Source organism: Alosa sapidissima, chromosome 10, assembly GCF_018492685.1.
Source record: "Alosa sapidissima isolate fAloSap1 chromosome 10, fAloSap1.pri, whole genome shotgun sequence".
NCBI lineage: Eukaryota > Metazoa > Chordata > Actinopteri > Clupeiformes > Clupeidae > Alosa > Alosa sapidissima.
This window is the reverse complement of record NC_055966.1, coordinates 5752337-5819836: the sequence shown is the minus strand read 5'-3', so window position 1 is coordinate 5819836 and position 67500 is coordinate 5752337. Positions and strand designations below refer to the sequence as shown.

Sequence of the window (67500 nt, the reverse complement as noted above, 5' to 3'; positions counted from 1 at the left end):
GAATGGTAAATATCTAAGGAGGAGCAGAAGGGGGGAGAGGAGGAGGAGGAGGAGGAGGAGAAGAGCAGTGAGGAGGCCTTGGATAGAGAGAGCAGTAGAGACATGCAGTAGAGTCAGGATGTCAGGGGGGTGCGGCGTCTACATGGCACAAAGCAAACGATCGAAGGAGCAACACAAACAGCAAATTACTGGTAGAGGGAGACTTTGGAGAAAATGTAGTAGCTGGCGGCAACATCAGGTATGAAACACTAGACACGGCACATAATACCAAAAACACTCCAAGGGATTGACAACAACACAGATGAATTTTCTGGAATGAGGGTGGAGGCAGCAGGCAATAAAAGAAGGGGAATTCTAGCAGACCGCAGCACAGATACAAGTAGCCAGAATAATGAGGACATAGAGAAAGGGCAGTCACTGTCCACGCACAGGGAAGGTCAGGGGATTACACATGTAACCTATAGGGACAGACATGTTTACAAGCTGGTCAATACTGGTGTCAGAAGTGGAATCACTGGCGGCTGTGTGTGGCCTCACCTGGTGAGGTAGATGCGCTTCTCGGTCACCTGGCCCGCGCCGTGCTCGGGGTGCGTGTAGGGCTCGTTGCGGAGCACCTCCACCCCCTCCCCGCCCCCACTCTGCTCACTGCTGTGTTTGCTGATCATATAAAGCTGACCAATCTTATACTGAGGGAGAGAGATAGAGAGATAGAGAGAGAGAGGCAGAGGGAAGGAGTGTGGTGGTGGGTGGGGGTGAGCGAGTGTGAGAAAGTCAAAAGTTAAGTAAGAGAGATTGCAAGCAGAAAAGGGAGGTCAAACTTAATCACCTTCGCGCTGTTGCCAGGCCCAATGTTCTCTTTAGTGGTGTTATTTTTGTTTGTTATAATCCAAGTGTTTAGCCTTATACATTTTCAGTAAATATGCTTATTAAGACAGCCTCCTTCTCATAAGGGATTAAGACCACAAACTTATTTTCATTTACACTGAGATTAAGAAACCAATCTGTTTTTCCCAAACATTGCTTATTTTTCAAAAGAAACGCACAAGCATATTTTCTTCTAGGAGTGAATCGGGCCTATTTTGTATTAATAGAAGTAAGCAACACAGTTTTCGGTATTTGGATGTAAAATCATTGCTTATTAAAGTTGTATGGTTTGTTTCATTTTTGGATCAACGGGACATTTTTCTAGGATGCAGAAGTGCTGAAGTAGTCATTACTCAAAGTCAAAAAGGGGTAAGTGCTGGCAATGAAAACACAGTCATCTGTTGAGTGACAGCAAAAAAATCACACAATTTGCATAATGTTCAGAAGACAAATTGGGAGTACATTTCCTAGCCTCGATGGGAACCCAATGATCATGGCTAAAGACAACTCAGACACAGCTCAACACAGCTCAACTCCGGGCCTAGTGTGAGTGCTGAGTGAATGTGTTACCTGCAGCTATATTTAGTACTGGTTATTAAAAACAGGTAGCACACATACTGCACTGTGGTAGTGGAGGATGCAATGGAAGAGGCAATCCTTCTCAACAAAATCACCCTTTATACTTTAGAGCTCAGCTGAGGGAAATCCCCTTTGTTGTTTTCTTCAATGTTTACATTTGAAAGTCTTTGTATGCAGTGGACTTAGAGGAGATAACCAGTTTGACTTGTTGTTTTTTTTTTGTTTGTAGAGAAAAATAGATAATTGTTTGGGAACACACACACCCACACAAACACAAAGATATAGTAACATGGCTGTTATCGCAGGCAATAGGAACATTGTCAAAACCCTACAGTTCCACTGACTGGTTAATAATTCGGAGCCTCAGCTGGTTATTAGATACACTACAGTGGTGGTTCATTACTGTAATTAACAGTGCTTGTCAGACACCAACACTAAAAACTATTTACAGTGAACTGTGATCAAACCATGAAATTGTGAACACTTCCCTCACAACAAGAACCACTCTCGACTTTCTTTTCATCACACAGAGTATTTCCTGTGGAAATCATGATCTAACTTAACCACCAAGTGTGCTGTGACATGTAAATAGACCAATCTATGGTTTCGCAGTACTGTGGACTTGTGCCATAGTCCAGGGTGATCAAGGGACACCTGCTTGACATCGACAGAGGAGCAGCCACTTCACCCTGAGTTGATACCACACTCTTTTCACATCGTGTGGACACTTACAGTCTACCAACAGACCACGGCAAATACAACCATACACAAAAGCCAACACAACTTCCACTGTGTTCACTTACCTCGTCTACTGTCAGAGGCATACATATTCTGTACTCCTTCGTCAGCATTGTGAATGAAGTGCTTGATGGCTATCTGTTGGATTGACTGTCTTCCTGCTAACCCTCCTATCTCTCTTTCTGTCAGTATATCCTATGCTGTCTGTATGGTGAACTGAAACATGTTTTAATACAATCTCAAAAGGATTGCACTGACTTCCACTTCTCTTCTCTTTTTCTTTCACTCTCACGCTCTGTCACGTTCTTTCTCTCTCTCTCTTGCGCTCTCTCTTTTTCTGCTGATGTCAGTTGCCCTTTGGGTCTTGTACTGCTCTCTCAGTCAATGTGTATCCACAGAACTATTTTTATGTTCTCCCTGACTCTTTTCTCTGGTGTCTCTTATTAATCTCTTCACTCCTTCAGTCAACACTCTGCTCTGTCCTTCGCCTTCATTGCCAGCTCTTATTTGCCTTTGTCTTTAGCAGGCAACTGTCGCCAGAGTAAAACTATGTCTGCTTGTCTTTCCTTTTTTCTTTCTTTCTCTTTGTCTTCCCCCCTTCGCTACCGGCTGTTTCCATGTGTAACTGTGCCGTCGTGTTGTGGAAGGGGCCCCTCCCTTTCTCGTCTGTGATTTTACCTCTTGCCTTCAGGTCTCGGTGAATTCCTTCTCTCCGCTTATCTCTCTCTTCTCTCCTCCCCCCTCCTCCCGCTGCACTCCCTCCTTCTTTCCACTCCTCCTGTCTGCCCACCTCTCCTCCTCCTCCTCTCTCCCTCACCTGTGGGCTCACACTCCCATGCTCTCACTCAATCTCGCTAATCTCTCCCACTTTCTGGCACAGTCACTCACACACACACACACACACACACACCTGTGCTGACACACACTGTATCATGCTTTTTCTCTCTCTCTCTCTCAACCCCCCCCCCCACACCTCTCCTTAGGTTTCTGATTAACTTGATACTCACTACTCACATAGCTATGCAGATAATTCGGGAAATAAAAAAAACAAAACAAAAAAAAAAAACACCTGATTTACATGAGGTGGAAATCAGCTCAGTAAGGCATCTGTGAAGCTAGTGTGAAGAAGATACACACGGAATCTAGGTCATCAAAGATAGTTTCAGACTCTTGCTGTGCCAGGGAGTTTTATGGTTACTTTAAAGCTACAGAGGGCCCTAAAATGGACGACTTGGAAGGTTGGGTTCAGGCACCAGATTAAATATTACCACAGATACTGTACAGTGGGAGCTGGGGGACAATTAATAGCTACATAATGCTCAGCCTGTGGACTAAAACTCCAATTACGACACACCTGTGCTCATTAAGCTTCCCAGTACCACCAAATTACAATTGCACAGTTGTGCCTAATATTGCACCACTAGTGCAGCAGGGCCCTGGAAAGAACAACCATTTGAAATGGATGTCAGAGAATGGTTGTGAATGGTGAATAAAGAAATGTGGTCTTTTTAAAAACACAAAGGGGTTCCATATGTCTGAAATGATTCCTCTTTATGGGCTTTTAAAAGTGTCTGATAAGCTGAAAATGGCTAGCCTGGTGCTGCCCGCCTGGTGCTGCCCGCATATTGCTCCCGGCTCCATTTGCACTGGGATAGTGTGGAACTGCTGTGCGCAAGACGAATCGATGGGCCATTCTGAAGGGCCCACCAATCAGTGACCAGTGGGGGTGGCTAAGTGTGATGACATTTAAATGAAGCGTTTGTTTGAAATGTAGTCACAATAACGGAGGAGGTGGTAGGTTACTCAACGGTAGCGAACTGCAAAGAGTCTAAGCTGGAGCGAAAAGAATGTGTATTGTTATTCATCGACAGCCTTAAAAACAGCCATACCAATCAGTGTGCATCATTGCTGATATATCAATGTAGGAAGTATACCAGTCCCATGATAGTCAATGTGGATTGGTTAAAGGCTGGTTCAATCTTTTCAAAATGACAATAACTGAAGTCTATGTCCATTAGGTAGGGACAACTGGACACAATGCTCAATGGAGCAAACTAGTGATGGGCAAATGAAGCTTTGGTGAACCACTAAACCACAGCAGTGTGAAGCTAGCAACACTAATGAAAAAATCCAATATGGCTGCCACATGTAGATTTTTCAACATAAAAGTCCTTACCCAAACCAGTATATGTAACCAAAAATATTGGTTTGCTAAGGACTTTTATGTTGAAAAATGTATGTGTGGCAGCCATCTTTTTGCTTTTCAGCTAGTGTCGCTAGGTTCACACTGCTGTGGTTTAGTGGTTCACCAAAGCTTCATTTGCCCATCACTAGGGCAAACATAGACCCTATCCACAGAGTGATTGGCATGGACATGCTTCTTACCTCATACAAACTTTTCTATGCCCTCAATTGGCCAGTTTCATAAATAACTGTCCAGCCTTTACTTGTGTCTGTTGTTTTGCCAGTGGCATTCCATGTTTCGGTGCGGTGGGGCGGTGGTAGTGTTGTGGTTAAGGAACTGGGCTGTAGCGTGCAGTAGCCTGAAAGTTGTCGGTTCAATTCCCGGCTTCCACCGTTGTGCCCTTGAGCAAGGCACTTAACCCCAAGTTGCTCCGGGGACAATGTGATCCCTTGTAATATAGCTGACATATGTAAGTCACTTTGGTCAAGAAGTGTCTGCTAAATGTAATGTAATGTTTCAAACACAGTGGACATCAATGCGAGACTTCTCATGATACCTATCCTGGTTTACTGCACTCACGGTGATGCAGCTAACTTGAAAACACCTGGGAACTCTCGATAGTCCCTGCGTGAATCATGTGATGTGGCTGCCAAAGCCTGCAGGAACGCCTGCGCTCCAGGAACGCAACTGTGCTGACCTCGCCAGAGGGCTCGCGCTTTGATCAGACACCACGAGAGCCCTCACCACCAGTATCAGTGTGTGACAGTACAGGCTCCAAGGTTTTCCAATCAAGACACCCTGCTCTTGTAGCTTTGAGACAATAATGAGTGCTCTATGTACCACCATAAAATGCATTCGAGATATGAGTGTGTTAAGTAATACTGCACATCTCCTCATACACTGAAGATAAAAAAAAGGGCCATTTACACATGGGTCCCTAAAAAAAGCTGTGTGTGTGTGTGTGTTAGCTCTGTTTGAAAAAAAGAAGTGTCTTCAAGCAAAGATGCATATTCCTCCAAGATATTGTGTAATCTCCTGTGATCCAGGCCGTAATCAGCGGAGAGTGTTTCCTATTTAAAGCGTGGGCTGGCAGCCATGGGCAGGGAGAGCGAACACTTACATTTCATGGCTGGTCTTTCAGTCAGCAGGTCACCGCGCCAGACACTTAGCATCCAGGGAGAGATGGCTCTGCCTCTGCCTCTCCGCTGCCCTGTCTCACTCAGGGCTGCCTAACAGCTCCCACACTTTTAACTAATTATGTGAACTCAGACTCATATGGGCTATATCTGGGTGACAAAAATGGCTTCTTTATGAGGACAGACAGAGAATTGCATGGATTTCAGTCTGGTCACAGTAAAATGGTTTTAAATCCCTCTAGGAAAAAAAAGGGTGGGGGGTTGAGAGGCTATAAGTAATGTTGGCTAATTTCCATAATGCTTGTTGTGGGGGATCGTTGGTTGGCTTGCGGCATTGATTGGCCAGCCCTTTTAATTGATATCTCCACGGAGGACTAGCCCGCACAGGGAGAGAGCTAAATTCCCCCATGAACCGGATGGAGAAGAGCATTCACTTATTTCCATCGACTCCCCATCTCTCGCTGTCAAGGCAGACCCAGATACTGCGACTGGGCCGGGGAGATGGGCTAGGCTGTGTAGGCTATTTTAGGTCATACAATTTCAAAATATAACACACCATCATCAACCATGGCAAGTGTCTATGACAACCTGTGAAATCCAAATATTGTTCGCATTGATCCTGGAGATTTCTCCAACAGGACACAACAGACTCAGATGGATCATATTCAGCATTCAGTCAGAACTGGGCTATGGAGTCTCTTCTCTTCTTATCAAACTAGAGGCCAGTCAAGTCGCTGCAATCTCTGAGCTGCAAAAAGAATAATTCATACCATTCATATTCATAGCCTATTTTAAAATGCAGCCATTACATTGTTTGATTTGTGTTCTCCAATCAATTATACATGTTGCATAAGAAAGGCGTACTTTGGTGTTGCTTGCATTTGCACACAAATCGATTCTGTATTCTGTGGTTTGCAATGACAAGGAATACTGTAGTTAAATTTGTGTGTTTTCAGATGCACAGAGATGCACTGAAGAAGCTATGCGGAGGCCATAAGTATGCTTACTGGCGGTCTATTAATTGTTTTTTTTAATGGGGAACGTGGTTAAGCATTTCCATGAAAAACTGTTGGCAGTTCACCAAAAGTCATAAGTATGATGATCAATAAACGTCGATAGTAAGTGAATGAGCTCTATGTGATTGGTAAGATTTGCAGCTGCTGTTGAGATGGTGATGTTTCCTCATTTTTGAGTGAAGGTGCAGTTTGTTTTCTCATTTTTGACTGAAGGTGCAGGTTGCTACTCTGGCGAAAGACTTAATAGTGCAGCTCAACAGCTATCCAAAATCTACACCTCTCCTTTCCAAGCCCCTAAAGCTTGATTTGATGGTGATTGGATGGTGTTCTTTATGGCGCGGTCCACGGCACCATGTTTGTTTCCCATTTACAGCACCTGGATGGTGCATGAACACTGGAGTTATTTGAGCACACACACACTGAGGAGCAATTTGCAAATATATATATTTATATATATATATATATATAAATGTGTTGGATTAGAATTGTGGACTGAGATGTTATAACTTTCCTGTTCTCCAGTGTTATTTTCACAATGGATTCATCATAGCTGGTCAGGTCATGCTCGCTCACACTGGTGTCTAAAGGATGGCCTTTTGCTCTAGTCGGTTTTATCTGTATTCTGTGTAGACACTGCCAATGGACCTCATCATTAAAGTGAAAATGACTCATCCAAAATAAATCATCCTAAAATCACAGACATACCATGCCCCCAACCTAACTCAATCAATCTGTTCTCATAGTCATGAATAATGAATAGGAGTTTTGCTTTATCAAGTCATATCAAAGTGTGTGTGTGCGTGTGCGAGAGAGAGAGAGTGTGTGGGTGTGTGTGTGTGAGAGAGAGAGGTCTAGTGTAGTGTTTGAGAATTAGCTCAGAGGAAAACAGATGAGCAAACAGAGATAGTCAAACAATTCGAATCAGAATCAGATTGGGGTTAATGCACACAAACACACACACACACACACACACACACACACACACACACACACAAAGTGAGAATGCGGGCACATTCAACCCCCATAACATGTTCTTTAAAATAGCCTTTTCCACATGTATTTCACGTTGGTATTGCAACTGCCAGTCCCCATGTGTACAATGAAAGTCAATGGTGTGTGGAAGAGTGATAGAGCAGATGGGAGGGGTAAATTGATTGATGAATACAAATGAAGATTAATGCATACAGGAAGTAGATAAAACAGAACTGACACTACACACTTCTTCAGATCTGAAGATTTAACCACGTTTTATGGAAACTGACTTGCCTGTGATAGCTGGAGGTATTAATAGAGAGGGCCACTACTTGGACTAAATGTCGATTATGATCCAGATATGGATTGCTCCATATCTGGTTTGTCAAGGAGACTGAATACATGTGTGAGAATCTGCATGTCTATCTGTACATACTGTGAGAGTGTATTGGACAGTCTGTAAGTGATTTTGTTGTTTTCCCTAATGTTTAATGCACGAAATTGGCGATTCCCATCGCTCTTCATAAGACACAAACAAACACACACAGGCGCCCTAGCACTGCCCAAACTACACGGCAACCAACAGGCACCGATGAATGATCACTGAGGAGCAACTGGCGAATCTATGTCCATTAAGCTGGTGAGGCTTTCTGCTTTCCATCAATAGCGTCATCTGATCATTCCATACTCACGTGATTACCCGGGACTATTGGTTTATTAACGTGACATTACAATTTATTTTCTGTAAAATAAAAATAAAAATATTGTCTTCCTTTTTACATGTTTTGTCTTTTGGTAAGTGAGTGGGGCAAGAATGTCTGCAAAATATAGAGTCGACAGAGTAAGCTTAACTGTTCTTTTTTTCTGAATTGATTCCAGTAGTTTGAAAATCCAATGCGCACACAAGCTACAGGATACACACGCACACTCACTGGTCCTCCTGGTTAACTGGACACTGTCTCAGCAACTGCGGCACAGGATGATGCTACACACGACATACCTCATACACCCCATGCATAGGCTACTCTTCCTCAAGAACCTATGGCTTGTCCTGACACACACATGCAGCCACGGAGAGACGCGTAGCATAGCCTATGCGTTAAATGAACACACTGACACTCACATGTTGTCGGGTCGACAGCTAGCGTACAGGCGCACACCTCCGTTTTGCTGCTAGGAGAAGCAGAAACAGCGGTACGATGCTGGAGAAACGCAGAATGGGAGGGGTGCTGTGGACATGCAGTCGGAGGGAGGGGGTTCAAGCGCAATAGAGGGTTGAGTGGTTCTAGTAAATATTTATATTGCATTATGATACGCAAGAGTGCGTGAGGGGAGGGAGGATGAGGAGCAGGAGAAAAGAAGAAAGAAAAGGAGTGTGTTATTAATATTATTCCACATCGCTAAGTTTAGCATTCAACACGTGTCGCCGGTGAGAGAGAGAGAGAGAGGACCAGAGAGTGAGGGAGGAGGGAGAGAGAGGGGTTGACGGTTGCTAGGTGACGGGGAGCATATACTGAATTTTAACAAAAGAACAGGGAAGAGGGAGAGGGAGAGAGAGAGGAAAGAGAGAGCGAAAGAGGGGAGAAAGGGAGGGAGTGATAGGTAGCGAGAGAGAGAGCTAGAGAAACTGAATACATGTTGGATATCCATGTACATGTATTTCTGGGGGAACAACCAGTAAAACAAGGATACCTCAAAAGAAATGATGTGAAAAGAATGGAGAGACGAAGGGAGAGAGGGGGGACAGGCTCGTGAAAAACAGTAAGTATATCTTTAATGAATGTTGCGCTTTGGGGAGATGTTTGGATATCTCTCGAGATGGGCAGACGCAGTCGTGCGGAGCGGGGAAATGTGTCATTGACAGTGCGGGTAAGGTTCCGGGTGGCGGTGTTTGATGCGCTATATGTTGGAAAGATGGATGGCAGTAGATAGAGAGGTGGAAACGGCCGGCGCACGGGGCTTTGACCCCTCTGTCATTGCTTCGCGAGCACTAATATCGGACACTGGGGTTTTCACACATCATGAAACAAACATTATTTTCCATAGGCTTTTATTCTTCCTCACGCACTCATACAAACGTTTACAGTAGCCTACATGTGGATACACACACACACACACACACTGACTCTCACACAAACATAGGCTAGATAGCGCGCGCACACACACCGCACAGAGAGGGACACTATAGTCGCGAGCTCAATTAGTGAATTCAGGAAAACAGCATCTGTTTGTCAATGGAATATTTAAACCCATTTAAAATGCTGCCCCGTCTTTCATCGGTACTGCAAGTATCGTTGGTATGCGCTGTCTCCCTGTGCCGTTTCACTTGTGTGTGTTACTGCGGATTTATCAATATAAGTGAACAGAGCTATTGATGAAGCACACACTTCACACGGTATAGCATGCATTTGCGCCTCTGTGTGTCTTCGTGCAGTTTGGATTGAGCTTTTGGTTAGCCTGTCCATCATGTCAAGTACATCTATTTTTGTCTGAGTATGTATTTATGTATGAAAAGGTGGAGAATTCAGAGTAACACGGGTTTTCTCTGCTAATTCAGTCATCATCGCATTTAGGGAACTACACAAATTCAACAGGGACCGTTTTTCGTGTACAACTCATCAAATTGTATTCCTCATGTTGTTCACATGCAACTGAGATCAAATAATTATTCCCTAGATTGGCTTTAGTCAGCCTCTAGACATGCAGTGCTCTCACAAGCATTGTGTTGAGATTGCATCGTCATTTTGCTCAACTTCGCCCAGTGGTATTTGCACCAAGTTGCTGTATGTTAGAGCCCTGGCTGACATGGAAAGAAAACATCCTCAGGCCCAAGAGGGCATTGAGCCTATGGACTTGTTACTGCACCGAAAGGGAGCTATCTGACCCACATGACAAGAATGGTGAACCTGCTGCAGTCTCTCTTTTTCATTTGGAGCATACAGTGATGATCAGGGACTAACAAAAGCTCTGGGTGAAGTGCTGCTGTGCTTTGAGGTTTTTTGGGGTTGGTTCAACTTCATGGACCCCTCAGCAAAGGCTGAAGCATTGCCCTGATTTGACATGGGAGTAAATAACTGCTGTCGTTAGGGCTGCTTAAATCCTTCCAGTGTAAGGCTGTGACTCACGTCTCGCTTTTCTGAAACAAGACTGTTTTTTCTTCTAAGCTTTTTCTGTCTTCCATTCCCCCGTGCTTGTTTCGTATCAGTGTCTTATTAATCTTATTGATTTTTTTTTTGTGAAAACATCAAACATTCTTCCTAATACCATGGACTATACAAATTGAGCTTGGGAATTTCAAATGCAGTATGCACACACATGTGCGTGCATACATGAAAATTACACTTACACTGCAGCAGTTTAATGCACAGATTGCACACCTCCAGTGTCAATGCAAGCCTGCTCCACCAATCTGTCTTACTGATGCTCTCGAGGCTCTACTGTACCAGCTGAGCCTAGAAACACTAGTGATACAGAGAGAGAGGGAGAGAAAGAGAGAGAGAGAGAGGGAAGGGGGGGAGTGAAGGAAGGAGAGAGGGAGATAGGATGCTATGTGGAGGTGTGGAGGGAGGTGTAGACAGAGTGTTGTGAAAAGCGGAGGTGTAGAGAGTGAGGGAGTGAGGAGGAGACAGAGGTGTGGAGACGGAGCTGCAGGGGTAGGAAGGGGCGAGAGCAGCACAACTAGATGCCACTGAGATGGAGGCTGAGGAGACAAGTGGGAAGGGGCACCAGAGACTGGCTGGAGAACGGATGGCGTGAGACAGGGGAGATGTACATCACAAACCCGCTAACGGTGTACGAGAGGGCCGACGAAGGACTGATGCGAGGTTAGGGAGGAATGAGAAATGAGAAGGAGGAGGAAGGAGAGAGGGGCTGAGAGATAGGAGGAGACAGAGGGGGGGGAGGAGAGGGGGCAGCTGGGATTGAATATAAGAGGGTGAACATGGTTGGAGGGTTTGATCAGAGAAATGAGAGCAACAAGAGTCAACGTTTGTGTTCCCTCTCCTGCTTCTCTTACAGTTCCCTCATCAATTACGCCGAATGGGTTCTTTTTTAAAACTCACATTTACTGTGTTGCTCTCTCTCTCTCTCTCTCTCTCTCTCTCCTCTTGTCTCCCACACTCTCTCACTCCTTTTTTCCCTCGCAGGGTTTTTCTTCTTCCACCCTACACTCCCCCTCCTTCATCTTCCACCAGAAGCTCACAACTTTACATCCCTCGTGTTCTCTCCATGCAATCGCTTTTTTCACTCACTCTTTTTCTTGCCTTTTTCCCTGACACTTTTCATCAGTCTCCCTCCATTCTCTCTCTCTCTCTCTCTCTCTCTCTCTCTCTCTCTCTCTTCTCTCTCTCTCTCTCTCTCTCTCCCTGCTCCTGTTTTGAATGTAACATCAGGGATACTTTCATAACGCCCTAAACCAAACTCCCATCATCCTCCTCCCCTGAAGCACCCCCTGTTCACTTAAATGTGACTAATTAAGGTAAAGCTCGTTAACATAGAACATCAATTAGTCTTTAATAAGATCAGAGACTGGTGTTTTAAAGAGATTACAGTGCTCCCCTCTCCTTGAGGTCTCGTGTGGTTTGGTCTGGGCCGCATTGATAAACACCACACTCATTCACATTAGCGTATAGTTGCAGTTTTGGAGCTGAGGGTGGAAGAATGTCTAGTAACCACATGGCTGCACACTTACATGGACACACACACACACACATACACACACACACTCGCATGCACACACTGGCTGGCAGGATATTTTTGAGCAGAGACATTTTTATTATGATGGAACAAACACTGATGGAATCTATATACAGTATGTTCCTTTACTACAGTGAATGATGGTTCCATACAAAACACAAAAAGTTGGTCACATGCAACAGAAAACATTAATATGACCATCTCAGTTATTAGGTTTGCTATGAATCCACCTCCAGCATCAACATTGTCAGCTAAGACAAAGTTCCTCACCACTGCACTGCACTAGCCTCAGTCTGTTCTCTTTGGGGTTTAGTCGTTTGTTATCTAGGAAAACTTGTCAAACATCTGATGTATAGAGGCTGCTACTCTCAATGATGGACAATGATGGACAGAAAATGAATTTGACATGTTGCATGTTGACATGGTCTGCCTCAGGCAGTTACGTGAGCAGGTGTGATTATAACAAAGGCTCAAGATGCGTCAAAAACACGGCTCATTTATACTAATAGAAAAATACAGTATTGATGACTAGGGTTAGGGTTACTTGACAGGCTAATTCTTTATCATTCAAGGCTCCATATAGGTTCTGTGATGTGCTGCATGCAGACTGAATGTTCATACCATCTGCAGTGTGTGAACTAAATCAAAATCTGCACAACGTACAGTGGGCGCATCTGGAACACCTTGTCCATGCGAGCTACAGGTACAGAAAATTATAACACTTTGTTTTTTAAAATGTTGCAGGAATGTCAAGGTCCTTATTTGTCTAGTCCTTCAATCAGATAGACATTTATACACAGAGTAAAACATCAAGTGGTATATTCATATATGTATATCTAGGCTATACAGTGTTTTCAACAGAATTGAATTCTATTTGTGGTGGTAGGTTTGCAGAATTAACTTGAATGCAACAGTTTTTAACAAATCAGTGCAGTGCGGTTATGATTCTAACCAGTTTTAAGCACAATTTAGTACAACCAGGAAAATCATTGTGTGGTGGTCAATTATGTGGTGGGCCGCCACAAATAAGTGAATGTATGGGAAACACTGCTATAGTATGAAACCACAGCATGTAACAAATTTGTTTTCACTTTCTATAAAATTGCCTTGTAGCCTTGATGGGTTTCTTGAAATATTGAAATGTTGTGCCCATGATGGGTAGACTAGGCCTAGTATTGAGTACATAGTATTGAGTGTATTGATTTCAGAAAGTAGGATCAAGTTATGATTTTTTTCTTGTATTTGTCCGTACATTTCAGCCATTTTATATTTTCAGCACACAATCTACATTACTGTATGTCAAGTATGCAGTAAATACACCAATTGTCTGTGGTCTAAATCCCTTGGAGAATACATTGCTGTTTGCTCTGAATCTGCCGATACGATTGAGTATAACTCATTTTACAGTCACTTATATTGACTGAAGCAAATTAAAATTAATGAGACTCAATTCCAGTGCGGAGGAAATACACATGTAGCTAAAATATCAATTTGCATTAAAATGTTTCAACTGTTATGCAGTGATCAGTTGCATAATTGGGGTGAATAATAGACAGCAACTTTATTGAGGTAGGCACTGCACAGAGTCACAATATTTCAAGACAATTGTAATGAGTCTGTTAATGTTATGATAGAACTCATTACAGCCAAAGTAAAAGCAGTATAGCCACCCTCCTCTTCGCAGGCAAAGACAGGACTATTATTCTTTCATTATAATTTCGCTCCATTGAAACTTTAATGTTCCAGATTTTCCAGAAATTATGTACTTCACCCTTTAATGTATACTCAACCTTTTGCTAGAAGGTTTTTTTTTATATAAAAATATATTTCTATCCTTGCTTTTCTTGTGTTTTTCGTGTTTTCCATACATAGTACACACATAATATAGTATGCTTAAACTAATGATTCTACCTAATTAACCCTTAAAGGTGTAGGTTTTTGAACATGCTAACATAAGATTCCGTTCCGCAACAATTGAAGGTTCTAAAATTCTATGTTGAATTCAATGAACCCAGATATTCTTTAGAACGTTCATTTCCCAACATTCCCATCACACCGGTGTGACGGTACTCCTTTAAGGGCTAATCTGCGTCTGCAATGATGTGCGCATTAAGGTGTGGAATGAGAGTTCCTTCACTAGTGTGCTGCCTGTGTGTGGCTGTATGGCTGTGTCTGTCACCTTTAGCCTGTGCTGTGCATATATGGAAGGCTCTTATAGTGCCCCGCAAGGCTGCTGTGGTACAGAGCAGCTCATAGCTGTGTGTGTGTGTGTGTGTGTGTGTGTGTGTGTGTGTGTGTGAGTGTGAGAGAGAGTGACAGAGAGAGAGAGAAAGTGAGAGAGAGAGCGAGAGAGTTTTTTTGGTAGCTGTGATTTGCCCAGATTTGATTGATTGGAGCTCGCTGGCATTATACATTTAGGGATGTGCCTTGTGGCCGTTGTTCTGCGAATTGCTGGTGCTGCCCACATTCGCAGGTCTAGGGTCAGCTGCAGCATTTTGCCGGTGATAGACAGGAGGTGAGAGCAGCAGATCTCAGACCAGCTGCCAGAGGCAGGGAGGAAGTGGAGCGCTACTGACTGGAATGCATTATGAGGTCAGATCCACGCAGGAAACATTTTGGCGTTACGGGGGACTAAACAAACGCATCCATCTGAAGACATCTCTGCATTCTCTCATCTGCAGAGGCCACTACACAATGTCTGTGAACAGAAGTGTTTTGACCACAGGTGTGCTGTCCTTTTTTTTAATGCGTTTTGGGGGAGTCTCATGCTTGTTCATGTTCATGTTCATGTGTGTGTGTGTGTGTGTGTGTGTGTGGACATGTGAGTGTGTGAGAGAGTGTGTGAGTGTGCGTTGAGAGTTGGCAGCTGTATGTCCCCTGTGCCAGACGTGTTGGCGGGGTCTGCCGTGTGTGCCGGTGTGTATGAGCTTAGCCTAATCTGTCCGTGTGTGTGTGTGTGTATGCGTGTGTGTGTGTGTGTGTGTGAAAGAGAGCATGTGCTGGTGTGATATGTAATTTGAGTGTCTGCCAGTGTGTTCATGCATGTAGCAGGCCAGAGTCTGTGCCTGGGAGAGTGTGTGTTTGTCTTTGTGTTTGCTTAATGTTCTGCTATACGCTTCCATTGAGATGTGGTTGCAAAAGATCATATTGTTTGGTATGTCTTGCGATAGGCAGATGTGGACGTGTACAATTCATGTGCTGTTGTTTTTCTGCTCTGGATGTTGGCAGCTGCGTGTATATACCCGTGACCACTAGTATGTTGGGGCTGTGCAGCGTGCATAAAAGTGTGTGTGTGTGTGAGAGAGAGACCAAGTGCCCAGATGTGATGTGAGGGCTTGTGGTGTGTGTGTGTGTGTGTGTGTGTGTGTGTGCATGTTTTAGTGTGTGGGAGGGTACTTGCACCAGGCGACAGGCTTAATATGCTTCCCTCATTATCAAATCAGTTGTCTTTCACATTGGCTGACAGTTACACAGCACACGAGCGTAGGGACCAGCTCATGTTAAAAACAAAACAACAAAAAACAACAAAGCACCTCCAATAAAAAATCCCTCATTACATTGTCCACCATGCAGATTCAACATGCAGCCCGCAAGACGTGACCTGTCTTTCAAAACTCACCTCACTGTCAATTACCCACTTGGTTTTACTGAAACCTAAACAGGAGTACACTCTGAAATTGGTCCCTTGCAAATTTTCCCAAACCCCTGACTGAATTGGAAATAAAAACATTGCCACTGTGTGCAAATGACTATAGCAATAGGAGCAATAGCTCATGTGTTTGCAGAAAAAAACATGAATATATATGACATTTGGTTTGGTTTTTCCTAATGGTGTGAAAAGCTTTTTTGCCCAAGGTGTGTTGTGTGGCAGCTGTTGCCTGGTTTTTGCACTCATCAGGTGGTGCGTGTGTCAAGGTAGCTGGTTCTGAAGGTGCCATCAGAGGCCCTGTCTGTGGGCTTGTCACAGGGAGAGGGGCTTGTATCGGAGACTGTTCTTCAGGGTTGTTGTAAACGCCCATACGCTGTGTGTTCCTCTCATGTTTTACCATATGTCAGCGTTTTAGTAGTTCCCCTGCACTCTCTCTGTCCTGGGAGCAAGCTGTATTATTTGGAAGCATGAGTAAAAGTATGCCAAGTAAAATGTATCTCAATTCCTCTATCGACCTTTGAACTGAACTCACGTCCAATCCAAATGATATAAATTGTGCAACAAAATTGTTGCCTATCACAGCTGGGAGGATATGATGTGAGTATCAGCAGTGGGCTCATATTAGTTTTTTTCTGCCACAGCTATCACTGTCGTCCCCTGCAGCTCTGAGTGAAATTATTCCTGTATTATCATCAAGGAAATCAGCATGTGAGAGCGAGGCACAGGATGGCCCTGGTGCGTTCTGTTGATGTCAGACAGGTGATGATGACAACACGTCCGTGTGGCCCCCGCTAGTAATGCGCCGGTGTTGGTATAGCCCGGCTAATCAAAGCAGTGCACAAGTGGGGTGGATATCTGCATAAAAGTCCCCGTCCCGCGAGCCTTTGTGACATTCATAGGCATATTTAACTCGCCCTCAAAAGGCTGGCCGCCTGCCAGGAGAGTTTGGTAGGAATTCATTCAGGTGCTTTTTTTTTTTGATAGTGCTGAGTAAGAGGCGGCTAGCGTGTGCGTGTGCGTGGGAGACTCAATGACACAGGCGCGGATGCTGCTGGTGTAGGCGCAGGTTCCTCATTGATGTAGAACAAAAACACACACACACACACACACACACACACACACACACACACACACACACACACAAACACACACACACACACACATTGCGTTGAAAGGAGATTGTTGTAAAAGAGCAGAGAGAAAATGGTGAAAAAAATAATCCCTTTTTGCACCAATAAACATTGTGTAATGGACAAGAGCGATTTAGAAACTTTAACCTGTCCTCTGCAGTTCCTTCTGCATGGTAATAAAAAGGCAGCCTGTTGAAGCCAAGCGCACATAAATACTGTGTGTGTGTGGTGTGTGTGTGTGTGTGTGTGTGTGTGTGTGTGTGTGTGTGTGTGTGTGTGTTGTAGTGTTTACTGCACTGGGGAGGCCATGCTGCTCCTACACATAAAGCCCCAGCGCCTCAGCTGCCAGAGAGGAAGAGTGATGCAGACTGGAGCGCATCCAGCCAAAGACACACGGCTCCGACTGGACAAAGAGGAAGCTTTGCTCCCATTCAAGCCCCCTGTGCTCTGTGTCATTTTTACATAAGGGATGGTCACCGGATGAGTCAGGTTTTAATTATGCTCCCGTAGTGCCCACGGGGCAGTGATTCCGCTGCCTCTCGTTCTCACGTGCCGAGGTAACAAGTAGCATTGTGTGCCAGAGAAAGGCCCCTCGATGGCTGGCCTGGGTGATGGATTAGGAGGCCGTTTGTCACTCGGATGGCTTTTGATAGCCGGGGTCATCAAAGCATAGGCGTGACGCTTTACGACAGGTGTTTACAGCAACACTAGTGAGTAACAGAAAGAGAGAGAGAAAGAGAGGAGGGGGGGGGAGAAGGCAGTGGCACAGCACAGCATAGAACAGCCCAGCACAGCATAGAACAGCCCAGCCCAGCACAGCCCAGCACAGCACAGCACAGCACAGCCCAGCCCAGCCCAGCCCAGCCCAGCCCAGCCCAGCACAGCATAGAACAGCCCAGCCCAGCACAGCATAGAACAGCCCAGCACAGCATAGAACAGCCCAGCACAGCATAGCATAGCCCAGCCCAGCACAGCACAGCACAGCCCAGCCCAGCACAGCATAGAACAGCCCAGCCCAGCCCAGCACAGAACAGCCCAGCACAGCATAGAACAGCCCAGCCCAGCACAGCCCAGCCCAGCCCAGCACAGCCCAGCCCAGCCCAGCACTCTATACCTCCTCCCCACGTGCTGCACACGCCACCACCCTGCCAGCTATAATGTGCTATCAGCCAGGATGCCCATGACCCTGCGCTGCCAAGGCTGGACTATATGCCTGTGTGAGTGAGTGAGTGTGTGCGAGTGTGGGTGTGGGAGAGTGAGTGAGAGAGAGAGAGAGAGAGAGAGAGAGAGAGAGGGAGAAAGAGAGAGAGTGGGAAAGGGGGAGAATTAATGTGAGTGTGTGGGTTCTGTGGAGACTTTTAATTATATGAATGTACATCTATGCGTTCATGTAAATATGCGTTAATGTTTTCTCTTTTTAATTATGAATTTGGTTGCCTATTCATTAATTGGGCTTGTGTGTCCTATGTGTACGTGCGCATATGTGTGGGTGCATGCCTGTGTGTGAGCATGTTTGTGTTTGTGAGAGTGTGTGTGCATGAGGCGAGCCGTGTGGGATGTGTAATAACTTGAACTGCGCGCGCGGCTGCTGTGCTCCCAGAGAGGACACATGGTCCAGCAGCAGCAGCAGCAGCAGCAGCAGTGCGCGGCCGAGGCAGCACAGCAACCACACAGCAACCGCACAGCACCAGTCAGCCGAGCCTCAACTCTCAACAGGCAGTGATTGAAGTGCGGGGCAATTAACACAGGCAGCGTAAAGGCTCCTACAGTACGGCGCTTTAAGACCGAGCGGAGCTCTGTGGACCAGTATAATCAGCTGTGAGGAATTATACATCAGTACTTGCCAGCATAATCAGCTGTGTTGAATAACATATCACCTCACGACAGCGTAATTATCTCTGTAGACTGTAGTAATAAGTGTGTGGAAGACTACATCACTGCATTGCTATGGAAATGTGTGTGGAATGGTGCAGTCTCCTCCGTGATGCCAGGCCGTATAGCTGCATAGGATTAGAGGAGGGCTGGAGTGTGGGGTTTGTTTTGAAATACGTATGGAAGAGGATCTTCATGCTCACTCACTCTCCCTCAGGCACACACAGACACACACACACACATTCAATCATTCATTCATTCACACACACACACACACACACACACACACACACACACACACACACACACACACACACACACACACACACACTTTTCACAAAATAAATAGAGTTTACTACAGATCCATAAATATCAATACTTTATTGTGTCCCCGCCACAGGATGGCTTCAATGCAGGGTAGTGTGGAGACAACGCATCACAGCATACTGTACAGTCAGAGCCCTTTTTCTCCTTCTCTTCCTGCCTCTTTTGTTCCCTCCATCCCTCTATCTGTCTGTCTGTCTGTCTGTCTATCTGTCTGTCAGGCACTGACTCCTTCCCCCCATAACCAGAGGTCTGCCAATATGTTTGTTTAAGCCAAACACGTATACATGCCCTGGTCATCAATATTTCTCTCTTTCCTTCCCTCTCCCATATTTTATTCTTCAGTTCCCCCCTCCCTCCCTCTCTCCTCTCCTCCTCTCTCTCTCTACCCCTGCATTCCATCCTCTTATTCATTAGGACTATATTTACCTCTCTCCCAGATACTCAGCATTCTTATTCAATCTCTCTCTCCATCCATTTCTCTCCCTCTCTCTCTCTCACTCTGTCTCTTTTCCTCCGCATCTCTATCCCTCAGAAGAGATGATCAGGGTCAGAGGAGTGGAGGAAGAAAGGGGGAGAGAGAAGAGAAGAGAGAAGAGAGGGGACGGATGGAGGGGTAGAGAATAGAGGGTGAGGAGGAGAGGGGGTGTTATGTCAGCAAACTCTATGATTCAAAGCAATTGCATTAACACCTGAAGTCGTGAAAAACAGTTAGAGAGAGCGCGAGAGAGAGAGGAAGAGAGAGAGAGGGGTAGGGAGAGGGTGAGAGGAAGAGAGAGAGAGGGGTGGGGGGAGACAGTGAGGGGGAGGTTGAAAGAGAGAGGGAAAGGGAAGGGAGGTTGGCACCGAAAGTAAATTGAAAATGATTTGCTAAGATATGTGTGTGGTGTGCGTGTGTGTGTGTGTGCTAGGAATTCAGTGCGGGTGTGTCTGCTGCATTAGCCCTAATATCTTTCAGTCAATCATCCGGCGGCTGTTCGTGTGAGTGTATAGTCTTTATAGCCTCCGCTTATGCATTTGTGTATGTGTTGAGTACAGTATGTGGGAGTTGGCTTAATTGTTGTTATTATTCATGTATCTCTATAACAACCCCCCGATCTCTGTCTGCTATTTACCCACTCCCCCTCTATTACTACGTCTCTCCCTCCTTCTCTCTCTCTCTCTCACTCCATCCATCCTCTCCTCCACTGCTATTTTCCTACCTCCCTGTTCGTTCCTTTGCAGCCTGTAGCCTAAATAATACCTATTTCATCTTCTGTCCCTCTCCTCTGTTTTTCTTCTCTCTCCTTGCCCCCCCCACTCTCTCTCTCTCTTTCTCTCTCTCTCTTTCTCTCTCTCTCTCTCTCGCTCTCTCTCCCTCCCTCTCTCTTGTTTTTGTTTGCCTTCCTCAACTCATTGGCACTGCTCCCTTCACTCTATTACTCTCTAACTAGATTCCACCACAAGCGCATTCCTCTTCTCTTTCTCCTCCCCTCCCTCTCTTTCTCTTGTTTTCAATCTGTCCTTCTCTCCTCTGTCTTTTTGTCAGCCGACCCCCCCCCCCACACACACCTAGCTTTTGTCGTCCATCAAGCTGCCTCTCTTCATGCCTCCTTTCCTGTGTTTCTCCCATTTTTTTCTCTTCTGTCTTTTTTTTTCTCCTCCTCCTCAGGCACCTCCTTTTTGTGCGCGCTGCGGCTCGGTTCCCCCCCGGCTCTCCTGGTCGCCCGTCGCCATGGCGGCGTGGCCTGCCCTCTCTCTCCTGCTGGTCCTGAGCGAGTGGGTGGGGCCGGTGGGCCCCTCCCCTCACCTGCTGCTGCGGCCGCGCGAGCGGGAGCGGGAGCGCGACCTGGCCGCCTCCATGAACTTCAACATCGCTGTGATCCACGCCGGCGCCAGCGCCCACGCCGAGGCCATGGCGTCCGGCGCCGGCGGCCGCGTGCTCTACCCGGGCTTCGGCCGCGTCTACAGCAGCCTAGGGGACAGCGTCGTCACACAGTGGGGCTCAGCCAACGTCATCTGGCTCCAGGTCAGCAGCAGCCTTAAACGCAGTTTTGTTTAGAGCACCGATGTGGGATTTCAAAGACCGATATCGATATTTGAGGATTTAAAAAATCAATAAACGGTAATTCAGCCAATATTCATTTTTAACAAACACAATGTAAAAATGGAATATTTAGCAAATTGAAAAGTTCTGATCAAGGTGAGACATTGTGTTTAAATAGGCCTAACTATCTGGTATCCAAATAAAAGGTTCTTATACAATAGATTTTTAAATAATTATGAAAAATCGCATCAGATCTTTGTTCTTATCTGCGGTAAAGACAATTACCATGATGGTATTTTTTGTGTTTTTTACACACCGTTAATAGCGTTGAACAGTGTGATACTTTATGTGATTGGAAAGCATAATGTAAAATAGCGTCCATACTCATATGACTAAAGGCTTGAACACATTGCCTGCGTTGTCTCTGCAGAACGGCTCCGCTGTGTGTTGATTTTCATGTGGGCCCATGTTACACCCATGTACCAGGGTAACCAGGCCACAGCAGCCACAGCACCTGTGCCATATCCGCGTCTCAGGCACGGCTCAACCCATGCTGCGACCGCAACCCCGCTACAGAATAGAGCGGACGCCTATTTCTTCCACTTCATGCCAACAGCTCTGTGCAGAAATACACTGAAAAGACCAGCTGATAGTCATGATTAGTGTTTAAAAGGGGAAATGGAGGCTACAGATGTGTTATAAAGTAACAGAACTAGGGTGACCACCAACCAGACTCTGAAAAGGAGGACAAGTTGTGTCTAAAAGTGAGGACAAATTGGGCAGAATGAGGATCAGTATTTGGGTTTCCTTTACTTCCTTTTAAAATAGTTATTGGTTGTTATAAATGCTGATAGATCAGAAAATAGCTAATATTGGCCGATAATATCCGGACACCTACATCATGTGAGCTCTAGTTTTATTTCATGTTTATTCATCTCCAGTTTGGGTTGGCAGCACTGGCCAGATCAATTCATTGGTGGTTAGAAAACCAGTGATGGTAAATATGGAAGGGTAAGCAAAATGGGGGGAAAAAGCAATCTCATGCACTGAGCTAGGGCCGACAACACTGATATTCGCATACACAAAATCAGAGACGGGAAGTTGCTGGAGAGGCATATCTTGGCAGGAAAAGACGAACATGAAAAGTTAAAGCCAGAACTCTAGGAATATGAAGTGCTCTTCATATCACTGTTGGATGGAGATCTTGACCTAATTAGGAAAAATGAATTGTGAAAGAACAGAGAGAGAGCTTGATAGGAAAATGATTTGAATGTGATTTGAATGTGAATCACATGCCTAAAGCTTTCAGCCTGAATATAATCTCATTTCAGCCACAACCTGAATGTGAATTGCTTTGAATGTCAATTGAATATCATCGCCGTGTAACCAAGATGTGAATCGTTCTTGGACTGTTTAATATCATTTCAGTTTAATCCCATTTCGGTGGATTGCTTTGGACGTGAGCTCACATGTGCGCGTGTGTGTGTATGTGTGTGCGTGCGTGTGTGTGTGTGTGTGTGTGTGCGTGTGTGTATTGCGTGCTGTGGTGTTCAGGTGAACGACAGCAGCCCCAGGACCCTGCTCTCTCAGCTGTGCGACCTGCTGGCGGCGAGGCCTCTGCAGGGGCTGGTGTATGAGGAGGAGAGGCCGGCGCCCCTGGCCTGGGGGCCCCTGGCCCCGATGCTGGAGTTCGTCTCGGCCCAGACGGGGCTGCCCATCGTGGCCGTGGGCGGCGGAGCAGGACTGGGGAGAGTACCGCAGGTAGGGCTTTTGGGCTCGCTTGTTGTCCTGTAGTAAGACCACGGATCCTGCTGCACTCTGCCTGTAGTGTGCAGAGTGTGACACGGGAGGGTGAGACATCTCACAGTAACGTGAATGAATCAACACTCTCGACTTGTTGAACCACAGTGGCGTATTTGCTTCCCTTTACTCATATGAATCACAAGCGCAAGGGAAAGAAAACGTTTTTTTTTTTTTTTTTCCGGAGCCGTTCTTCTCACATCTTGTGCCTGAGTCACACGCCCCACTCAGGCCCAGCTCGCTCTAACTCAGTGTATTGGATGTTCCGCTGTGAGTTTTAATACTAAGAACTCAATCAGACTCTCGGCAGCCCCGGTGTGGCTGCTGCTGCTGCTGCTGCTGCTGTGGCTCCCAGCCTGGCGGAGGAGCCCGCTGTGGGCGAGGCTCCCGCTTCGTCTCCCCGTGCCCGTGGCGCGCATGGCATGGGAGGCTGGGTAAATGAGCAGGAGACGGGGTGAGAGGTTAAACATCAGCGCCGCGGGGCTTTCGCTCCATTCCTTTGTTTTCGCGCCACCCCTGTAAACGGCCTCGATCCGGCCCGCATTACTCGGCTTTGATTAGCTGTGCGCGGATCGAGCCAGTGTGCAGGGGTGTGTTTGTGAAGCCTAGCCAGCAGACATAATAAGGGGAGCTATATGGTCTCGTCGCTCCCGAGCACTAGGAAGTGACTCAAAACAAGACAAAAAAAAAAAAATGCCCCTATAACTACATTTGTGTTTACAAATGTCTTTAAAAACTGTTTACTCGAGAGGGATGAGATTGAATTCCTTTGATGGCCTTCCTTTGAAGCTCATTCCCAAATATATATATATATTTTCCAAACATAATTTAAAATGTGTATGTGACTGACTCCAGTGGTCATGAGAGACTTTCCTTAATGCTCTGTCCTAGCCTGCAGTCATTGTAGCTCTTGCCCATGAAAATAATCATTAAAAAATCAATTCCCATGGTTCAACACACAGCCAATAAATAGACTGATGTCATGGGAAATGTAGTTTTTCTTTGCGGTCCTCTCTGCAGGAGACGGGCTCCATATTCTTGCAATTCAGTGCCTCAACCGCTCTCCAACTGGAGGTGATCTTCGAGGTGCTGGAGGAGTACGATTGGACTTCCTTCTCGTTGGTCGCCACGCGTCACCATGGCTACCAGGACTTCCTGTCTGTGGTGGAGGGCTTGACGGACGGCTCGTTCATCGGCTGGGAGAAGAAGAGCGTGGTCATGCTGAACCTGACCGAAGACCCAGGGGGCGCGCGGACACGTCGACTGCTCAAAGAGAATGAAGCCCAGGTAAGAGGAGAGCGGCCTCTCACTCTCGCTCGCTCCAACGGTGAAAACTTGTCATCTTATTGCGAGGTCCAGTGACTCACTCTCGCTTTGTCACTCATACCCCTGCGCTGAATCACTTCATCAGCTTTTCATTAACCGCTCACTCGCATTCATGCACTCATCCAGCTATTTGTTCACTCTTGTTCATTATCTCACCAGCTGCCAGTCACTCACTCACTGACTCACTGACTGACTGACTCACTGACTCACCAACTCAGCGGCTTGTGCATGTAATCCCGTGTACTTGTGTGATTAGTAATTCATTAAATGGCTCAGTCTCACTAACTCACTCACCAAACCACTTAACTTCCTTAGTGTTTAATCACTCACTCACTTGTTCTATCACTTCCTCATTCAGTTAAGATCACTTACTCTCATTAAAGCTCAATCTCACTCATTCACCCACTCACTCTCTCACTTATTTTCTGCAGTTTTTTTTTTCTGTAAAATGTTAAGCTCTGTCTTTTTTTGCATTTTCTCTCCATTTAAACCAATAGTCTCATATGTCTCTTCCTCCTTCTTTTCCCCACTCATCTCTTCTTTTTTCTTCTTCTTTTTCCTTCTTCTTGTTCCCTCTCTCCTGTTGTCTCCTTTTGTCCTCTGTGGTCATCTCCACCCTCACTGTGTGCCTCAATTGCCTGCTCCTCTCTGTGTCTGTTGGCTGGCTCCTGCTCTCTCTCCCTGCCTCCTGCTACCCACAGGCTTCTCTCCAGCCACCCACCCAACTTTCCTCCCCCCTCCCTCCCCCTCTTCCTCAACCCCACAACCTCTATTACCATCTCTTCTCATGTCTCTCCCTTTCTTTCTTTCTCTCTCTCTTTCTCTCTCTCTCTCTCTGTCTCCCTCCCTCTCCCTCTCTCTCGCTCTGTCCCTTGCTATCTCTATTTTCCTTGCCTGCGTGTTGTGGTCTCTGTTAGTTTGCGACTGGGCTTCACCCCTCTAATGTCCCTGGCTGGCCCGTGGTGTTGGCCGCGCGTGTTATTCTATTCATTGGGTGGCTTCAGGGGCCTGTGTCAGTGTTAATATAACATAGTGCCTGTCGTGGTGCAGCCTGTGCGCAGTGCATTAACCCTCGCCCTGCCTGGCTCCCGCCGTGCGTGTGTGTGTGTGTGTGTGTGTGTGTGTGTGTGTGTGTGTGTATGTGTATGTGTGTGTGTGTGTGTGTGTGTGTGTGTGTGTGTGTGCTACTGGGAATGAGCGTCTGGACCCGCACCGGGCCATGCTGTGCCGCGCCGGGCATTAACGGCGCTCTCCTTCACTCTCAATGTCACCGCACCACTGCCCGTTCCCCTGCTTCCCTCATGGCCACCACTTTCCCTCCTCACTTCTCTTGCTCTCTCACCTTCTCTCTCCTCTCTATCTCTCTCTTTCTCTATCTCTCTCTCGCTCACTTGTTCTCAAGCACAGATGAGGCCAGGTTAATTTCCACCTGAATATCTCTCTTTCCTCTGTCTGTGCTCTCTTTCTCTCTCTCTCTCTCTCTCTCTATCTCTGCCCCCTCCCCTCACGCTCTCCCTGCCTCACTGCAAACACCCACACCCCCTTGCCACACTCGCGCACAAACACATACATTCTCATTAATTTGCTCTCTCTTTCTCCATGTCTCCCTCTCTCACTCGCTCACACAAACACACACTTTCATTAAATCCCTCCTTCTCTCTCCTCCTTTGTGTCTCTATCTCTCTTGCTCCCTCACAGTGCCTTGCTCTGTCTCTCTCAATTTAAATGGAACTTTATTGGCATGGCAAGCGGGATTGTTTTTTGCCAAAACATTACAGCATCAAATTCAATAAAGGTTGAATAGTCAAAATCCCCGCTTACTCTCGGCCTTCTCTCTCTCTCTCTCTCAGTCTCTCTGTATCTCTTCTTTCCCCTCTCTTCCCTCTTTCTGTTTTCCTCCTCTTGATTTTGTCTCTCTTGCCCTTTCATCTTCCCCTCTTTATTTCTCTCATCTCTCCATCTCTCCCTCTCTCCCCCTGCTCCTGTGTCTTCCTCCCTTCACACAGACGATCCCCAGGCATGCCCCCACACCAACCAGTAACGACTTCTCTGCTCTAAAGTCATCAGACATGTATGCAAATATTATTATTCCCCCTTATAACTCTCCTCTCTCCCTCTCTTTCCCTCTCTCCCTCTGCTCCTGCCTTCTCCTCCTTCGCTCCGTCCTCACCCCTGACTCCTCTCCCTCTCTTCTCCTGCTTTCCTTTTCTCCTTTCTCCCTCTCCTTCTCTTGGTTCAATTATCTCTCCTTTTCTCTGCCTTCCTCTCTATTGTTTTTTTCTCCTCTCACCTCCTTTCTTTGTTTCTACCTCCTCTCTTTTATCCTGTTTTCCCCCTCTCCTCTTGCCCACTTCTCTCTCCTCCTGTGCCTCTCCTTTCCTCTCCTCTCCCTTTGTTCTCTCTTCTCCTCCTCTCTCTCTCTCTCTCTCTCTCTCTCTCTCTCTCTCTCTCTCTCCTCTGACCCAGGTGCGGTTGCTGTACTGCTCCCAGGAGGAGGCTGAGCTGGTGTTCCGTGCGGCCTGGGCGGCGGGTCAGGCCGGAGCCTCTAACATGTGGTTCGCGGTGGGGCCTGCGCTGTCCGGGCTCGGCCTGGAGGGCCTCCCCAAGCGGCTGTTTGCCGTGCGGCCGCAGGGCTGGCGGGACGAGCCCCGCAAGCGGATCGCACAGGGCGTCTCCGTGTTGACCCACGGAGCTGTAGCACTGCGCAAAGACACCGGAGGGACGAACTTTGTCACCAACTGCCAGACGGACGCCAACAGCACACACAGAGTGTATGGGAGGGTGAAGTAAGTCGCCATGGTCATAGATTTAATTCTAGCATCCGCGCCATATCTACCTGGCTATTTGTTTTTCATTCCACTTCAAGTCTCTGTTTCACATCATTATGTAATATTCCACATGAAACCTCCTCGGCTGCTCTGACAGCAGGTTCAGTTATCGCAGCAGCTCCCAGACTGGTTTGTCATATGCACATGGATATCCTCAGGGATAAACCGATCCTTGCACCCCACTGTTTTGACACTTTGTCACTTCCATAGAAAAGGCAAGTTGATGCAGAACCAAAAAAGTTGGCCCAGGTCTTTGAAAAATAAAACCCACAGAATTGCTGGTGAGGTGAATGAACTCTCTTAAGAAAGCTTCATTTTACTGCCACTTGCTGTTTACTGTCAGTAACTGCAGAGCAGTTTCATTTTGGGCACATTTGTCACTCTGACACTAGATATGTACAATTACAAACCAGTAACGAGAGGAGAAGACTTCCTACCCAAACAAGGAGTCAGATAATGGACCCAGAAATACATTCACAAACTATTTTTCACAGTTTATTTTCTGTAACCGTTTGACAAGGACATTAGGACATTGTCACTGTTTTTACCTTGTAAATCCCAGTCTATAAAGCAACCCTACATTTATCTGATTTTTCCAACATGTTCCAACAAGACTGTCTCTCTCCATCCTTACTCCCCTGACACTATCTCTCCCTCTCTTTGCCTCAGATACTTCAACAATATCACCCTCGCCGGGCGGGACTACTCCTTCAACAACGAGGGCTACCTGGCCAACCCGTCTCTCGATGTCATCTCCTACAACTCGGACCGAGGCTGGGAGGACGTAAGCAACCCCCCCCCACCCCCCCCACCCCCGGGGGAACACCTCTTCCCACTCCCGGCAATCACCTGCCGCTCTTTCCCCCGCCGAGCGGCGGAGATCTGACCCGCGGTCCCCACTCAGACACCACGCAGTGGAGCCTCTCAGATAGGCATCTCCCCCCGCGGTGCCCGCTGGCTTCGCCCACAATGTCTAGATGGGCTGCTGTGATTAGCGGAGCCAGGTTTTAGGTGTTGTCAGTGGCATCACTGTGGTGCCGCGTCCGGGGTGGGAGGAAGTTTCGCACACAAGTTGTGGTTGCCACGGCAGACTCCGGGCAGCGAGCGAGCGAGCAAGCGGCTCATTATTAATGACAGTCCACTGACACTGACCTCAAAATGATGTGGCGGAGGAACTGCCAAAAAAAAAAAGCCCAATTTAGGGGTGAATGGGGGAGAATGCATTTGAACGATAGATCACCCTGACAACAATGTCAAAGAGGAGAAGTGAATCACAGCAGGGCCACAGTACAGTATGTGTGCACAAGCGTCAAAATAGAGTAACACACATAGCACTCACAGCAACACATGCAGAGCATAACAAATGCAGACAGCAACATACTGTATACGGATAATGACACACAGAAAACGATGCAGTGTGGTAGGCGTGTGGCCTGACCCCACTTCACTGTGGGTCACATCAGTTGAAATTCCAATTTATTCAGGATTCAATTTGGAAACGGACTTAAAATTCTGCTCCATGAAATAAACCCAAATGGAGATGGATTTAATCCTCAAACCAGGACATGGCACTCGGAGAGAGCGCTGCGAGAGGCGAGAGTCGCTGGTGGGAAAGGGGAGGACAGATTCCGAGCATAGTGGGGAAAGTGGAAAAGCTTTGACAGCGCACGGCACACACACACACACACACACACACACACACACACACACACACACACACACACACACACACACACACATACCACGGGGGAAGAAGAGGCGCAGTGCGTGCTGCTGTATGCACAAATGCCCCAGAGAGCCTAGCGAGTGAGCGAGCGCGTGAGTGAGTGAGCGGGGAGGGTGCAGCGCGCCTGAGCTGCAGGTAGGAGAGTTCAGGGAGACCGCGCAGCTGCCTCGGGCGCGCTAAAAGGTTGAACGCGGCTCATTTAGACTCCCACGACGCCATGGAAAGTCAGGACTGTTTAGGCTCTTTTGTCTCTCCTGCCTGTGAGCACACTGCTGTGGTGTGCTGGGTGCCCTGTCAGAACCTGCACAATGAAACAAACAAATAGTCTCAAACAGAGAAACAAACAAACAACCCCCTCCTCCATGAAATATGGCAGCTTTTGCGGGTCTCTCTGAGCTGCAGCAACTCCCCTCCAGTCCATAGACCTCAGTTCTTCACAAACAGTCAGCTGAGAGCGATACCACCCCCAGTTTGTGGTTGTGTAATGCAGCAGCCTGATACCCGTGTAATGGAGCCTGCCTCTCTCTCTCTCAGAGGTCTGCGTGCTTCATTATACGGCTCTGAAATTAAGAACAGTTGGTCATCATTCTGCAAATGGGAATGTTTCCTCGCTGTTTTTCTTCTTGGGTGGGTTAAAAGTCTAAATCGGAGTGGTTGTGTTGGTAAAGTGCTGCGTGAGCACTATGTGGTGAACACTGTGTTCTTTGGCAGAATGCTCAGGCGGCTTATTTAGTTGCTTATCCTTTTAGACGAAGTAGAGTAATTCTGCTCAGTTTGTCTTGATGTCGCCTTTGATTGCTTTTCAATTGCAGCTCCAGCATCAGTTTTCATCTATTTTGACCGTTGCGTCGTTTTTAAAATAGAAAGAGGATTGCTGAGAGGGGAGAGAAAACTTTTAAAGATAATAACAGAAAATCAACAGACACAGATTAATCAGAGCAGAGGCTTAATGTGTTTTACAAATAATTGCTTAATAAATATTTTACTATATAATATCAATATATTTTGGAGTGTTTAAAGTGTTAGTAACATGAAAAGTGTTGAATTAAAAAAGACCTCAAATGCAAAATGTAAGGCATGTTGGAGACTCAGCGAGTTGTTCCTAATGATCTCCGCTTATTAGCTGATATGCTCTTCTAAATAAAGATTTCTCAGTCTAGCTAAGCCCTGGTTCCCACCAATGCAGGATGAGTATGCAGTTCTAGCTCTTTGTGATTCTTGGATGGAACCCCTGTCTCTTGTGCTCTATTGTTGCTGTTTCTGATCATTTTCTTGGCCCTTGGTTCGACGTTGTTGAAGTTAAGATGTCTTCCTCTTTCTGACACGGCATGCCCTAAAATAACTACTACAGCACATGGTCTGAGAGGTATACGCAGAAGAAAAAAAAGCCCCGCTGAATATTTCTGAGTACATAAAAGAGGACTATACCGACATGACAGTCGGTGCTTTGCATCATTAGCATGTAGATATCGCAGCTCCAGGCGGTTTTTCGCAAGAGAGAGAAAAAAAATGCTCACTCACACCCGTATCCAGCACAGCCTCCGTACTTTTGACATGTCATGCATATTTTATAGATCTATGTTTTGTTCAGAAAAGCTAGAGTACAAGCTGGTGTCACCTGTTTGGATGTGCTTCTTTTAAACCACTGTGGTAGGCTTTCTGGTGTCTGCATCTCTCGCGGTGAAAAGACAGCTGTTCAGCTCGGAAGCGCACCTCCCCACCCCCCTCTGGAGCCCTGCCCTGCTGTTTACTGGTGCTGTTTCACTGATGCCACTAAATCTGCTCCTGGTGCACTGCTGCTGAATAGGGAACAGAAAGACGTGGAATGGTGCGATATTGTATATTTATAAATCAACTATTTAATGGTTGGGATAAGGGAAGGGTTAAAGCATTCGCTACCCAACTTGCCAGTGGTTTTGTTAAAAACAGAAAGCTCATGAATTATTCAATCTGACAATCAATCAGGAGTGAGGATAAATCAATAAGTGTGTTAAATAAAAGCTTACATTTATTTGCTGGCTTTGTTGGAACTGCTAATTGCACTAGCATAGTTGCTGCTGCCGCTATAACCTTAAGTGGGCTAGCCGCCCTACACAGGCAAGGCCCTGCAGGAACCAACCTGCTGACTATTGCCTTTTTCTTTGAATCCCTTTCAATTAGCTTGCCTGCGCCTCAGCCCTCAGGTCTCGTGGAGTATAAACCCGGGATAAGGGACGGACAGGCACTTACTGCACCACAGCAATCTGCCCATTACACCTACGGTATATGTGCTGTCTCTGCTTTTATTGAATATTTAATACTCTTTTCACAATGACTTGGGCCCATTACTGTGGCTCCTGCCAGCGAGCGTGCCGCTTTGCTGTCGGGAGAAGCACAGCAGACTGTTAGCAATGATTAGCTTAGGTCAGTGGTGCCCCTGGGGAATAGTGTGGTCCTCGGCGTACGGCGGGATTAGAAAAACAGCCCAGCCGTAGCTATATATCTGCATATGAATGCAGTGAGTTTTTCTAGTGCTGTAAGTCATTGGGATGTGAGGTGTCAGCTAGCGTGGTTGTTCTCTGAGGAATTTACCTCAGAGAAGGTAATTTATTTTAGAAGGAATTTAACTCCTCAAAGGCTCATTTATTTAAAATGAGTGACCACATTGTATGACTATTCATGAGTATTTAGTCCATAACCTAGACATTGTTGGTGCCTTGCTTAACCAGTTCAGTTAGCTTTTGGGGAGACACTGTGGAAAATGCACAGTTTTTTAAAAAAGAATGCACACTTTGCATAATATGCTGTGAATATTATCAGAGGGGTTAATTTGGAATGTTTTGTTCAGTAGTTGTTTATACAACAGTGCCCTTCTGACAGACCTCCAAAAGCTCAGTCTCTGACTAAAATAATTGAACGCTACAGTATGTTTCTCCCTTGCTATGTGCCCATTTGACCCCCCTTGCTTTCTGTCTGTGGGAAAAAAGAGCGTGACCTTTCACTGTCACACAGCACTTAGTGAAACACCCAAAGTCCCCCAATAGAGTGCCCAAGGAGAGAAGTGCAGCAAAACGCTGCTCATTTTTCACTGCCTCTGAATATAGCGCTGCACCCACCAGCCACCAGAACACAGGACCTAGTTAGGTAATGGCTCACCGCAACGGTCTTCGCTCATGTTGCAGTTGAAATGAGTTGAGCTCTCATCTGACCTTTGACTGTGGTGGTGTGATTAAGGTCATTTCCATAGCAGCAGGTGTGAGGGGTGTGTGTGTGTGTGTGTGTGTGTGTGTGGGGGGGGGGGGGGGGTGTGTGTCCAGCACTGACCCTTGCTGCGTGTGCTCCCAGGTAGGATCGTGGGAGAACGGCGCGCTGAGGCTGCGCTACCACACGCTGTCCCGCTACGGTCAGTTCCTGCAGCCGCCCGACGACGCCCAGCACCTGCACGTGGTCACCCTGGAGGAGCGTCCGTTTGTCATCGTGGAGCTGGCCGATGCCGCCTCGGGGACCTGCATTCGAGACTCCGTCCCGTGCCGTCGGTCCCTCAATGCCAGGTCAGACCCCCCTGCAATCCATCAGCCGCCTCGCTGCTCTTTGGCCCCAAGCCGCTGTCCTGCCCAGATGGGCCAGGGACAAAGATCCCCTCGCCGGCACATTTTCAATCATCGATCAAGCAGTCACTTTTAGTTTTTTTGCTGTCTGTTCCACCATTATGTCTGTCCCTCAAAGACAGCGAGTGTCAAGAAGGGAGGAAAGATGGCTCTTAGGGCACTGCCTCCTCTCACTCACTCAATATAGGATTTTTCTCCAGACTGTCTGAAATAGTAAAGGTTATTTCCTCTCTCAATCCAGCATCAGCTCCTTTATTTTATTTTCCATCTTTTGGCCTGCTCCCTCCAGTGTCAGGTCACACTGTGGGGGATTTGGGGCTGTAAAACCTCTAGTACCATTTCAATCAATTTGTCGTTTGCTGTCGTTTATTTCTTTGACCCCTGCGGCCACCCTGTCTTAGGTGTAGGTCTTGTTGCAATCTATCACTCTCAGCCTATGGAACATGCTGGTGCTCATAGGGGTCCATCGCTGAGGATAAATATCATTTCTTTTTCATATTTCTATTCATTCTCTTTCACCATATTCCCAAAAGCTCTCAGTGTTCTGCTGCGCTCACTATCGAACAAAGAAGAAGAGTGAACTTTATCTTCCTGCCCCACTTTAAAGTGACATTCCTTGTTTTTTCTTAGTATCCTGTTCCTACTCCATCTCTTTCTCTCTCTGTTTCCCTTTCAATCTCTTTTTCTCTCTCTCTCTCTCTCCTTCTCTTCTGTCCAATCACCTGCCTTTATTGCCATTCTCCACAGTTGCCCAATCTGTCGGCTTCCACCTCTTTGCTTTCCCTTCACCTTGCTTTCCCCTCACCTTGTTTTTTTCTGTTTCTTTGTTTGTTTCTTTGTTTGTTTGTTAGTGTTCCTTCTTCTCCTTTCTAATCCCCGACTCAATTCCGTTTTCTCTCTCTTGTCCTCCTCCCTCAGTTCCCTCCAGGAGGGGGTGGCTCCCGTGAAGCAATGCTGCAAGGGCTTCTGCATCGACATCCTCAAGCGCTTGGCCCGGATCGTGGGCTTCACCTACGATCTCTACCTGGTTACCAATGGGAAGCATGGGAAGAAGATCGATGGCGTCTGGAACGGCATGGTGGGAGAGGTAAGACGATAATGGAGTCTGGAGGAATGATGTGCTGTCAAGGAAAGAGCCCAGTTGGGCACACTGGCTACTAGTCGGCGCATAATAACGGCACTGAATTGAGAACCAGCGAGGCTAGAATGGACTATGGAGTCTCAGCTGTGAGTTTAGGCTGGGTTTGTGACCTATGCTAATTGCCGCAGGTTGTCTTACAGTGTATCAAGTGACCCTGCTCCTGGCATATTTGTAGTCTTTGCGCGGGGTCCTCTGGGTAGGCTGCATTCTCTGCTGGCGAGGAGGAGCCTCCGGGACTACCAGTGAAATACCACGCGTCTTCTCACAGGAGACTTATGAGGCGCTAATGATGGCCTGTGTGCTCTTTCAAACTCTCTTTTTCTCTCTCCCTCTCCCTCTCTTTTTCTCTCTCATTCTCTTGCTTTTCACACACATAGACACATATGAAGATGCACACAGACATGCACACACATACACACACACAAATCCCATTTTTTCTCCGTTTGTCGGGTCTGTCTTGGATACGCGGCAGTTCCCTGTGTGCGAGGAACAGGGGGGCTGTTGTTTTGTGAGAGAATTCCTGCTGAGATGCTCGCACCCCTGGGGTAGACTTGGTTAAGGTGGTTGCTAGGGAATCGGAAGCAGTTCTTTTTACCGGCACACTCGCAGCCTCTTTTAGCATCTTCCTGCAGATCTGCAGATCCTTGTCCAATGACGTGACAGCACGCCCCCAGAGACTCAGGCTAAAGGTTATTTTCTCAGGCTAATTTTTTTTTTCTCCTGCTTTGATTTTTTTACGGTATGGCCCAAAGGCCTCTCCAGGATTTGACTTATACAGCAGCTTGATGCGCAGCCAGCCAGGCAGGCAGGCAGGCAGATTCACGGAGCTCTTGGAAAAGTTGCAGCAGCAGCTACACTGAAAATAGCCCTCCTCATTTCAGATCGCTGATAGGGGTTCTGAGGTCTCATTTAATGGAGATAAAATAGAAGAGCTTCCGACCGTTGCTGTGCCCTTAGTTGGACTTTAAGACAGGTTCCATAGGATATTTTAATTGGCCAGTGATATTGACGAATGAAACCGGGTGTCTTGATTTATTATCTAATCAATGACCTCAGTTAACTTGTTAAGTTGTGAAGAAAGCCCCCAATCTTGCTTAGCTCTGTGTTCCTCCAGAATTCACTTTCTTGTAGGCAGTGAAATCTGCATCTGTTGTTAAATGCAGTGTTATTCATCTTTAATTGACAGGGATGCCGAGCCAATTGTTGAGATGAATCATTTAAATGAACGTGTGGGTTAAATAAGTGAGGAACATTTATGCATCAGATGCATTCTCTACATTGATGTTTCAGTTCTAATGCATAAACATGCCTGTTAAATAAAAAAAACAGGGTTGAAAAAGAGCTAAAGCATTTCTTGTCTCGCGTGTGAATGTGTTTCGAGGCTTTTTTAATGGGATAAATTATTGTAATGATATGTAATTACCAGTTCCTGCTCCAAGTTGGCAACCACATCTTTTCTCCTGTCATGAATAAACCATAGAGGTGTACATTTTGATACTGAAATGATACAATAATGGCTTATGATTTTCTGAGCTAGGTGGTGTATAAGCACGCTGATATGGCCATCGGCTCGCTCACCATCAACGAAGAGCGCTCACAGGTGGTGGACTTCTCAGTACCTTTTGTGGAGACTGGCATCAGTGTCATGGTCTCCCGTAGCAACGGCACAGTCTCTCCTTCTGCCTTCCTTGGTGAGTGACAGGAGGGAGCAAGGGGCCAGTTTGACATTAGATTAGGTCTGGATTGTCAGCTACCCTAAGGTCACTTATCACAAGACTGTTTTGTTAAAGTTGTAAGATGTTCTATTGCCGTCACTGATATACATGCATGATAGTGGTACATGTATGACGTGGGCAAATGGCAATATGAATGCCAATGATATGCAATTGACCACATGAATAGAAGAGACAAAAGAAGGGAAACCATAACAGATATTCTCCTTCCTATTTCTCCTGACATTTTTAAAAATAACCCACTTGAAATAGATAGATAGATAGATAGATACTTTATTATAAATATATCAATGTTTTATTTCTTTGTTCTCCTATTTGACACTTTCAGAGCCTTACAGTCCAGCTGTGTGGGTGATGATGTTTGTCATGTGCCTGACGGTAGTTGCGGTGACCGTCTTCATCTTTGAGTTCTTCAGCCCCGTCGGCTACAACCGCGACCTTCAGAGTGCCAAAAGTGAGTGCTGCTCATCAGGTTTGGTGGCCATATTGTTTCAACAGTCTTGATCACTACATTGAAATGTTGGCCGTGTCGACACAGCTTCAACTGCAGCCTGTGCACGGTAGTATAACACAGAGTTGTCCGGCCTTGCAGTGTGTGTTTGTGGAAGAGGCCAATTGCAACATTCATCACTTGGTCTGAATTTATCATTTGCTTATTTATTCACTGGTCTGCAGACTCTCTTTCTTACTTTCCAGAAAGCCATGTATAATTTAACACTGCAGGTTTTTGCTCTCATGGTTTTATGGACGCCTCTCCCTCATAGTTCATTTTCTCATTTTTATATATTTCTCCCCTCATCTTCTCTCTCTGCTCGCACTCCATCCCCAATCCTCCTCATCCATCTTTAATGGAGGAGCTTTATCCTGCAATCAAAATCTTTCTAAATTTCAGCTCTTTTTATTGTATCTCTGCTGTCTTTATATACTATTTTGAATAGAATTGAAAAATGTGCAGGAGCAAACCTGCTCAGGGCAGTTTTAGTGATTGAAGGGCCAGGGGAATGTTGCTGGCCTGTCAACTTTATGGCGGTTTTGTGGCTACTGTCAAGCCGTGGCGACAGCAGGAGAGGGCCCGCGTTGCGGAGCGCGATATAAAGACTGGCATTTTGCTGGCAGAGGGGGAATGTGGAGAGTGAACAGATTTGCATAGCCACGGATGCCTGAGCAAGCTCTGGGGCTGAGCGGAACAGACAACTCTTGTGTCGCCCGTGATAAAAACCAGGAGAGGAAGTCGGAGGCTTTGAGCAGTGCCCGCGTCTCCGTCCCCCTGACTGACGCACGCATGGTGAAATCGCCTTTGTTCTCCCGCTGTCCGTGAAGGGACGTCAGATTTGGGCTGGGGTAACCTGAGCGGCTGCTCCATGGCAAAATCGGAGAGAGAAATGCAGCTTTTTTCCCCCCTGCTTGAACAAACATTGGTTAATGAAGAAAGGAAATGCACAATGCACACAGTGAAAATCAAATGGAAAAAAGTCAAGAGGCGACACACTTGATGTAACCATTACAGCATCTTTTCTACTAAAACAGCATGTTCAACAGGATGCTCAATTCAGCTCTCGTATCCTCACTATTCACACTGGCAACAACAGATGCAAATCACTTTTTTTTCGCAGGGCCAGTTCTAAATGCAGCTGAGATACTTTGCAAAACTCTGCATTTAGAAACACTCCCTATGGCTTTTTTAAACACACCATGAAAACTTTTGACAATCAATATTCTCTGCATTGCTAGCTCAGTTTCTGCTGCAGCATCTGAAGTGATTAATAGCAATGCTAAGTGGGGGAGAAGAGCTTGATGCAGTTCCAAGCCTGAAGCTATGATCCCTGAAGTTAACCTCTTTAAGTCAACAGAAGAAAAAAAACTCCATTGCATTACAATAGGTGCTGATGTTCGCTTTGAACAGCAGCTAAAAATAGCAGCATTAAAAGACCACAAAACTCCTTCTGGTACCATTGAACTCTTCTTCAGTCCCAGTGATCAAACATCAAGGTTGCAGAGATGTTGCAGGTGTCGACAGGTTCACCACAAATGAGTTCAGAACAGCAAAATCATCATCTTTTTAAAATCCTTGAAGTAGTATTTACAGCATATCAATGGCTGTGAGAGTTCAGTGAGAGATCTATTGGTAGAACTGAAAGTGGGAACCAATATTTTGTTCCTTTCCAATGATCAGAATGTTCTGTGAAAATGTTCATAATGGTGTTTTAATGTCCTTTTTCTCCTACAGTTTAAACTCTACTTATACATTATGACAAAATATATCACTATGATGAGCAGGATTATCACTGTTAAAGATTGTGTCATCTTCCTCCCTGCTTCCTTTTGCTAGTGTACAAGATCAGCTCAGATGAAGTGTTTCGGTTTGAGGTTTGAGCGGGGAAGGCCAGTCTGCAACCTCCAGACAAACACTTTTTCCTTGGCCTGTGCTACACTGTACACAATTTTGTGAAAATTGTACTGGTAGTTTTTGCGAGAATTGTTGAGAGACATACCGCACCGCAGTATGGTGCAGTAAATGGAAACTCCCAACTAAAACGTCTTTGACACCGATATTGTGGAATAAAACTGGGCAGGTCCTAATAAGCTTTGATTAGTATTGCTGTTAAAGGAACATGGCATTTTGGGATATTAGCTTATTTGCTGTCTTCCCCCAGAGTTAGATTACATTTATTTACATTTACACAGTTAGATGATACATACCCTTCTCATCTCTGTGTGTGTAGTAACTGTCAGTCTGACGCACCCACCATTAGCCTTAGTCAAATTTGTGATCAACAGTACATATTTTAACAGTAGTGATTATTCTATTGTTTTATTAACTGCATCATTGAGAATGTATTTATTTTATTTAAGCAGTAGGATGACTGTCTGTGTATGTGTGTGTGTGTGAATGAATCAGCTACTGTGTGTGTGTGTGTGTGTGTGTGTGTGTGTGTGTGTGTGTGTGTGTGTGTGTGTGTGTGTGCGTGTGTACACGTGCACATGTGTGTGTGCATTGCCTAATGCTTCGTCATTTAGTTTTAGATTGCCAATATATATAATAATATGAGGAAATTTGCTGAAGTTGACTATATTTTTGACCTGGTCTTGAATCTGTAATGTGTAAGTGGAACAGTGTGGCTGAGCACCAGGTTGGAAGGATAGTTCTTATCTTTGCTCAACTCTTGGTATTGCAAGGCTTTATAATCAAAGGAATGTGGATCACTGAATTCTAGGTGTACAGAATTTGATTGCCCTTTTTATTATAATCAGAATTGGACATTGGCCTAATTCTGCCCTGCATGTATTGTTTGCAGACTATCGATGGACTCATGTAGGGTCTCAGTTGGGTCTTTTTCCAATTTATCTAGTTCCTGATTTGCAAATGGGCCCTACATTTCAGTGTCATAAAGGGCAATTGGTTCTATCACTGATGCAAATATTTTCAGACAAATTCAGATTGGAATTTCAGAAGGTATTTGTCTTTTTATGGCAAGTAGAACCCTGCGTGCCTTGTCTCTTAGGTTATTCGCTGGTATGGCATGTTAAATGTTCCTTTATAATTAGATCTGAGGCCTGGGGAGGGAAGTATACACTAGAATCAGATTGACACAAAAGTCACTACCTTACTCTCAGTCTCTCACCCACTCCTATTAATTGATTAATTAATTAATTTGTTCATTCATTCATTCATTCACTCACTTGCTCATTTGTTCACTCACTAACACTTCCTTCTCTGTCTCCTGTAGAACCCGGCGGTTCTAAGTTCACAATAGGGAAGTCCATCTGGCTCCTTTGGGCTCTGGTATTTAACAACTCTGTGCCTGTGGAGAACCCCAAAGGCACCACCAGTAAGATCATGGTACTGGTCTGGGCCTTCTTTGCTGTTATCTTCCTGGCCAGCTACACTGCCAACCTGGCTGCCTTCATGATCCAAGAAGAGTACATTGACACAGTGTCTGGCCTTAGTGACAGGAAGGTAAGTGATAGAGGATGTGTGTGTGTGTGTGTGTGTGTGTGTGTGTGTGTGTGTGTGTGTGAGAGAGAGTGAGAGAGAGAGAGAGGAAGAGGAAAAAGATTCACAGTTGTACTGATAGATATGTAGCGCCGGCTAAAAAACACTTTTAAAGACAGTGTTGGCAAATCCCTGTGGACCTTTCCCCTGCATCTTATTTGAATAACAACATTATAATGACCCTAGAATGGGACCAATGTCACATTATTTGTTTGGGATAATTTTGTGGAATTGTCTGTTCTGTTGGAATTCAGTGGAGTAATGAATGAGTCATAAGCATGTAGGTGCTGAGATATGTTTTTGCAGCTCTCTGACTAAGTCCATTTTTTTTACCATACTAGCCTTGCACAGTCATTTCTCCAGAGAGACACCAGCAAGCTATTAACAATGTATTAACCTGTTGCTCTGACTGTATTACAATTCCAATTTAGCCTGGATAAATTTCCCCCTGGGATTGATCCCTTGCACTTCCACGCAAAGCAGGCGAGGCGCCTCGTGGACCACTTCCAACGATTGCGACGTCTCATTTCGGGGACAGTACATGCTACACATGTGCCACTCTCTCTCTCTCTCTCTCTCTGGGCGCGTGCATGCTTGATCTCATGGTGATTCTGTTGAATGCTCAGGTTTTATGGCGTCATGATGTTGGGGCCGAGGCTCAATTTTCAATTCATTTCAGTTTAGTAGGGAGCAGTGTTTGTGTTGGTGAGTAGGTGGCGGGTTGATTCATGACTAGTGGCATGCTATGGGGTCTGCGTTTGATGTTATGGTGATTGGATGTGGGGTGGGGTGGGGTGGTGAGGAGAACCTCTCGTGCTTGTGAATCAGTGTACTGGAAAAGATGATGGGAGGACTGTGGTTTCCCATGATCCTCCAGGCTTCCTGATTTAAAAAAAAACAGCTATTTAGGGTCTGTGGGACTTGGAGAACATGTCACAATCCCCTTTCCTGTGTAATCCCTGCATGCCTCTCTCTCTCTCTCTTACTATCTCTCTCTCTCTCACTATCTTTCTCTCTTACTCACTATCTTTCTCTCTCTCTGTCTCTGTGTTGCTAGCATTTGTCTTTTTTCATGCCCTCTTTCTATATTAATCAAGCTCTATTGGCACGCCAATTTACAATTGTGCTGCCAGTGTGAAGAGTGCAATCAATAGCAAAATAATGAAGAGGACCAGCAATAACAATAACTGCAATAATGGCTTCTCTCTCTTCCTGTCTTGTTTCTCCCTTCTCCATCACTCCCTCTGTTTCATCCCTTCCTCTCCATCTTAGTTTCAACACCCCACAGAGCAGTACCCCCCTCTGCAATTTGGTACGGTTCCCAACGGCAGCACGGAGAAGAACATCCGCAGTAATTACCCAGACATGCACCAGTACATGGTCAAATATAACCAGAAGGGCGTGGAGGAGGCCATCGTCAACCTCAAGACTGGGTGTGTGTCTCCGCTCAGCTCCACGCCTCTCCGCATCCGTGTGGCCTCACTCTCCATCACTCTCCTCTCACCTCCATTAGGTCTCCAGCTGCTTGACTGTCTCTCCCTCTCTCTATCACACTCTGCACTCTCTCTCTTTCGCTATGTGTGTGTGTGTGTGTGTGTGTGTGTTGGGACTGTTTAATCCTTGAGAGTTGACTCTTCCTAAGCCTCTGTCATCTCCCTCCTGCTATCTCTTCCCACGGCCCTGTTCACCGTCAGATTTAAAGTGCCACAACATGAGATGCTTTCACTTTCTGGTGCCCTCTCCCTAGCAACCCCCTTCTCTCTCTCTCTCTCGCCCCTCATTCCTCCTGTATCACATTCTCACTCCCTCTCTTGCCCTCACCACCCCACCCTTCACCCACCCACCCACACACATACACCCACCCACCCACACACATGCACGTGCCTAGCTTCCCTCGCATACCATTACACTTTTAATCCTCATCCCTATTTCCTCACCCTCACCATGCTGCTGTGTGTGTGTGTGTGTGTGTGTGTGAGAGAGAGTATGAGAGTGTGTGTGTGTGTGTGAGAGTATGAGTGTGTGTGTGTGTGTGTGGCTGGGTGGCTCCTTTGCTGTAAGTGTGCATGTGTGGCTCCATTTAAATCTAATTCTCCTCATGCACTCTGTTGTTTTGCATACCCCTCTGCTCCTCTTTGATCTGCGCTGACCGTCCCCTACTTAACCCCCCCCTTTCCCACGCAGGAAGCTGGACGCGTTCATCTACGATGCGGCTGTGCTCAACTACATGGCGAGGAAGGACGAGGGCTGCAAGGTGATGACCATCGGGTCGGGGAAGGTCTTCGCCACCACGGGCTATGGCATCGCCCTGAACAAGAACTCCCGCTGGAAACGGCCGCTGGACCTGGCCCTGCTGCAGCTGGTGGGAGACGGTGAGGGATCTGACAGGGGCTGGAGTGAAGGAGGGAAGGAGGGATGGAGGGAGGGAGGGAGGGAAGGAGGGATGGAGGGAGGGAAGGATGGAGGGTGGAGGGATGGGGCCAGCTTGCGGAGATCAGCAATGGAGAGAGAGAGACGGGGCCAAAGTCACGGAAAAAAGATGGAACGCTGAGTTTAACAAGACAGGAGCCTGAGGCTGAAATGTAAAATGATCCCGTCTCTCTCTCTTCCTCTGTCTCTCCCTCTCTCTTTCTTTCTTTCTTTCCATTTTAACTGCCATGTCTCACTCTCCATCTCTAAATGTTCTTGTTCCTGTCTTGGTTTCCCTCTCTCTCATTGTGTGTATTGACGTCTTGTTCTCTCTCGACTTGCCTCGCTTTCTCTTCTTCATTGTGAGGGCCGCACTGTGTCTCTGTCTGTGTCTGTGGCTCTCCTCTTGCTGATGGCTGAAAGAAAAGCTTGGCTTCAAGGTCGCTTTGTTCGACAGGATCGTCACACCATGTCGGCTGGTGCCGCCATAGTTATCGTAGATTAACTGGGAAAAGAGGGTGGGGGGGGGGGGGGGGGGGGGGGGGTGGAGATCCGAGGGTGAGAAAGGGTCAGTGTGAAAGAGAGTGAAAACGAGCTGCTGAAGTGTGAGTGCAAAGAAAGAAATGGAAAACAGGTGCTAATAAGTGTGTGTGAGGGGTGTGTGTGTGTGTGAGGGGTGTGTGTGTGTGTGTGTGTGAGGGGTGTGTGTGTGTGTGTGTGTGTGTGTGTGTGTGTGTGTGTGAGGGGTGTGTGTGTGTGTGTGTGTGAGGGGTGTGTGTGTGTGTGTGTGTGTGTGTGAGGGGTGTGTGTGTGTGTGTGTGTGTGTGTGTGTGTGTGTGTGTGTGTGAGGGGTGTGTGTGTGTGAGGGGTGTGTGTGTGAGGGGTGTGTGTGTGTGTGTGTGTGTGTGTGTGTGTGTGTGTGTGAGGGGTGTGTGTGTGTGAGGGGTGTGTGTGTGTGTGTGAGGGGTGTGTGTGTGAGGGGTGTGTGTGTGTGTGTGTGTGAGGGGTGTGTGTGTGTGTGTGAGGGGTGTGTGTGTGAGGGGTGTGTGTGTGTGAGGGGTGTGTGTGTGTGAGGGGTGTGTGTGTGTGAGATGGGGATGGGGGTGGCAGTGGTGCTTAGAGATGAGCATGGGAAGAACACAGAAGCCTCATTTGCCGGGTTGGCCTGTTTGTTTTCTTGGGGAAACAAATGGTGGTCACGTATGGACACACCCGGGCGAACCCAGCGTGGTAATTGCCAGCGTTTCCATGCTTGGCGCGGCCTGGTGTAGCCGTGTCCCTCCTGTCCCTCACGCTTAGAGCTGGACTCCACGAGTGGAGATGTGCCGCGTTGGAGCACAGCTGATTGGGTGCAGCTGTGCTCGACCGTCCGACAGCACCCGCTTTAATTGTCATTTGCACTGCTCGCCACACACACTCACACAAACACACACACACGCGCGCCCGTATGCAGAGTGTATTGTCTCGACTGGGCGCTCTGTTTGGGCGTGCGTTTAAAATCCTCTTTTGTCATGGCGAGTGAGACAAAGCCCCCCGCACAGCTGGCAGGTTCCTCTCGAGCCACTCAGCCAGTCGCCGCGCCAATTTGGTGCCAGGTCCGATTCACTAACACCCTCGTTAAACAACGCGGCACGGGACAGCGGCTTTACATGGAAAATGAACAGAAACGTTTGTGTTTATTCTGTCCTTGCGTTACCTTTAAATCCCCCCCGAATGCACTGGGCTTTTCTATTTAGCGGCTGATGCTAATGGCGCACTATTAGCTGGAGGGATTACAAACTAAGCATTAACTAGGAAGCGCGCTGTCTCCGGGCCGACATAGCCAGTCTGACCCTCTAGTGAACTGTCCACGTTGTGCTGCCAACAATATCGGATGCCAGCAGCTTTCCAAAAAAGAGCCTAAAGAGTGGCGACAGTATGAGAGGGCACGACACGCCAGGCTAAGAGAATAGTGCGGCTGAGGTGGACGCCGACTGAACCAAATGGACGAAATCCTTTTTGTCATTCTAATTGGCGGGACGAGGCAGCAGGCAGGGGGATTGAGGCTGGCGTGATGCTGCCACATCAGCAGGGCAGAGTGGTTTATGTGGCAGAGACGGGAAAGACTGCCAGCAAGATGCTGATTGAAAATTACAGGAGATTCATTATCACGGGAACGGCGCAGGATCAACACACAGATTGGAGGCGCGCTGGTTTACACATCAGCACACAGCTGCTTTCTCAACGACATAACTGCAATGGAGACATGGGAGGTGTATGCACCATATATGGGTAGACTATCTATTTGGGTAGACCGCATTATGGGTAGACAGCATCTATTTGGGTAGAACGCATTATAGGTAGACAGCATCTTTTTGGGTAGACCGCATTATGGGTAGACAGCATCTATTTGGTTTGAAATCGACCAAATGTACTGTGTTAGTGCAAAGCCTGGAAGAGGCTTCCTGATTGATGGAGACACTACAGGCAGCAGAGATTTTTTTGTTTTATCTCTGAGCATTTATGTCAGCCGGTAGTAAATGACATTTGCAGCGGAGTGTTTTGTTGCTATTGATGAACCGGTCGTTGAACTGGCTTTTTCTGTAAACTGACGATCTGTATACTCTCGTAATGGGATTCACTCATTTAATTCATCAAGGACAAGCCCTTGTAATGTATCTCATTCAGATGCTGTGTATACAAGGTCTGTGTAGTCATGAATTGTCATGTAAATGAGGCAGCAGCACATGTTTGACAAGGGTGGGCTTGTTTGCTGCTCTGTAGATGAAGAATAAGATGTTGAGATTCTCCAGGGTCCAGCAAACACATCTCCTACATGCACACACAGTCTTATTCACACAAAACACACACCACACGGATACACACACACACATGCACACACAATCCCCACATGCAAGCACACACGTACACACACCATCAAGAGGCTGACCACCTTCTTCCACAATTAAATGATAATGATCTCCCCTTCCTCTTGCCCTGTTTTAGTTTCTGCCTCTGCTCGGACAGTGTTTCTTATTCCATCGCTCCTCTTCACCTCCCAACTTTTATTTCCATTCACCCTCTCCAAGGTGGCTCTGGTGGATGTTTACACACAGTGCTCCTCTTTCTCTCTCACTGACACACAAGCACAAACACACAAACTCTCACACACTCAGACCAACAATCGTCTCTCTCTCTCTCACACACACACACACACACACACTCAAACATTCTAGAACAGTTTTACTACCTGTTCTTTCTCTCTCTTATCTCCTCTTTATCACTTTTTACTCTCTCTCTCTCCCTCTGTACGGTTATCGCTGCCACTCTCCTCTCGAGACCTCCCTCTCCTCTCCCCTCTGCACGCTGAAGAGGGGAGGCCCTGCTGTTTGTCATAATGAGACAATCTCAGCCTCTCTCTTCCATTTTAGCTTTTTTTATATTCCCCCTCTCCCTCCTTCCTCTCCTGTTCCCTCATTCCCTTCAGCACAATTCACCAACAGCGAGAATAGGGAGGGAGGGGGGGAAAGTGAATCTCGTTCCCTCCTGGTCCCTTGCTCCTCTCGTCTCCTCGGCGCCATTCCATCTCTCACAGATAGGATATGAGGAGATTGGAATGCAGAGACGGGTCTCCTCTTGCCTGCGGCCCTTGCGCCTCTCCTCGCCTTGCGCTGGTTTGGAGTCGCAGCTTGATCTTCCCTCTCCCAATCCTTCAAGGGGTTAGACAAACAGGCTTCCCTTCACCTTTACTGCTAATAAATGTTGCCCTTCGTGCCCTTGTATGATTAGCTGGTGTGATCCCCACCCCTGTGACTAATATCTTGTCACCTCGTCTAACCCACGGTGACAGATGCACTGTCCCTCCTTGGAGGCGTTTGACCCGCCAACCTTTAATATCTTAAGTACTCTGCGATGGCAAACAAACAGGGCACACTGAGGCGTTTTAATGAATAACCCCTTTAAGGGCACACCGAGGCGTTTTAATGAATAACCCCTTTAAGCCTTTATTGTCTTTTACTTCTCTCTGTCACCGGGTCTTAACCAACCGGCCATCTCTTGCCTGATCCCCCAGCTCGAAAACCACACTAGCCTTTACACTCCCCCTCTGCCCTTGCATGTGTGTGTGTGTGTGTGTGTCTGTGTGTGTGTGGACCATTTATCCTCGCTGCGATCCCTTACCTTGCCATTCTCCACTGCAGCCACAGCATCAGTGTTATTTTTGCAGCACCCAATAAAGCAGCCTGGCTCCATGATAACACCGTATCTCACACCTGTCCTCTGGCCAGTCTGTCATCTCTCCAGCTGCTCTCCAGCGCGGCCCTACCGTCTCCCCTCTAATCATGTACTTATATTTCTCCCCCTCTCTGTCCCCCTCTCTCTCTCCCTCTCTCTCCCCCTTTCTCCCTGTGGGCCAGATGAGATTGAGATGCTGGAGCGCCTCTGGCTCTCGGGCATCTGCCACAACGACAAGATCGAGGTGATGAGCTCCAAGCTGGACATCGACAACATGGCGGGCGTCTTCTACATGCTGCTGGTGGCCATGGGCCTGAGCCTGCTGGTGTTCGCCTGGGAGCACCTGGTCTACTGGAAGCTGCGCCACTGCATGAGCAACATGGGGCAATCTGGCAAGCTGGACTTCCTCCTGGCCTTCAGCAGGGTGAGAGAGAGAGAGAGAGAGAGAGAGGTGTCGGTGGAGGGGTGGAGGAGATGATGGAGGTTGGGGGGTGGGTGTATATGCGCATCACGGTATTGATTGCACAGAGAGAGCGCTGTGAAGCTACATGGAGAAAGGCGCTCAGGCGCGGGATGGCTGCTATACTATACGGAGCGAGACTTCTCGCATCCTAATCCCGGCAAATGAAATTTTAATCCTTTGCTAAGGAAATCTCTGCCAAGCCTGGAATCGATAGGGTGAGAATTATTTATTTGCTGCAGGAACAAAAATGCAGCTGAGCTAGTAGATCTTTATCTGTGTGTGTTGTAGCTGTGTTTTCACCCCCCCTCTGTGTCTCTGTGCTGCAGGGCATGTACAGCTGCTGCAGCTTCGTGGACGAGACGGTGCAGACCGTCTCCAAAGTCACAGTCCCCTCCCATCACCATGCCTCTGTGGTCCAGGCCCAGCCTCCGTCCCACATCATCCCGGCAGCGGTGGCCAACCCGGCCATCAGCCTGGCCCAGCAGCAGCAGCAGCAGGCCCCACCCCAGCAGCCACCACAGGGCCCCCCGCCGTCCTACAAGACCCCCCTGCCTGGCTCGCCTCCCACTGGGGTGCACGGCGTGCCGGGCTTGGGCCCCTCCAACCCTCCCCTCATGGGCGCCCCGCTGCCTTGCTCCACCTTCCTGCCGCGGCCTGACCGCAGGCTGGCCGTGGTGGACCGCTGGAGGCTGCCCAAAACAGCGACCGCTCCCGCGCCCCTGGGGGTGAGGGCAGGCATGACCGAGATGCCGCCTTACCCCCAGAAGGTGCCCGCAGCGTGGACCGGACCTCCAGGAGGTGGCGCGGGGGCAGCGGCAGCAGGGCTGGACGGATATAAGCGCTATTACGGACCCATTGACCCGGAGGGACTGGGGCCCTGTGTGGAACAGCAGACAGGCTCCCAGACCCCCAAAACAATCCCCAGGGGTCACCCCCAGCCACCACCGGCCACGGTGGCGTACTACCAGGAGAAGGGCATGGACCATGGGGTGGGGAAGAAGGTGGTGGTGGGTGTCGGCGGAGGGGGTCAGGGGAAGGGGGTGAAACCTTTGGGGACCCCCCGGCTGCCTAGCAAGAGCCAGACCCTCGGCCCGCTGGCCCCTAACCCTCCACTGCCGCACCCCTCTCCCCCTCTCCCCTCATCCTTCTGGAGGAAGCGGCGGCCCAAGAAGCCCAAAGAGCCGGGGGGCCCCCTGTACGAGAACATCCTGCCGCTGGGCCGTCGGGGCGGGAGCCGGGACGGGGCGCGGGAGCCGGGTGGCAGGCGGGGTCGCCCCTCACCCCCTCTCCCAATCCCCGTGCCTGTTCCACTGTCCCCTACGTACACCCCTCCGTCGCCCTCGCCCTCGCTCCCTTACACGTCCACCTCGTCCACCACCACCACCTCCAGCACGTCCTCCACGACCTCGGCCTCCTCCTCGCGCTCTACCTCCCCGTCGTCCACCTCCACCACGTCGTCGCTGAGCACCCGGGACCGCGACGTCGAAGACGAAGAGGAGGAGGATCTGGACGAGCTGACGGAGGAGTCCAGCCTGCTGCAGGGACACACGACGAAGAGGGACCGCGAGCGCTCCCTCCTGTCGCCTCGCTCGCTCACCCACGGGCCGCCGCCTCCGCCCATACCCCCGCGCAAGCCACGGCCGCCCAAGGGAGAGAGAGAGCGCGAGAGGGAGAGAGAGAGAGAGAGAGAGAGGGGCGGCAGCCAGCTGGCACAGCTGCAGGAGTGGTGGGCCGGCTGGGGCGAGAGAGAGAGGGACCGCAGCGGCGACACGTCCGACCGGAGGCGAGAGAAGAAGCGCAGGAAAGACCGCGAGAAAGAGAGGGAGAAGAAGAAGAAGAAGAAAAAGAACAAGAAGAGGAAAAAGCGGGAGGAGAGGGAGAGAGAGCGAGAGCGGGAGAGGAAACGCCGCAAGGTGAAGAAGAAGAAGAAGAAAGCCATGAAGACCAAGAGGAGGAAGAAATCCATCGCCAGCAAGCGCTCCGAGCCCGAGGAGGGCGACGCCGAGGCCGAGAGAGAGGGAGAGGGTGACGGAGACAGAGAGGGCGAGTACTCCTCCTTCTCCACGCAGTACCGCAGCACCTTCGGGGAGAAGAGTCGTGAACCGGCCTGGGAGGGAGAGAGGGAGCGAGGGGGGAGGAGAGAGGGAGGGGAGGAGGAGGGAGGCGAGCGAGGGGATGAAAGCGGAGGCCGGAGCCGAGAGAGGAGGAGAAGCAAGAGCTCACAGTCGCAGCCGCACTCCCGACCGCGCTCGTCCAGCAAGCGCTACGCCAACCTCAACAAGCTGCCCTCCTCCGTCAAGTTCTGGGTGAGCGGCGGGAGCGGTGGAGGAGCGTCCACTGCGGACCCGGCCGCCCCGTCGCCCCCGTCCTCCCTCCACACGCTCTTCCCCTCGGCCAAGCGCCGGCGGAGCAGCGGCGTGGAGCGCGAGTCCGAGGGCCGGGCGGGCGAGCGACGGCCGCTGCTGATGCACTACGAGCGGGGCCGGCCGCACACCAGAGAGGGCCTCTCCTTCCACGAGTGGGACTCGGAGGAGGAGGAAGAGGAGGTGGAGGAGGAGGACGATGAGGAAGAGGAGGAGGAGCACAGGGAGAGGGCCAGGCGGAGAGTGGAGGGGAGGCTGCGGGGTACGGGGAGAGGCGCGGTGTCCGAGTCCGAGAGGGACAGAGTGAGGGCCGAGGAGAGCTACTCTGACGAGGGTTCGTCTGGGGAGTTTGGCCGCTTCGAGAGGTACTGGGAGGGCAGTGGAGCAGCGGCCGCTAGTGGCATCGGGGGAGGGGGCTGGTTCTTCGGGACGTACCCGGCCAGGGAGAAAGGCGGAAGCGTCAACAGTCGGGACGACTCCATCCTGGGCCGGTCAGAAGGGTGGGGGGTGAGCGGGGACTTCTGGGGGTCAGGCGCAGGGGTCGGGTGGGGGGCTGGCGGGGGCAGCGGGGGTCTGGGTGCTCAGTGGCCCCCACCCCCGGCGGCTCTCCCGCCCCCCAGGCGCTACTGGTCGGTGGACAAGCTGCCCATGAAGGGTGACAAGAGGGCCCGCGGGAGGGGCAAGGCCCGCGTTAGGGACCGGGAGCTGGACGACGGCGCCTGTGCCCAGTGCGGGCCGCACCCGCACGGCCGCTTGCGCTCCAAGCGCGGCAGCGCCCCCTCGCACAGCCAGGAGGAGCTGCTGCCCCACTGCCACAGCTTCAGCGGGGGCACGCGCCCCAAGCCCTTACCCCCCACCCCGGACGCCCCCAAATCCAGCAGCCAGTCCAACCTTAGCACACAGCAGGCCCAGCTGGGCGGCGACCTGGCCTCGCAGCCCCAGCCCTCGCCGCCCCAGCCTCTGCTCTCCCCCAGCGGCAGCGCCTCCCTGCCCATGTCCATCCCGCCGCCCCCGTCGTCCGCCTCCGTCTCCCCGCCGGCGGTGCTCTCTCCCGGGCCGGGCGGCTCGGGGGCCCAGGCCTCGGCCAGCGCCAAGCTCCAGTACCAGAGACTGCGCTCGGTGCCCCAGCCCCGGCGCTTCTACTCGCCGCACCTCCCTCTCAAAGCCAAGAGCCTGTGCTCGCGCCGCGGCTCCGCACACTTCTCCAGCCTGGAGAGCGAGGTATGACAGGGGGGGAGCGAGCGAGAGGGGGCCGCTGCTCCGGGACGGCTGCGCGTGTGCGTGCGCTCGGTGGTCCGCCGCTGCTGGAGCGTCACGCACATCCACACCACGCGCCTGGAGGACGAGCGCTACCACAGCGACGGGGCCGGGGCGGCCGGCTCCTCGTCGGCCTCCGTGGCCTGGGACAGCTCCGCCGTCCTGCACGTCCGGTCGGAACTGAGCATCACGATGTCATCCTCCGTCCTCCTCTCCTCCAGCGAGAACAGTGGCTAGCCGGGGTTCCGGAGCCCGTGAGTAGTGATGTCATGTTTACACACACACACACACAACACTCACACACACACACAAACAAACAAATACACAAAACACACTCACGCACGAGCACCCTCATACGCAAACAAGCCAAACATCTGTGATCACTGACATGCGACGCTGGGCACACCTCCTGACAGACAGTGAAGACAGACTGGTGGGTGTGCCATCTGCAGTGGTCAGCTCACGGTCCACCTGTGCTCTGAACTAAAGAGGGCTGTCATTACGCAACATCACTGACCTCTGATCCTTGGCTGGTCTAGAGAATGGCATCCTCTACATGACATCTACCACTTTCAATAGAGAGCCACCCAACACCGTATGTTTTCCAATTTTCGAACAAGCCAGTGACCTCACTTCCTGTTTGCAACCATTCACCCCTATCCCCCAAAGGCCACAACGGAAAGCGATGTCCTCTCGAACAATGACCTTTGACTGCACAACGCCAACAGCTAACGGGCTCTTTTTCTGTAGACTCGTGTAGATTTCATAAGGAGACATTTCACTCACCTCAACGGAGCTTCTCACACCCCCCCCCCCCCCCCAAACTGGAAAAAGGATGCCTCCATGTCACAGTGACATCAAACACAGACATCACTGCATTCTAAAGAGACAGGCATTGAAAGAAAAAAAACCAATAAGAACAACAAAAAAAGAAATCATGTAGCAGTTTTTTTCAGTGTTCATTTGGTTTCTTACTCCTGTTCTCCCCAGCTCCTTGTTTTTGTATTCTATCTATCTATATATTGCATTCACTGTGTCAGTATTTTAACAGCGGGGCAAATTGACTGTGACTGATGTTAGATGGGGGGAGCGTTCAACACGGGTGCCAGTTTTTTTCTTTTGTTTTTACTCAAGCTTTTAAACCATTATGCCAGTTTCCCATCATTTACTTCTACATCTGGGGCCGCAGTATTTCATGTGCAAGCAATACATCATTACCTATTACTAAATGGGCAATTGGCTGCAATATTTCTAATTTGCACTAGATGGCTGCATAATATTAAAATAGGTTAAAACCCATCAGAATGGTTGAATCTCTCTTAAAGCCTAATTGTCATTACATTGCCTTGAGGGAGACATCGTTACTTTCAGATATAAAGACGTATAGTGTTTTCTGGCCCCATTTTGGGTGTATATGATTTTTTATGAACAGTGTTGATCTATTATTTGGCAGACACTCTCTCCTATGCAACGGAGACGCATTTTATGAAGCACAAAAGGTCCTGGCAGTTCTCAAGGCAGGCATCATTATGCTATCATTTAGTGCAACAAGGACACCACTCCACTCCTCTACTCATAAAACCCTTATGGACGTGCAGTGCATACTAGCATGTTTACATGCCCTGACACACACACACATGCACTCAAACACACACACACACACACACACACACACACACACACACACACACACACACACATACACACACATACACACACAAACACACACACACCCCTTTACAGTATCCAAACACAGACACATGCAGATTAGGGCTGTGATCATTTCTTTGCATTGGTAAGATGCCATTTCAAAAGCCGACATGCTAGTGGTTACCTTTTCTTGTTCAAACTAATGGGGTTTCTAGTACATATTTTTGTAGAGGGCACCATAGTAGTTGCACCACCATATGCAGTAAAAACGTCAGCGAATTAAAACTGATAAACTTCTGTATGTCATTCCACACAGCCTGCTGAACGTCAGTCACAGCCAACTCCCCCCTTTTCGTAGTTGAATGTAGCTTTGACATGATGTAGCAAAAAGTAGAACTACTTTTAGACTTTGTAGCATTTTGGATGCTGTTATTTATTATAGGACATTAGGATCAATCTCGCAATGTGAAGGATAGTGTGTGCTATGGGCACACATTGCCACAGATCAAGGACTTAGACAGCCTTTGACTCTGAACAGCGCTTTTAAACAAAGCTGTTGTCTCCTCTCTGCATCTGTTGCTTTGGCAAGGCCATTTTTTCGGGGCTCATTTCTTTTGGAAACACTGTCTTATTGTTTTAACAAGATCGATCGCTCCCTTCCCCCTACCTACACCCCCACCACCCCCTCAGATAACCCCCCAGAAATCACTGCATGTGTGAACGATCTACATGCTCAGGTATTGAAGTGTGGGCTACGTAATTAAATTGTGGCGGTTGCTGAGAGCCATCTGAGCTGTCACTCCGTAATGTGCTTGGCTAACTTGGTCGGCGTCAGCAGGAAAATGGCCCTCCGAAGTGACGGAGGGCTTCCGAGTGAGTGAGAGAGAGAGAGTGGAGGGTACTGAGTTCAAACTTGATCTGTCATTGACTTGATGTTGAGTTGAGAGAGGGCACTAACTCTGAATTCTGTGACTGCATGTACAGGATTAACTTTCCAAACCTTGTAGCTTAATTTTTGCTGAAAGAAAAGATAATATAAAAATATATAAGTATATATCTACTATGTTTTTTGAGAATGTACCATGTTATACTGTGATTTAGATATTTTATTGACCATTGTATTAAATTATCATTTAAATTCTATCATTTATCTATACAAAAGATGTATATGTACAAATAAATATATACATATATATACATACAGGTATATATATATATAAATGAGTTAAGTTTGGTATATTTGGAGGAAGTGTTAGATAACTAGTTTTAAATGTTTTAGCTTTGTAGCAATTCTAGACACTGAAGTCATTTTTGAATTTCAATTCCTCCTATATGACTGTGAAGACATTAGTGCCTGTGAAAAAAAGATGAGAAGAAGTCTACTCTTTCCATCCTCCCATCCCCCACCTGTACCTACCATACACATATCCATCACCCCAACTGTAATACTACCTAACATTTGCAATTATTTTAATCATAAAAAATTAATTAGGTCGTTTTCACTCTCCCTCCATCTCTACCTATCTGGCTTATATTTCAAAGACCTTGTATGTCAAATCAATTTGCTTATGTGCTTTTTTACACATGCGTTGCATTTCCTGATTGCTTTGAGCCTAACATAGCATTTGATAGAAGTATAATTTTTTCAATTTTAACCATGCCTTGTTTTATTTCAGTGTCGTTCCATTATATATGTCTCTCACCTAGCAAAAAACAGAGACCAGTAGCTACTGTGTTCTTGCTCCTTTTGATTGATTATTGAAGATGATCAGTTAATTAACAATGTACCTATAAAGAACAATGTGACTGCAGTGTGTGTTTTGATGACCATGTCACTGTAGCAGGTATCTGGGCTGTGCCGTACTCTGTAGGCTCCCAGACTATAGGCTTTACTATGGTGACCTGTGCAGGACAGGACAAGTGCATGATGGTTGACTCTGTACAATGAAGCATATGTTTATGCACATGAGCGGCACAGAAAGAGGTGTTTTCTATTGTGCTATGTGGAAGCCGAAGCAACACATAACCCCCCCAAACTGTATGTGTACTGTATGTGTTCTTAGCCCTGTGCAGACCAGTCGGAGTGATGTAGCGTTATTCCTTTTGATTTGTGGCCCTGATATATATTGCAACTGGAAAGCCATCGTAAGTCAATATTTGGCTCTGAAATGAAACCATGCATTATGTAGTGTTGCATTCAGGCCTGGGCTGGACGGATGGACTTTGCCTGGTGCGTGTGTGCATGCATTGATTCTGGTGCACTCTCCGTACCATGCCGTTTTGCACTGGAGTATATTAGACAGTGGTTTGCATGCTAATGTTTCTCTCAGTTGAAGCAAGTTGATTTGATACAAAATTGTGTTTGTATTGAAGATGAGTTTGTGAGCTGTACGTGTTTGTGCATGAGAGAGAGAGAGAGAGAGAGTGAGGGAGAGAGAGAAAAGGGAGATAGATGAAGAGTGAAAGAGAGGGGAAAATAGAAACAGGTCCCATAGCAGCTTTTGTCTTAAGTACTGTATATGACCTTGAATGTAATGGTATGTGTTGTTTTTTGGATGTTGTAGTGTGTATGTTTCTTGACTGCATGAGTGTGTGTATGTGTATTTATTTATGTGTGCGTGTGTGTGTGTGTGTGTATTTATTTATGTGTGTGTGTATGAGTATTTATTTATGTGTGTGTGTATGAGTGTGTGTGTGTATGTACAGTATGTGTATTTATTTAGGTGTGTGTGTGTATTTGCTTCTGTATGCAGTGGAGGAAACACACAGGGAGCTGTGAGCGTTCACACTGGTACATAAGACAGGTGGAGCTTCTTCCCCTGCAATATCGCTCCTAAGACCTTTTTCATGCTCTCTCTCTCTCTCTCTCCTCCTCCTCTCCCTCCTCCTCTCCCTCTCTCTCCTCCCCCTCCTCCTCTCCCTCTCCCTCCCTCGTTCTGAGGCGCTCTATCTGCTCGGGTATGCAGCTTTTTTCCTGGGCTGCTCCCTCCATCAGAGCTGCAGTGCTGCTGTGTAATATCTCCAGTGCAGGAGCGGCGTGCGTACAGGCGTGCGTGGGTTATGCCTCGGCCAGGCGGTCCTCCTCCTGTGCAGCCTCTAATCCTGCAGTGCTTCACCTCCATCTCGCCTCTAGTTGGAGCAGTGGGGGGTGAGGGGGGGGGGACTGGGTGCTGCACACACCGGGCAAGAAAAAAGGTGACCATGGTCACTGAAGCCTGGTTGTTGATAAGGGCTCTGTCAACTAGAGATTGTTGTGGAGAATAACAACCTATAATCTCCATGACCACCAGGAACAGGGCTGTCTACAAAGGTTGCAAGTGTTTTAGTCCTACGTTGATCACCTCATTGTTTCTGCAAGCATGAAATGCGCTGTATGCTACTGCCATGGTATTATTTTTTCATTGTTTTTTTTTTTTTTTTTTTTTTTAAACTTTATGGGAATATGCTGTGCTGTTTGTTTGCTAAATGAGAGTTTATGATCTGTGAGCTCTGACTTTGCTCTGTGAGAAAAAAAACGGAACCCAAATGTACATTCAGTGTGTGTATACTGTATTGCTTCAGATGCCATTTGTGTGGGATCTGTCTCTGACCTGGCAAGCCCGTGGCCGCGGTCCTCCAGTGTCCAAACAGGGTCCTCAGAGGTGATATGGCTTTTTCTTCACCTTGAAATCATTTTCAAGAAACCAGGAGCGCCAGACTGCACAGCTTGCCAGATCATTAATAGATCTCTGTCCTCCGACGCGCATTCATCACCACCAAGGCTTGTGATTTGTAATAGTGGTTTTTAATTTCTCAGAGGTGACTGTTTTAATAACTCTGAGAGAGAGAGAAAGAGAGAGAGAGAGAGAGAAAGAAAGGATGTGAAGTAACCAAACAGCACACTCCCTTATTTCCACGGGCACACTTTGTTTTGGGTTTTCTCTTTAATCAAGTGTTGGTGCGAGCGAGACGCTCGACTACAGCATGCCTCCGCAGTGATGCCAGATGGCACAGGATTGTGGGATTGTGTAACTAGCGGTAGTGGGTAGCTGCAGACGTTCAAGGCCTTTGTACTGTACAGTCCAGACTGTTCCATACCCCATCAGAGTTCTGTTGGTTATGACATCATTGTCTGGGGCAGGGTCGGGGGGGTCAGTGCTGCACTTACTTCCTGAGAATTGCTTCATAAAAAATGATTCTCTTTAATTAAACACTGACTGTGTCTCTGTGTCTTTGTGAATCTGCCTCATCTCTCTTCTCTCTCTCTCTCTCTCTCTCTCTCTCCCTCTCTCTCTCTTTGGGTGTCTGGGTTCATGTACTTACTTTACAGCAATACTGCCACCTGCACTCTTTGTGTTGGATGTGTGGTGCAACCTTGGGAGGACATTACAGTACCTTATAAACTTTATAATTGTATTGCATTTCTGGATTTTACATTTTTCCTGTCCCACTCTTGCTATCTCTGTCCATTCATCTGTCTAGTTTGTGTGTGTGTTTGTGTGCATGTGTGAGTGTGTCTGTGTGTGTTTGTGTGTGTGTTTGTGTATGCGAACCCTGCCGTGTGCATGTCTGAATGGCAGATGAAAGCTTTGATCTTGCAAGATCAGTGCTGACCCTCACCCAACAACTTCCTTCAAAGGCTAAATCTCTCTACTCCTTGTGGCCAAGGTTTCTATAGGAGCTGAATTTAACCCAGTCCTGGTATCTCTATTTGCCCCATACTACCATTCATTTAAAAACAACTATTGACTGTAATTGCACAACTGGTTACTGACACTGTCATCATGAAAGAAGATCTACCTCTCAACAAAGAAAATGACAATATTGCATCACTTTGTCAGATGCAGAAAGCACGGTTGACAAAAAGGACATGCTAGAGCCTTCCCTGGGCAGAATAGATTGCAATGGCACACTCACGTTCTTTCCTGGAGGTTATCAAATGGCTAGTTCATGTAGCCCTCCAGACTTTGAATAGCCTCTCAAAGCATGCGGCCTCACAATAGCCCAGGCCAGCATAACCTAGGATGCAGTAGATCTCTCTCAACAGGCATTGATCACCACTGAGCCCTTTGCCATTGATGTTCATGTCTGTGCAAAGCCGCGTGGGATGCAGTGCGGTGGGTCTGAGGATGTATTGCGCCACGGGTATGCCAAGGCAGCACAGAGATTGATCCAGCTCTTATCCCCCTCACTGCGTCGTACGCTCAGACTACTAACGTATCTCCCCTGCTGCCATGCGCGCGCGTTCGTGTGTGTAAGTGTGCGCGTGTGTGTTTTAATACCTCTTCATTCTCCCTCGCACGTGATAAAGGCGGCCTCGCTGTTCTCTCTTTCATCATCCGTGCCGAACGCCGCGGGCACCAGGAGCGCATCGTCTTGATCTCTCAATGGGTAGAAAAGGAGGAGAGAGAGCGCGAAACAGAGAGAAAGAAAGCACCTCGACATCGTTTCATCTTTTCATCCACACAGCAAATCCTGTCAGCTTTTATTTTTAACATAGACCAAATCAGCACAGAATGACAAATTATCGAGAGACTGAATGCACTCCGCCTTCAAATGCTATAATGTGGTTCTCACATCATTATTGACATTAGCATTTATATCAATTTGTTTCTGGGGATTTTTTTCCCCCTTAATGGCAAAACCTATTGTGAAAAAATGTAACACTTGATGTGATTATGCGAATGTGCAAGTGTTATTTTTATTTTCATTCACTGGTTCAAAAGCATTTTGCCCCATTGGCTAAGGTTATCTATCTTGATGTCAAACCAAAGCCTCTGTCTGACAGCTTGGATTTACATCTAAGATGGTTCCCTTCACTCCATTTTTCTAGCTCAGTAGGCTACAACACAATGGTGTTAGCTTTTTAAATGCATTAAGACACTATTGATTAAATCGAAATGAAAACCTGTTAGCGGAGATTGATGTTTGCAGCCAACATAATTGGTTTAGGAAGAGACACCGACGCAATTATTACCATTCCAATTGCAGAGGAGAAAGCAACTTCTGGTTTTGCCGCATTCTTACCATTCCATTTCCATTTCATTTTGTTTTTCCAGAAAAAAAATCACACAAAACATTTATGATGTCATTAGGCTTGGTAATAGGTTAATATAATTGGCGTTCTCGCCCTTTCCCGGCACACACTAAAGAGCAAAGATTCTATCACAGCTAAACATTTTCAATTCATTAAACCACTGTGGGGGATAATAGGAAAATGGCTGGTGTCCAGCTCGGACTCTCACTCATGCTGCGCTCAGACTTCATTCTGCTAATCACCCTGAAATTGAACGGCCTTGTAATACCCAACCTCATCCGAGAATCCTAGAACGCGAGGGTTAACCAGCTACACTATGACACACCAGGAGTGGTCGCTGCCAAGCGCAATTACCAGCAAAAGGTTTCTGAGACGCTGTCGTTTTTCAGCGCTCTTGATGGGGGGAACGTCGATTCGCTTTTGCCTGAAAGGGATTCCCGTGATGCCGCTGACCGGATGCTGACTTCAATGTCCCTCTAATCAGAGCCAGCATGTCTGAGGCCTGGCTCTTCACCACGTGCCCCGATCTGTTTAATGCCCTGGACATCTCTCACAGGTCATGGGCAACTGGTGCCATTGGCAGGGGTAGATCTTCAGGCCGACAGGCGACAGCCCATGGGCTTGAGAATACGTCAGCGTTGGTTACACGCTGGGACAGGGGCATGACCTACACTGTGATAATTCAATCGTCTAATTCATTTATCTGTGGGAATGTGGCCTCTCAAATGTAATTGTGGTTGTGGCCTGGTGATAAAAGAATTAAATCCTGCCTATTTTACATACAGAGTGGCGCTAACCTCAAGGGACCCCCCTCCTAAAGCTTTGTCCACCTGGCCATGGGCTTGATAAGCTTGCACAAGAGTCCATCCACATCCTGTTGTCCTGTTTGGGTGCAGCTGATCACCGGGTAAGACTGAATTTCACGTGGAGATGGAAGTTGTAGAAGAGTGAACGTGATTTCCTCTGAGCAGCTCATCCAGTCGTGCCTCCCATCAGTCAGCAGAGCTGTGCTGTAGCTGGGTGCCATGGGAGCAGGAAGTACCATGAGCTGGCATGTGTGTGTGTGTGCGTGTGCTTTTTTTGTCACTCTTCAACACTACATTGACTTATTAGAGGAATTGATTGGCCAAGGAGTCTATTCACCAGGGTGTGGGAGCCTGGAGCAGCTGGTGATTGAATGGGTGCACTGTCAGTCAGTCCGCCCCAGTGCTGGGGCTGCAGGAGCAGTGCTAGCTGCCTGCACTATCGATGCAGAGAGTGCCTAATGCAAACGCTCAACACTGAGTCAGACAGGAACGAGAGCCAGCCTGAGAAGCAGCATATAGGAAATCAAAGCATGCTCCGCTAATTCATTTGTTCTGTGCAAAAACAAATGTCACAGAAGAGGTAAACTATGTATGTGCCTCTGTGTGTGTGTGTGTGTGAATGTGTGTGTGTGTGAGAGAGGGAGAGTGTGTGTTTGTGAGTGAGTGTGTGCTTGTCTCTCTGTGTGTATTGTTCTGTAACACATCAAGTCAATTCCTTGATGTCTCAGACCTCACCAGCAGGCGTTAAAGTTTCAGGAATCGATTTTATGAAAGTATGCGCTGTTCCCCCTCTCACAGCGGATAGCAAGGGGAGTTCCAGCTGAAGTGAGAAATTGCCAAATCCAGCATACAAAAGATATCAGCTCCTGTCCTCAGCATGCTCCCGGTGTACTGCTCAGAGATGGCAGTGAATCCCTGCTAATGAAGGAGACCAAACACACAGGCCTGTGTGGCATTAATGTGTGTAAATACATGGCTTTTAGACTCTGCTGCGGCAGAAAAGAATGGCTTTTTGAAAGCCCCAGATAGCTCCAGAAATCTCACCATTCTCCAATTCCTCTTCGATTTTCCTGTGCTCTACCTTTTAATCAAATCGACAAATCATTTTTTTCTTTCTACGACCACTTTCACATGGTGGTGCGCATCCATGGTTTATGTGTGTAATGTATTTCTGGAGAACTCACTCATTTTTATGACCTGTGGACTAACATTGTAAAGTGTGCAGATAGCCCAGTGAAATGCTCTGTGTGAACGCAGAGATGTTAAATGACATTTGTTATGACTTTATAGGCTCTTCAAAACAACTGATGCAGAAATATTCACAATAATTTCCATTTCTAGTGTTTTTTAAGCGGCTCTTCTGGCCTGCCGACTGGCTCTCCACTCTCAAAACTGATTTCTTTTCTTTTTTTCAGTCTTTTCCTGGAGAAAATAATTTCCCTCTCTCCATCTAGTATGTCCCTCCTCTATCAAGTCCATCTTGAACTGATTGCTGCTCGTGGTGGGGGGTGGAACCCCCCCCCCCCCCATCCCCCTAAATTAGCCTGCAGCCTTGCTGAGAGCAGCTGAATGGAAGATTTGGGGGGACTGAGGGGTTGGGGGCCCCGTCCTGCTACTGATTAACGATTTACGGCATTATCAATGCCAACTAACCCTGTAATGCAATGCTCAGATTTTTTTATTTTAACACACACACCACTCAAGGCTGGTATTGTTTATTTCTCATATAACACACTTTTACATCATTTTGTGTCCTGTGTTTGGAGTGGTAAGTGAACTTAATCTACTGTGTATGATGGGATAATGCCGGGACATATTCCAATCTGATACTAAAGTGCATCAAGTCTTGGTGTGATAAGCGCTGGTGGTAGAATTCTGTACTTCTTAACAGATAACAAGTGGCATGGCTGATTTTTGAGCCCTTGCCGAGGAAATTATGCAGTGATGCAGTTTGTCTGTGGGATTAGAGAAACAGCATGTGATTTCATGTGACAACAAGAGGAAAGGCCTTTCCCATGGATTGGCTCAAAACAAAATGCCGCCTGAAACAAAGATATATACTAATTGACTTCTACCCAGCAGAGTATACAAAACACACACACAAACACAAGCACACACACACACACACACATGAGTGACACCATTTGCTCTCTAACAATCTTGCTAATTATAATTGTTAATTAATTTTCTCTCAGTGTCTTCATCAGGAGACTAATAACCTACATTTTCATTAATTAGACCTTCAGCCCTTTGCTCTTTCTGTTCCCTCCCTGTTCTTCTTCTGCCATCCTCCTTTCTCTCTCTCTCTCTCTCTCTCTCTCTCTGTCCTCTCTCTCTCCTTTCCTCCCTCCTTTATCTCAGTCCCCTGTATTAGTGTCAGTATTATGTCCTGTCATGTCCTTTCTCATCGCCAATAAATACTATGTTATTACCCTCCACTCACCCCGCCCCCTTCTCTGGTATATTCTGGGCAGCCGTTGTCTCTGTGGTGTCTGTGCTTCATGCATGCACACAAGCGAGAGCATACACACACACACACACACACACGCACACACACACACACACACACACACACACACACACACACACACACACGCAGACATTGACCTGGATTGCGACTCCTACACAGTTTCGGTAATGACCGCTTCGCCATAAGAGCCTGTCTTCCATCTTCCATGAAACGGACATGGTGGCTGGAATCACCTGCTCTCGTGCTCTCTTTTCCTCACGCTAACATCGCACAGTCCAGCCATCTGTTGGCCGCTGTAGCTGCTCAGTCCGGCTGCAAACACACTCTGTGATGTGGATTCGCAAGCAGCCATCTGTTGCTCCATTGCCTTTCAAGTGGAAGTACTCTTGAAAAGATGCTTTCGACATGGTTACGGTGTGCCTGTCCATCTGAAAGTCCACTTGGCTGCACTATCATCTCCTCCAATGACTGTGCTGGTTGACTTTGTCCATATTGATGGCAAGTGGCAATATCTCTCCATGTCCCGCTTCCCCATCCCTTCATCAGCCCCTCCCTCCTTCACTCTCTAGAGAGAGGTAACCCAGATTTCAAAATGAATTGCTGCCTATTTCTTTCCATCCCCTCCCTCCTTCAATCTCTCTCTCTCTTTCTCTCTCACTTTATCTCATCCCTCCTTTCTGTTGGTAAAAACAGAATCAATCTTGGAAAGAGAATATCACCTCTTGTCTCTCCCCTGCTTGGCTCTCTATTGGGCAAAGGGATATACAGCACTCCTCTCCTCCTCTGTCTTCTCTCGTTCCTGGAAAGCGTCGATCTAATCCTTTGCTTGTTTAGTCTCCCTGCTCTTTTGGGGTTGACACTTTTTGGATTCTTTTTTTTCCTCTCCTCTGGGCTCTTCCTCTTCTTCCACAGTTTGCCTTGTCTTGCTTTCCCTCTTGTTTTCTTCCTCAATCAAGGACTGGTGCAGAAAGATAGCAGACTGACTTTCAAAAGGATAGACAGATAGAGAGAGGGGGAGAGAGAGGAAGAGGAGAACCCCAGTCTTTGATCAAGTCTGTCAGCAAAGCAGCCATAAGTACAGGTACTGTCTCTCTCCCTCTTTCTCTCCCTCTTTCTCTCTCTCTTTCTCTCTCTCCTCCTTTTCGCTTCTCTACTCCTCCACTGCCTGCAAAGCAGCCATAAGTACAGGTACTGTCTCTCTCCCTCTTTCTCTCCCTCTTTCTCTCTCTCTTTCTCTCTCTCCTCCTTTTCGCTTCTCTGCTCCTCCACTGCCTTCAGTAAACTTTTCTCCCCCTGTTACCTGATCTGATTTGTACATTCTGGCATGTTGGATTGGTGGCCTATTTTCATCGCGTCTTATCTCTGGCTGGTTTGTTCGTGCTGGCTCTTGACATGGCCCTGTTCTCAGAGGGTGCATGAGTGTGTGTGTGTGTGTGTGTGTGAGGAGGGGAGATTTTTATGTCTCATCTTTTAATTGTGTCATTTATGTCACTTATTTTTAGGGTCCCCTTGAATTGCTTCCCCCGTCTGAACGACATAACTTGGATCCCAGACAACAAAATAAAGCCGATTTACTAGAGTAGCATTTACTTGACTTTACAGGACTTTTAATGAGAGCATGCTTAGTGTCTGAGCGCATGTGTACAGTGTAAGACAGCTAATGATGCTAAAGTCAGAGGTGAGGTCTTAATGGGGGTAGATGGCGTGTTTGATGTAAATGGAGGCAGGGCTGGAGGGATGCTGGGGCAGAGGGGGGGGAGAGGGGAAGATGCTGGTTGACATGGCGACGGGGAGACGGGTGGCTGTGTATGAAGTAGGGCAGGAGTTCCACTAATCGCTATGTGCCTCCGAGACTCTGCGGAGGTGCACACGGCCATGTGTGTATTAACCTCTCTTCTTCTTCTTCTTCTTCTTCTTCTTCTTCTTCTTCTTCTCTTCTCTCTCTTTTTGTCTCTCTCTATCTCTCTCCATACTTCTCGACCTTTCCATGCTTCTTTTTTGGGCTCTCCCTCTGTCCAACTCTGGTCCCTCTTGGTTTCCTCGTTAACTGTTATCTTTCACTCATCTCTATCCTCCTCGCCTCCTTGTACTACTTCCTCGTCTCTCCTAACTCTACGTGTGTCCACCATGTGTCCACCATGTGTCCACTATGTGTCCACTATGTGTCCACATGCCCCCAATACTCCTCTCTCCTCTCCTCACTGTCTCCCCAATTTCCGTCTCTACCACTCTCCCTCTCTCTCTCTCTCTCTCTCTTGTGTGCATGTACTGTAGAGGCAGAATGTCCACCCCAGTCTCTCCCTCTCCCTCCCTTTCTTCCCTGACCGTGTCCACCCCGTCCCCCTCTGCGTCCCCACTGCCCTCTCCCCTCTCGGCTCCACCGCGGGTCCCAGTCTTCCAGAGGAAGGGGGCCCTGAAACACAAGAGGATCGTCGAGGTGAAGGACCATCAGTTCACGGCCCGCTTCTTCAAGCAGCCCACCTTCTGCAGCCACTGTACTGACTTCATCTGGTAAATCCCCATGCACACCAAGCACAGTGTTGACACTACCGGTCAAAAGTTTGGGGTCACTTAGAAATGTCCATTCCACTCCATTATATACAGCATACCAGCTGAGATCAGTTGCATTGTTTTTTTCAATCAGGGCAGCAGTTTTCAGGTTACATTATGTGCTTACATAATTGCAAAAGGGTTCTCGACTGTAGTAGAAAGAAATGGCTGATTCTTAATGCAATATCTACATCAGCAACCATTCATCCAATGTTCCAAAGCCATATTCTGTTTACTAATCTGATATCATGTTAAAAGGCTAACTGAGAAAACATTGGAGCACCCTTTTGCAATTATGTACTGTAAGCACATAATGTATTCTGAAAACTGCTGCCCTGATTTAAAACAAACAAACAACGCAACTGATCTCAGCTGGTATTCTGTCTATAATGGTGTAGAACAAACTTTTGACCGGTAGTGTATACACTACAGGTCACTGCACTTACTGCCCATTTGCTGTACCAACAAACCACTGTCGACACTTTACATCCAAGGCAACACTGCACAAACCCCATGTTTCACTTTGCTAGGCTATTTGCTATTTAGAATGAAAATCTTCCAGACATAACATGGTTTCCTGATAAAGATCCCTTAATGGAAACTTGTTGGATGTAGTAAATCCTTCCATAAAAGGTAGACATTCTTCTGAAGTAGCTTTTTGTGGAACTGTGCAAAACGCTTAAAAAAAACCATAGAACATTTTCATACTTACCTCATGCCACTTTTAATAATAATTCTTTATAAAGAATCCAAAATCCTTATCTTGAAGATACACCTTCATGTTAAACCAGGCCTGGTGGAGACCAGACCAGCATTTAAAATGCATTTGCCCCATAGCAAAGCAGGCTGATTATTAAATTAGATTAAAGGCTGATTATTAAATCATCATCAAAGTTGTATTTCATCAGTAAGAAGATAATTTTATCCCATCTAACTCACACATGAATACGTACAGGAGTCAGACAGGAGCCAACTGATCAGAACAGAGAGCATGGCCCCCTATCAGCACGTGGATCTGCATGCGTCTGCCCTTGTACAGATTAAATAATCATGTCACTTTAAGCATAACATCACTTGACTGATCAAACATGAGATGGATCTCACACACCAACAGCGCTGTCTGCAGGCTTTCTGTCATCCCTCACTAACTGTCAAATAATGAACTTTAATGATGGAATGATTAATTTTATGCTTGGTTGCTGAGCTACAAGGCCTTTCTCAGTTCACATTTGTAGTGTTTTTTTTTCTTTCTAGCCTTACTCCCATATGCTCCAACCACAGGAGGTTTGGAGTCGAGGCTGTCAATCTATAGCCTTCTAACTGTGACGGGTAAGGTCACATGAGGGGAAATGGTTTCTCTGCAGTAATTGTGAAGTCACGTCAGTTGAACATGCACCAGCACTCCCATCTGATAAACACTGGATGGCACCAGTAAAGAAAACATATGGCTTTGTCTTGTGTACAAAATAACTGCTTGTAGCGCAGTGCACTAATGTGTTTGACACTCATAAAGCAAATTGAACGGCTCCCCATTGTTAGGCAGAGGACATCCGCAGTAGTCTGCCTCCAGTCTGTATTGGGACGCTGACCTTGCTTTGTGCCCAATGCACATATGCACATATGGTAGCGCAAATGGCCCTGTGTTGTCGTGCCAAAAGCCCCCGGTTAGTTTTGAGGACATCTCACAGAGTGAGAGCGTTCTCTATAAAGAGAGAGAAGAGGAGGAGGGATTCACCTTGCTGAATCCACAGCAGCTCTCGTGGTTGTTTGATCTCACTGAGGTCTATTCCTGGCTGTGCTATGGCTGATATTCCCCTATGTTATTTACATTTGGGGAGGATATAGCACACACACTCCGGGAGGCCAGCTACATAATAATTGGTTAATTAGAGCATCTGATTAGCCTTGCTGGTGGAAAGGCTAAATTGTCATTTCAGCAAATGGCCACTAAGTGGAGTTGTTTCACAAAGAGCCTTTTAAAGAGTCTTTTGTTCCTCCATAGTGCTCTCTGCTGGAGTCTTTGGAACTTGTCTCTCTTTTTCCCCACAGAACACAAAGCAGCTTGTTGCATTGGTTTCCTATTCATAGAATGTTGTCTTTTTTTCAGGGGCATTGGGAAGCAGGGATTTCAATGTCAAGGTAAATATTCAATTCAGTTTACAATTTCACATGAATATTTTTGTCATTGGAGAGGTTATACATGGCCAGAGGCATCTCACACAGGAGGACTGTGGTGTTTATTTTGTAAATTCACACATTTCTAAACACATGCTCAATGTGTCGCTCGGCCTCATGACCTCCACATGCAGCACATGTCCAGTCAGGTGTTGCAGGTGCCATGAACTCCCACTCAGCAGGCTAGCAGCCATGCCTCCTGGTTAGTGAGTGTACGCGGCGGGCGGCGCTAAACGTGATATTCTGTGCGTTTTTCCCTTTGCTTCTGTGTCAGTGTGTAGTTTTGTGGTCCATAAGCGCTGTCATGAGTTTGTCACCTTCACCTGCCCGGGAGCTGTCACCGGACCCAAAGCAGAGGTAAGTGTGCCACCCCCTCCCTCAACCGTCCACAGCCCTCGCCCAAAAATACACACCTAATCCCCTGCTTTCGTTTCCCCTCTATCAGAAAGACACTTCTCTCCCACCACTGCTCTATATTCTCTCACCCATCTCTTGTCTCCTTACCTTTCTCATCTACACCTGTTTACACCGACACACTAGAATTTAGCACTCACACAACCTTAGGAATATATAATGCAATATACTATGATATCATATCATATGATATAAAGCAGATGTTTTCCTATTTTTCAAATATAAAATAATCATTATCAGCTGCTCTCTCTCTCTTTAATAGTCTCTCTCTCTCTCTCTCTCTCTCTCTCTCTCTCTCTCTCCGCTCCCCTCTCTGTAAGGCTTCCTCCCCTGTCAGAGCATGTCAGAGCTGTCACCCAGCTGCACAGATATCATGGTGTCACATTGCCACTGACACTGAAGGAGGAAGAGCGGCAGTGTGAGGAGAAATGAGAGAGGGAGAGGAGAGAGAGAGAGAGAGGAGAAGGGGAGGAAGAGAAGGAGGGGCAGAGAATGGTACAGAGAGAGAGAGAGAGGGGGAGAAAAAGAAGGAGGGGCAGAGAATGGTACAGAGAGAGAGAGAGGGGGGGAGGGGGGCATACAGGGGTGCAGAGGGAAAGGGAGGTGGCAGTGCAGAAAAACTGATTGCATTCTCTCTCTCTCTCTCTCTCTCTCTCTCTCTCTCTCTTTTCCTCTGCCTTACTCTGTCTCTCTCTCAGGGACTTTAAACATATTTGTCTTTTTTCAGATTTTTTTCTCTCATCTCACTAAATAAACTGGATCAGAAATCAGGTCAAGGAGAAAGTTTGTGTGTGTGTGTGTCAGTGTGTGTGTGTGTGTGTGTGTGTGTGAGAGAGAGCAAGAGAGAGGGCATGTGAGAGAGAGAGAGAGAGAGAGAGAGAGAGTTACAGGGAGGACAAGAGAGCGACAGACTGACATGGAGCAGATAGGAATAGAAAGCAGGAGGGCTCAGATTGGACTGGAACAGATCGACAGCAAGAGAAAGAGAGATGAAGAGTGTGGGATTTGCAGAAAAGTGAAAAAGTGGAGGGGCGGGGTGTGTGTGTGTGTGTGTGTGTGTGTGTGTGTGTGTGTGTGTGTGTGTGGAGCGGGAGGGTTGGCGCTTAGAGAGCAAGGGGTTTGCATGAGTGAAAGAGTCTCAGGGTGGGGTGGGTGGTGTAGTGTGGGGTGGTGAACTGGCATTGGAGGTAAAGCTGAAGAAAATGACACGTTGAGCAGGAATGATGGAATCCATTCAGGCCTCACAGCTGACTGAAACTCCATTTAGACACTTCCCATTCAGATGGCGCTAAATACCTCCTTAATTGGCCTTTCAATGAGAAACCCACTCAAGAGCGGAGACTCCCTTCCCCTCAACCAGCTAGAAAAGTGTGTGTGTGTGTGTGTGTGTGTGT

General features: G+C 47.5%; 3 protein-coding genes across 4 annotated transcripts in view; 2 read left to right on the top strand and 1 right to left on the bottom strand.

Annotated features, from left to right (window-relative positions):
• Positions 1 to 2858, bottom strand: part of pitpnc1b (phosphatidylinositol transfer protein cytoplasmic 1b) — an 11135-nt gene extending 8277 nt beyond the window's left edge. Inside the window, exons 1-2 of one of the 2 annotated variants that reach the window (XM_042107183.1) lie at positions 2247 to 2858; positions 538 to 686 (exon numbers count right to left, since the gene is read on the bottom strand). In XM_042107183.1, coding sequence (XP_041963117.1) covers positions 538 to 686; positions 2247 to 2294 — 197 coding nt within the window. In that variant the 5' untranslated portion in view covers positions 2295 to 2858. The remainder of the gene's footprint in view (positions 1 to 537; positions 687 to 2246) is intronic. The other variant, XM_042107182.1, reaches the window with a different exon arrangement.
• A 6226-nt stretch (positions 2859 to 9084) lies between these two features.
• LOC121720886 (glutamate receptor ionotropic, NMDA 2D) lies at positions 9085 to 50262 on the top strand. The gene is made up of 19 exons (XM_042107358.1): positions 9085 to 9251; positions 20812 to 21168; positions 22741 to 22947; positions 24007 to 24273; positions 26779 to 27098; positions 27810 to 27924; positions 32191 to 32396; positions 33372 to 33540; positions 35132 to 35285; positions 35656 to 35781; positions 39056 to 39285; positions 40594 to 40754; positions 41506 to 41693; positions 46125 to 46366; positions 46732 to 47332; positions 47429 to 48530; positions 48663 to 48951; positions 49057 to 49989; positions 50110 to 50262. Exons 2-19 carry the CDS (start codon positions 20875 to 20877, stop codon positions 50260 to 50262), a joined length of 5757 nt encoding a protein of 1918 aa, XP_041963292.1. The 5' UTR covers positions 9085 to 9251; positions 20812 to 20874.
• Positions 50263 to 61610: 11348 nt separating this feature from the next.
• The window catches only part of prkcg (protein kinase C, gamma), a 23215-nt gene continuing 17325 nt past the window's right edge, over positions 61611 to 67500 (top strand). Inside the window, exons 1-4 of the mRNA XM_042105833.1 lie at positions 61611 to 62048; positions 63242 to 63478; positions 65625 to 65656; positions 65967 to 66049. Of these exons, the coding sequence (XP_041961767.1) occupies positions 63249 to 63478; positions 65625 to 65656; positions 65967 to 66049 (345 nt within the window). The 5' untranslated portion in view covers positions 61611 to 62048; positions 63242 to 63248. The remainder of the gene's footprint in view (positions 62049 to 63241; positions 63479 to 65624; positions 65657 to 65966; positions 66050 to 67500) is intronic.

Coding starts and splice junctions, on each gene's coding strand:
- LOC121720886 (XM_042107358.1), top strand. CDS start 20,875: ATGGCGGCGTGGCCTGCCCTCTCTCTCCTGCTGGTCCTGAGCGAGTGG. Junction 40,755..41,505: donor ATCGTCAACCTCAAGACTGG/GTGTGTGTCTCC, acceptor TTTCCCACGCAG/GAAGCTGGACGCGTTCATCT. Junction 41,694..46,124: donor GCTGCAGCTGGTGGGAGACG/GTGAGGGATCTG, acceptor CCTGTGGGCCAG/ATGAGATTGAGATGCTGGAG.